The sequence below is a fragment of the Ranitomeya variabilis genome, chromosome 2 (assembly GCF_051348905.1).
Source record: "Ranitomeya variabilis isolate aRanVar5 chromosome 2, aRanVar5.hap1, whole genome shotgun sequence".
In the NCBI taxonomy this organism is placed as follows: domain Eukaryota; kingdom Metazoa; phylum Chordata; class Amphibia; order Anura; family Dendrobatidae; genus Ranitomeya; species Ranitomeya variabilis.
Window position 1 is genome coordinate 933,689,959 of NC_135233.1, and position 72,089 is coordinate 933,762,047.

The window sequence follows — 72,089 nt, forward strand, 5'->3', positions numbered from 1 at the left end:
TTTTCATCATTTTCTGCTTGGAGTCCCGTTGACTCTGTAGAAATGTTGAAATATTGGGGACTGGTCCTTCACATGGGGATTGTGAAGAAACCAGAAATTCGCCAATACTGGAGTACTGATATTTTATATCAAACTCCAATATATGGCATGGTTATGATTCGCAAACGTTTTGAAGCGATTCATAAATTTCTACATTTTAGGGACAACATCGACATCCTTCCCCGCGATGACCCGAATTTTGATAGACTGTTCAAAATTCGGCCTATCATCGAACACTTCAGCAACAAGTTTGCTGAAGTGTACATTCCCCAAAGGGAAATTTGTGTGGATGAATCCCTCATCCTCTTCAAAGGGCGGCTTCAGTTCCGTCAGTACCTGCCCAGCAAACGGGCAAGGTACGGGATTAAGCTCTATAAGCTCTGCGAGAGTACCTCAGGGTACACTCTCAGCTTTAGAGTTTATCAAGGAAAGGACATCAGGATCCAGCCCCCAGAATGTCCACCCGCTCTGGGGGTGAGTGGGAAAATAGTGTGGGATTTAGTTCACCCACTGCTTGATAAAGGTTACCATCTGTACGTTGATAACTTTTATACAAGCATCCCACTCTTTCAATCCCTCTCTGCCAGAGCTACCGTCGCTTGCGGTACTGTGCGCAGAAACCAGAGGGGTCTCCCTTTATCACTAATTGAGCAGGCTCTCCCAAAGGGTGAGAGCCGAGCCCAATGTAGCGGCAACATGCTTGTGGTCAAGTTCAAAGACAAAAGGGACGTCTTTTTCTTGACCACAATCCATGGTCCCGGCACCACGGCCACCACCGTTCGAGGTACCCCAGCACAGGTCCACAAACCGGACTGTGCCCTGGGGTACAACAAACACATGGGGGGAGTTGATCTTTCTGATCAAGTCCTCCAGCCCTATAGTGCCATGCGGAAAACAAAGGTGTGGTATAAAAAACTGGCTGTGCACATCGTACAAATGGCACTGTATAACGCATACGTGCTATCACGATGTGCAGGTCAGAACAACAACACCTTCCTTCAGTTCCAGGAGGCGGTGATAAAGGCCCTGATGTTCGGAGACGAGGAAGGAGCGGGCCCCAGCACCCCTGGAACTCAAGGTTCCCGTATTGTACCAGGGCAACATTTTCCCAGAGAGGGGCGAAAAAGAAAAAGGTGCCGGGTATGTTATAAAAGGGGGATAAGAAAGGAAACTCGTTTCCAATGTGAAACGTGTCCCGACAAACCTGGACTGTGTTTGGATGAATGCTTCAGAATTCATCACACGTCCATGGACTAGCCACATCCTGATATTCCACTACAGAACTCACCCACACCAGGCTGATATACACAACACCACGTACACTACACCACACACACCAACCTGACCCTACGTCAGGTTGGTGTGTGTGGTGTAGTGTATGTCAGGTTGGTGTGTGGTGTAGTATACACCACACACACGCACCAACCTGACGTACACTACACCACATACCAACCTGACGTACACTGCACCACACACACCAACCTGACCCTACGTCAGGTTGGTGTGTGGTGTAGTGTATGTCAGGTTGTTGTATGTGGTGTAGTGTACACCACACACACGCACCAACCTGACGTACACTACACCACATACCAACCTGACGTACACTACACCACACACACCAACCTGACCCTACGTCAGGTTGGTGTGTGGTGTAGTGTATGTCAGGTTGTTGTATGTGGTGTAGTGTACACCACACACACGCACCAACCTGACGTACACTACACCACATACTAACCTGACGTACACTACACCACACACACCAACCTGACCCTACGTCAGGTTGGTGTGTGTGGTGTAGTGTATGTCAGGTTGTTGTATGTGGTGTAGTGTACACCACACACACACGCACCAACCTGACGTACACTACACCACATACCAACCTGACGTACACTACACCACACACACCAACCTGACCCTACGTCAGGTTGGTGTGTGGTGTAGTCTATGTCAGGTTGTTGTATGTGGTGTAGTGTACACCACACACACGCACCAACCTGACGTACACTACACCACATACGAACCTGACATACACTACACCACACACACCAACCTGACCCTACGTCAGGTTGGTGTGTGTGGTGTAGTGTATGTCAGGTTAGTGTGTGGTGTAGTATACACCACACACACGCACCAACCTGACGTACACTACACCACACACACCAACCTGACCCTACGTCAGGTTGGTGTGTGTGGTGTAGTGTATGTCAGGTTGTTGTATGTGGTGTAGTGTACACCACACACACGCACCAACCTGACGTACACTACACCACATACCAACCTGACGTACACTACACCACATGTACACTACACACCAACCTGATGTACACTACGCCACACTCACCAACCTGACACTACATCAGGTTGGTGTGTGGTGTAGTGTATGTCAGGTTGGTGTGTGGTGTGGCGTACGTCAGGTTGGTGTGTGTGGTGTAGTATACGCCACACACACCAACCTGACATACACTACAACACACACACACCAACCTGATGTACACTATGTATGTCAAAAAGTCAAATGGCGCTCCTTCCCTTCCGAGCTCTGCCGTGCGCCCAAACAGTGGTTTACCCCCACATATGAGGTATCAGTGTACTCAGGAGAAATTGCCCAACAAATTTTAGGATCCATTTTATCCTGTTGCCCATGTGAAAATGAAAAAAATTGAGGCTAAATGAAAATGTTTGTGAAAAAAAAGTACTTTTTCATTTTTACGGATCAATTTGTGAAGCACCTTGGGGTTCAAAGTGCTCACTATGCATCTAGATAAGTTCCTTGGGGGGTCTAGTTTGCAAAATGGGGTCACTTGTGGGGGTGCTCCAATGTTTAGGCACACGGAGGCTCTCCAAACGCGACATGGTGTCCACTAAAGATTGGAGCTAATTTTTCATTCAAAAAGTCAAATGGCGCTCCTTAACTTCCGAGCTCTGCCGTGCGCCCAAACAGTGGTTTACCCCCATATATGAGGTGACAGTGTACTCAGGACAAATTGCCCAACAAATTTTAAGATCCATTTTATCCTGTTGCCCATGTGAAAATGAAAAAAATTGAGGCTAAATGAAAATTTTTGTGAAAAAAAAGTACTTTTTCATTTTTACGGATCAATTTGTGAAGCACCTTGGGGTTCAAAGTGCTCACTATGCATCTAGATAAGTTCCTTGGGGGGTCTAGTTTCCAAAATGGGGTCACTTGTGGGGGTGCTCCAATGTTTAGGCACACGGAGGCTCTCCAAACGCGACATGGTGTCCACTAAAGATTGGAGCTAATTTTTCATTCAAAAAGTCAAATGGCGCTCCTTAACTTCCGAGCTCTGCCGTGTGCCCAAACAGTGGTTTACCCCCATATATGAGGTATCAGTGTACTCAGGAGAAATTGCCCAACAAATTTTAGGATCCATTTTATCCTGTTGCCCATGTGAAAATGAAAAAAATTGAGGCTAAATGAAAATTTTTGTGAAAAAAAAGTACTTTTTCATTTTTACGGATCAATTTGTGAAGCACCTTGGGGTTCAAAGTGCTCACTATGCATCTAGATAAGTTCCTTGGGGGGTCTAGTTTCCAAAATGGGGTCACTTGTGGGGGAGCTCCAATGTTTAGGCACACGGGGGGTCTCCAAACGCGACATGGTGTCCGCTAAAGATTGGAGCCAATTTTTCATTCAAAAAGTCAAATGGCGCTCCTTCAATTCCGAGCTCTGCCGTGCGCCCAAACAGTGGTTTACTCCCACATATGAGGTATCAGTGTACTCAGGAGAAATTGCCCAACAAATTTTAGGATCCATTTTATCCTGTTGCCCATGTGAAAATGAAAAAAATTGAGGCTAAATAAAAATTTTAGTGAAAAAAAAGTACTTTTTCATTTTTACGGATCAATTTGTGAAGCACCTTGGGTTCAAAGTGCTCACTATGCATCTAGATAAGTTCCTTGGGGGGTCTAGTTTCCAAAATGGGGTCACTTGTGGGGGAGCTCCAATGTTTAGGCACATGGGGGGTCTCCAAACGCGACATGGTGTCCGCTAAAGATTGGAGCCAATTTTTCATTCAAAAAGTCAAATGGCGCTCCTTCAATTCCGAGCTCTGCCGTGCGCCCAAACAGTGGTTTACTCCCACATATGAGGTATCAGTGTACTCAGGAGAAATTGCCCAACAAATTTTAGGATCCATTTTATCCTGTTGCCCATGTGAAAATGAAAAAAATTGAGGCTAAATGAAAATTTTAGTGAAAAAAAAGTACTTTTTCATTTTTACGGATCAATTTGTGAAGCACCTTGGGGTTCAAAGTGCTCACTATGCATCTAGATAAGTTCCTTGGGGGGTCTAGTTTCCAAAATGGGGTCACTTGTGGGGGAGCTCCAATGTTTAGGCACACGGGGGGTCTCCAAACGCGACATGGTGTCCGCTAAAGATTGGAGCCAATTTTTCATTCAAAAAGTCAAATGGCGCTCCTTCCCTTCCAAGCCCTGCCGTGCCCACAAACGGTGGTTTACCCCCACATATGAGGTATCAGTGTACTCAGGAGAAATTGCCCAACAAATTTTAGGATCCATTTTATCCTGTTGCCCATGTGAAAATGAAAAAAATTGAGGCTAAATGAAAATTTCTGTGAAAAAAAAGGACTTTTTCATTTTTACGGATCAATTTGTGAAGCACCTTGGGGTTCAAAGTGCTCACTATGCATCTAGATAAGTTCCTTGGGGGGTCTAGTTTCCAAAATGGGGTCACTTGTGGGGGAGTTCCAATGTTTAGGCACACGGGGCGTCTCCAAACGCGACATGGTGTCCGCAAAAGATTGGAGCCAATTTTTCATTCAAAAAGTCAAATGGCGCTCCTTCCCTTCCGAGCCCTGCCGTGCGCCCACACAGTGGTTTACCCCCACATATGAGGTATCAGCGTACTCAGGACAAATTGGACAACAACTTTTGTGGTCCAGTTTCTCCTTTTACCCTTGGGAAAATAAACAAATTGTTGCTAAAAGATCATTTTTGTGACTAAAAAGTTAAATGTTCATTTTTTCCTTCTATGTTGCTTCTGCTGCTGTGAAGCACCTGAAGGGTTAATAAACTTCTTGAATGTGGTTTTGAGCACCTTGAGAGGTGCAGTTTTTAGAATGGTGTCACTTTTGGGTATTTTCAGCCATGTTGACCCCTCAATCTGACTTCAAATGTGAGTTGGTCCCTAAAAAAAATGGTTTTGTAAATTTTGTTGTAAAAATTAGAAATCGCTGGTCAACTTTTAACCCTTATAACTTCCTAGCAAAAAAAAATTTTGTTTCCAAAATTGTGCTGATGTAAAGTAGACATGTGGGAAATTTTATTTATTAACTATTTTGTGTCACATAACTCTCTGATTTAACAGAATAAAAATTCAAAATGTGAAAATTGCAAAATTTTCAAAATTTTTGCCAAATTTCCAATTTTTTCACAAATAAACGCAAAAATTATCGACCTAAATTTACCACTAACATGAAGCCCAATATGTCGCGAGAAAACAATCTCAGAATCGCTAGGATCCGTTGAAGCGTTCCTAAGTTATTACCTCATAAAGGGACACTGGTCAGAATTTTAAAAAACGGCAAGGTCATTAAGGCCAAAATAGGCTGGGTCATGAAGGGGTTAAAGGTATTTGTTTTCCTCCAGCAGGACAGGGGTTAATCGGCCATGTGGTGATCCCTGCATTCAGCTGTGCTCAGTTAGCCACTCCTCTCTCCTATAAAAGCTAGGCCTTCAGGCCAGATCCTTGCCTGAGATAGCACTTGCTAGATAGACCTGGAGTAGTGAGGAGCTGGTGTTTGGAGAGCTGGAGGAGTTTTTTGTGTGACTGTTGCTTGGTTTGTACGCTTGGAAATTCCTCATCCTTACCTGCCTTATTTTCTTCCCTGGTCCTTCACACCCTGGTGAATATCTCTGTTGTTTGTGAGAGTATATTTGTGTTAGTGGAATTTTCTTTTACCCTTGTCTTTCTTCCCCTGTCTGCTGGGTTGGTGTACTGTGGTACATGGTAGCGCCTCTCTTCCCCGGGTGGGGGAAGGGGACAGATGCAGGGCTGCAGTTAGGAGACAGGGAAAGGGCGGAGGCTCCAGCATCCTCGCCATCTGAGGTATCAAGGGGAACAGGGCGAGTTAGGGCACCCCATAGTGCTAGGGCCAAGAAAGGTACCCCTGGTCCCAGTTTACTCGCCGGTTCTACAGTGACAATAGCTAGTATCTATTTTAGTAAGGAGCTGTCCAGAAAACTGAATAGCTCAGAAGCAAGAGTTGCTGCCTGGCGTACAAGAGCTGCTGGGTTCGAGAAACTGTCATGCTGAGGATCTGAAACATACACTGCAAGTGAGTTTACACTGCATTAAAAAGAAGCATTGTGGGCATAAGACTTCTATAAATCCCATAGACTTTGCTGGAACTGTAAGATGCCGCAAAAATAAGCAGTGTCAAAAAAGCACCAAAAGCTCATCATGGAAATGTAGCCTTACAAATACAAAAAATAACATATTTTGTATCGCCATATGTAATTTTTCAAACTAATAAATTCAAAATATATATCTTATATAGTAAATGTCAAAATGGAAAAAACAAACGACAGGATCGATGTTTTCGGTTTCAGTTCACAAAAAAATTGAATTAAAAAAAAGATCAAAAAGTTGTATAGACCTCAAATGGTTCCAAAAACTATAGCTCTGATACAATCCTATCAACTGAAAAATAAAAAAGTTATAAATAAATTTGGTATCACCATAATGATTCATTTAGATGTCAGTTATTTTGCCATATGAGAAAAATGTTTTTGATCAGTTTCATAAAATTGGTTTCATCACAGTTTGGTCTGTGTTCAGTTTTTCTCGGATGGGAAAAAAAAGGTTTCTTAAATTTCTATTAAACAATCAGTGAAAAACAGACAGCACGTGGATGACATCAGAGTGTTTAGTAGTACAAAAACAGTAACAATCCATTGTAATAATGAAGTCCCAGGAAGGTATTAAAAATCAACATTTATTACAACATTTAAAATCTCCATAAAGGTTAGGAAAATTCAGACACAGAGGGAAACACAGAAAATTTTGAACAATTAAATAAACCACATGGTTAGTATTACAATTAATAAGATCTCTAGTCCTATAAATGTTTTGGTTTTTAACTGAGCGGAAGGTAGTGTTTTTTGTGCATAATGACAGGATTTACATTTGTTGGCTCCACGTTCCTAAAAGCCAGAAAAATTAAGCCAGACATCAGAGGCCCATTGACTTGCATTGACGATTTTGATCTGACACTCGAATCAATATTGGACAAGCCTCCATACTTTTGAGCATACTACTTGGTCTGAGAAAAAAGTCAGACAAGTGAACTACCTTATAGACTCCATAGACAATCATAAGTATGAGTTATATCTGTGAAAACCAAGAATAGAATTCATACGTGAAAAAGTGACATCTGAACGAGGCCTTACTCTCTGAGGCTTCAACTATAGGACAAAGTTAACAGGTCAATTGTACCACGAGTAAATAGAAACCAGACCAAGAACGTAACAATGGTATTTTTTCAATTATGGACCACTTGGAATTTTTTTTTTACTGTTTTTCAGTATATTATATGATAAAATGAATGGTGTCATTTGAAACAACTCGTCCCCCAATAATAAGTCCTCTTACTGCTGATAGCAAATTAAAGTAAAAATATGGCTCTTTCAGAAAAAGGATTGGAACAAATTAAAGCACAAAAACTAAAAATCACCTCATGTGAACTTATCAGCAGGTTCTTAGACCCCAAAGAAACGTCTTCATCAATAAATAATGGTGCCTTCGTGATAAGTCTTTGTGATCTTCTCTCCTGCTGATACCCCCAGAATGGCGGCCCCCTGTGAGCAGGTCACAGAGAAGAATGACATATTAATCACTGGCAGGAGGTTGGCATGAGGAGGAGAAATCATCATTACAGGTGCTTTACTGTGGTGATGTCACTTTGGGGTCTGAAAACCTGCTGACAGGTTCCCTTTAAGGAGTTATGGTTGGGAACATGTATAGTAACTGTTTCGTGTAAAAGCACATAAAATTAGTCTAAATGTGATCTAATTAAACATTGTTATTACTACACAGTATAAAAGTATAGCCAAAATGGCTTTTGGGTTAATCCGTCCATAAAAGATTACCTATTGTTTCAGTACAATACTGTAATGTTTCAATCCATCAAGTAACAAAGAAAGGAATGTTAGAATGACAGAAATTAAATCTCCTGACCTTGAGCACTGACTTACACATTGAGTGTCAAAATGTGCTGCCCATGACAACAGCAAAACAGGAATAGGCTCACCCTTAATCTGACAGCCTTGGAATGTGGGAAGGCAGTGTCAGCCCCGAATGCACAGACTGGACCTTATTGCTGCTGAGCTGCACTTCCAGAGCAATTATAGCAATGTCTGAGCAAATGGAAATTGCATGGAAACTGCTCGATCTTCATGACTCCATCTCACTTTCCAAATCTGAGAGACAAGTCAGAAGAGCAGGAGGGCTGAAGCCATGGCAGCTGGAGAGATGTCCACACCTAAGCTCATCGGTGACTCACTCTCTGGAAAACAAAAAGACCTTACTGTACCAGGCTGCCTGGAAAGGGGATACAGATCACGTGAATACTTTACTCAACTTTGGGATATCTGTAAACTGCCAGTAAGTTCACTCAATATGTATAAAATCTAAACAGGTGTGAATCATATAGAAGGTCAAGATGGTCCAGCTAAATGCAACACATTGATTACGATAACTAATATTTCAGCAGCACTTCTGGTTCTGAGTGACAACTTTTTCTCGTGGTAATGCTAGCGTTAGCAAAAGGTTCTCAGCAATGTGTGATAAAAATGAAAAACTTTAGTAATTTACTATGTTTCCCTATAACCAAAAATCATGCTCAAGATCTCATTTATACATCTGTATTTCACGTACGTGTTCTATCAGCACTTTTCACGGATAGTCTATGGGTCTATGGTGCCGCTCACAGGTATGTCATGAATTTAACTCAACTAGTCAAATCAGTGGGTCCAAGATCATTGGACAACATATTGTGATGTTATGGTGATTCATCCCATTGTTGTCCGTTTTTTACTGTTTAATGGTAGTAAAAACTTTAAAAAAAAGTTTACATTCAAGGAGACCAGATGTCACCCTGATGATAAAAACAGACACATGGACCAAAAATTGTTGAAAATTGGATATATAACTTTTGAGCTTGTCAGACAGCCCGCACATCTTATATACTGTATGGCCACTATTACCTGAAAATGCAGATTCAGACACTTTTTTTTTAGTTAGAGGAGCCATTCATATCTCACCTTTTGACCACGTTCACTTGTTCAGTATTTGTTCAGGATTTGACATCAGTATTTGTAAGCCAAAACCAGGAGTGGGTCATAAATCCAGAAGTGGTTCCGTGTTTCTATTATACTCTCCCTCTGATTGTTCCACTACTGGTTATGGCTTATAAATACTGATGTAAAATACTGACCAAATACTGATAGTGTGAACGTTGCCTTAGTGCTTGTCTACTTCTTGGTTGAGTGGATGCCAAATACTTTAAAAATAAAGTGTCGTTTTGGCATTACCTTTGGCTGGGAAACACTTCACTGTAAAAATCAAAGCTCGGTCATTTATACTTTTTTCATCATGGTATACAGTTTACACTTGTGCATTCAACTACAGTTGAGTATGTCTTGTGTGTGTCTTGGGTAAAATGCATATAGTTATTACTTCTATAAATGGCAAATGCATTAAGCAAGTGATATGCTGACAGGTAATCTATAAAACATGCAGTAAAATGTTCCATCGACCCGTCGTTGACCCAGCCCTAACATTTCCCGCACGTGGATCACATCAGGTAAAGATCAGAATAAAAATAGTCCAAATGTGCTTTGACATTGTCCAATTATATAAAGCTTATTAAAGCATGCCATTAAGTTCTAGTGATGTAATACACATAATATGTGGCTCAACTTACTAAATACCCAGCTGAATAGCGGTCACACACCGATGCTTTTAGTGTTGCCGTTACTTGCCTCTTTACAGGCGTGAAGACGGCATTGAATAATGTCTCCAGGTAGATATATATATTTATGAATGGAGATTTCATCAGGATAAACAAACACCAAAGTAACTATTATAATACATGGAGGCTCATTGTATCTCCTGCCTCCTTATAACTTAGTGAACAGTGATCTGTTTGGATTAATATAATACACTCTAATCACTGCTACAGAGACTACATTGCCGTTACTTTGTATAGAAAATGCACATACAATGGAATATGTAGGGCGCGGTTACAAAGCAAACATGATTTTAAAGGTTATATGGTTATTGAGAATTTACTGGTGCAATAAAATTATGTTTATTTAACATTGCACACAGAAATCCAGCTTATATAATGCTACCTGTGAAATCATAAAAATAAGAAGAATGACAGGTCAGAGGTAATTGTGTGATAATGCAGTGCTCTCTTCATCTCACAGTAGTAAATCTAGGAAATGGAGATATGGGGGGTTGTTTAAGAGGGTTCTCATAAATGCTAAGGGGGTTACATGGCTGCTTGTATCTTGGATTGCACATGGTAGTCACCTCTGAAATTATTTAAAGGAATGGTCTAGTACTTCAATATTGATGGTTTATCCTTAGGATAGGTCATCAATAGCAGATCAGGGGGGTGAGATACCAGGCACCCCTGACTATCAGCTGTTCTCATTGCTGGACAGATGTAATCAGTTGCGCAACTAAACAGTGCAGCTCCATCAACTGCATATTAGCCGTGGCCGGGTAATGCACATTCACCCCTATTCAGATGAAAATAGGGGGATCTGCAGTACCCCGCTACAGCCACTGTGTAGACATGGACCTGTATTGAACCACTCCACAACTGATAACATCCGGCTACCACAGCCACCGGGAACCATAGATGATAGGACCTCAATATTAAAGTACCGAACAGCCCCTTCAAATGCCTAACCCTAAGTAAGACAGAAATGACAGGTCTGTGATTACCACAATACAGGGGTGGACATATTTCAGGGGTGCAAATAAATCGGTTTGCATCTCTGAAGGATGTCCACTCCAATACTGTGTTACACAGACCTGGCTATGAATTCTGTCCTCTTCATCCTTGGCTGAGCCCAATAACTCCTACTTGAAGGAACAGAATGTTGGCTACATTTATACCAGTTTCACACTTCAGTAGTGTTGTGCTTACACTAGAACAAAGCTCAAAAGGTGAGCCATCCTAATTAATGCTTCCTTAATTACCCACTTTACCATACGTAAGAAGAATGGAAAAAACTTTCTGCAGCATGCGTCTTTTCTTACGTTCTAAAAATGGACAAATAACGGAACTCAGGTGGACACCATCAATGGAGCACTCTGCTTCCATTTGTATTTGTTATGACACATCTGTTTTGACGTAAATTCCCTTTGTTCCTAAAAACGACAAACAGAATGTTCAAATATATGAACGAAGCTGTATAGAAGGAACAAAGTGGATGAGATTTCAACAAACCTTATCCTCTCGCTGCAGATAAAACCTTTGCAGTAATTGACAAGAAGAACAGATTTTAAATCCTGCATCACGTCAATATTTTACTGTAGGGTGAAATTCTTGGCACATCTGCGAGAAAATCTGTGGCAAGATTTTCTTTCCACAACAACTTCGTACAACTCAGCATTATTGGTGTCTTTTTTCCAAGTACATCATTTGGCCACCCAAAAGCTAAGTTCACACAGTTTTTTTAGGAGGATTTTGAAGCAGATTCACTCAAAGCTGCTTAAATGCGATATGAGTACTCTTCCCATTCAAGTCAATAAAAAATCTACCTTTTTTCATGACAAGGTTTTAAAAACATTGCAGAGGAAAAACAGAAGCGTCGTTACTTCTTTGAAGAAAATTCTTTGGGGAACTCATTCCAAACTGTTCAGTCAAAATGCTGCAAAATACATTGAGGGAAATACCTGCTAAATATGTTAAAGCTCAATGCAGATCACATTGTTATGATCGTTAGTGGTTGAGGATCACAAATTACTCCAGCTAAGTAACAAACATAGGACAAGCTCTAGGGAGGTGGTAAACTGGACTGACCGCAAAACTGAACCTATCCAAACACACTAGAGGTAGCCGGTGAACGTGCCTAAAAATCCTAGACGTCTCGAGCCAGCCTGAGGAACTAACTACCCCTAGAGAGAAAGAAAGACCTCTCTTGCCTCCAGATAAATAATCCCCAAAGATATAGAAGCCCCCAACATGTAATAACGGTGAGGTAAGAGGAAGGCACATACACAGGGGTGAAAACAGATTCAGCAAATGAGGCCCACTAATACTAGATAGCAGAAAATAGAAAAGGGGTCTGTGCGGTCAGTAAAAAACCCTTACAAAATATCCACACTGAGATTTCAAGAACCCCCGCACCAACTAACGGTGTGGGGGGAGAAACTCAGTCCCCTAGAGCAACCAGCAAGCGAGGAGATCACATTTTAGCAAGCTGGACAAGAAACATGATGAATGCTGATAATCAAAAAATGAACAAACAAAAACTTAGCTTGTCTTGGAGAGACTGGGAGCAAGGTAGTCACAAGGAATCTGAAGAGCACTGAATACATTGATAGCAGGCAAGGAACTGAGTATCCAGGTGAGCTAAATAGGAAACCAACCAAGGATAACGAACCAGCTGATGCAGCCAACCTGCAGAAAGACAACACTACACAGTACCGCTTGTGACCACTAGAGGGAGCCTAAAAATAGAGTTCACAACAGTACCCCCCTTTTGAGGAGGGGTCACCAAACCCTCATCAAGACCCCCAGGGCGATCAGGATGAGCCGCGTGGAAGGCACGAACCAAATCGGCCGCATGAACATCAGAGGTGACATCCCAGGAATTATCCTCCTGACCATAGCCCTTCCACTTAACCAAATACTGAAGCCTCCGTCTAGAGATACGAGAATCCAAAATCTTCTCCACCACGTACTCCAATTTGCCCTCGACCAGCACCGGAGCAGGAGGCTCAACAGAAGGAACCACAGGTACCACATACCTCCGCAACAAAGACCTATGGAACACATTATGAATGGCAAACGATGCTGGGAGATCCAAACGAAAAGACACCGGGTTAAGGATTTCCAAGATCTTATAAGGACCGATGAAGCGAGGCTTGAATTTAGGAGAGGAGACCTTCATAGGAACATACCGAGAAGACAGTCACACCAAATCCCCAACACGAAGTCGGGGACCCACACCGCGGCGGCGGTTGGCAAAGCGCTGAGCCTTCTCCTGTGACAACCTCAAATTGTCCACCACATGGTTCCAAATCTGCTGCAACCTATCCACCACAGAATCCACCCCAGGACAGTCGGAAGACTCAACCTGACCCGAGGAAAAACGAGGATGGAAACCAGAATTGCAGAAAAAAGGCGAAACCAAAGTAGCAGAACTAGCCCGATTATTAAGGGCAAACTCGGCCAATGGCAAAAAAGTCACCCAATCATCCTGATCAGCAGAAACAAAACATCTCAAATAAGTTTCCAACGTCTGATTAGTTCGCTCGGTTTCGCCATTAGTCTGAGGATGGAAGGCCGACGAAAAAGACAAATCAATGCCCATCTTAGCACAAAAAGTCCGCCAAAACCTGGACACAAACTGGGATCCTCTATCAGACACAATATTTTCAGGAATGCCGTGCAAGCAAACCACATTCTGAAAAAATAGAGGAACCAAATCGGAGGAGGAAGGCAACTTAGGCAAGGGCACCAAATGGACCATCTTGGAAAAACGATCACACACCACCCAGATGACAGACATTTTCTGAGATACTGGAAGATCCGAAATAAAATCCATGGAAATGTGCGTCCAAGGCCTTTTCGGGACAGGCAAAGGCAAAAGCAAACCGCTGGCACGAGAACAGCAAGGCTTAGCCCGAGCACAAATCCCACAAGACTGCACAAAGGAACGCACATCCCGCGACAAGGAAGGCCACCAGAAGGACCTAGCCACCAAATCTCTGGTACCAAAAATCCCAGGATGACCCGCCAACACCGAAGAATGAACCTCGGAAATAACTCTGCTGGTCCATCTATCCGGGACAAACAATCTCTCTGGTGGACAACGGTCAGGTCTATCCGCCTGAAATTTCTGCAGCACTCGTCGCAAATCTGGGGAAATGGCAGACAAAATCACTCCCTCTCTGAGAATACCAGCCGGCTCAGAAACTCCCGGAGAGTCAGGCACAAAACTCCTAGAAAGTGCATCAGCCTTCACGTTCTTCGAACCAGGCAGGTATGAGACCACGAAGTTGAAACAGGAGAAAAACAACGATCAACGAGCCTGTCTAGGATTCAGGCGCTTGGCAGACTCGAGGTAAATCAGATTTTTGTGATCAGTCAAGACCACCACACGATGTTTAGCTCCTTCGAGCCAATGTCGCCACTCCTCAAATGCCCACTTCATAGCCAACAACTCCCGATTACCAACATCATAATTCCGCTCGGCAGGCGAAAATTTTCTTGAAAAGAAAGCACATGGCTTCATCACAGAGCCATCAGAGCTTCTCTGCGACAAAACAGCCCCTGCTCCAATCTCAGAAGCATCAACCTCGACCTGGAAGGGGAGAGAGACATCTGGCTGACATAAGACTGGAGCTGAAGAAAACCGGTGCTTCAGCTCCCGAAAGGCCTCCACGGCCGCAGGAGACCAATTAGTCACATCAGAACCCTTCTTGGTCAAATCCGTCAAAGGTTTAACCACGCTAGAAAAATTAGCGATGAAACGACGGTAAAAATTAGCAAAACCCAAGAACTTCTGAAGACTCTTAACAGACGTGGGCTGAGTCCAGTCATGAATAGCCTGGACCTTGACTGGGTCCATCTCCACAGTAGAAGGGGAAAAAATAAAACCCAAAAAGGAGACCTTCTGTACTCCGAAGAGGCATTTTGAGCCCTTCACAAATAAAGCATTAGCACGCAGGACCTGAAACACCATCCTGACCTGCTTCACATGGGACTCCCAATCATCAGAAAAGACCAAAATGTCATCCAGATAAACAATCATAAATTTATCCAGATATTCTCGGAAGATGTCATGCATGAAGGACTGAAACACAGAAGGAGCATTAGAGAGTCCAAAAGGCATCACCAAGTACTCAAAATGGCCTTCGGGCGTATTAAATGCTGTTTTCCATTCATCTCCCTGCTTAATGCGCACAAGGTTATACGCACCACGGAGATCTATCTTGGTGAACCAACTGGCACCCTTAATCCGAGCAAACAAATCAGACAATAATGGCAGAGGATACTGAAATTTGACTGTGATTTTATTCAGAAGATGATAATCTATACAAGGTCTCAAAGAACCGTCCTTCTTGGCCACAAAAAAAAATCCTGCACCAAGAGGGGAAGAGGATGGGCGAATATGTCCCTTCTCCAAAGACTCCTTTATATAACTCCGCATCGCGGCATGCTCTGGTATAGACAAATTAAAAAGTCGTCCCTTAGGGAATTTACTACCAGGAATTAAATTTATAGCACAGTCACAATCCCTATGAGGGGGCAGGGCACTGGACCTGGGCTCATCAAATACATCCTGGTAGTCAGACAAAAACTCAGGGACCTCAGAAGGAGTGGAAGAAGCAATAGACACCAACGGAGTATCGCCATGAATTCCCTGACAACCCCAACTTGACACAGACATAGCTTTCCAATCTAAAACTGGATTATGAGCCTGCAGCCATGGCAGACCCAAAACGAGAATATCATGCAAATTATGCAAAACTAGAAAGCGAATCACCTCCTGATGTACGGGAGTCATGCACATGGTCATTTGCGTCCAATACTGAGGCTTATTCTCAGCCAATGGCGTAGCATCAATTCCCCTCAGAGGAATAGGAAATTCCAAAGGCTCCAGGACAAAACCACAGCGCGTGGCAAACGACAAATCCATCAGATTCAGGGCAGCACCCGAATCCACAAAAGCCATAACCGGGTAAGACGACAAAGAGCAAATCAAAGTAACAGACAAAATAAATTTAGGCTGTATAGTACCAATGGTGACAGGTTTAGCGATTTTCTTTAAGCGTTTAGAGCATGCTGAGATAACATGAGTAGAATCACCACAGTAAAAGCACAACCCATTTTGACGTCTATGACTTTGTCGCTCAATTCTGGTCAGAGTTCGGTCACATTGCATAGACTCAGGTCTCTGTTCAGAAAATACCGCCAAAGGATGAGCAGATTTGCGCTCCCGCAAACGCCGATCAACCTGAATGGCTAAAGCCATAGAATCACTCAGACTTGTAGGGGTGGGAAACCCCACCATAACATTCTTAATGGCTTCAGAAAGACCTTCTCTGAAATTTGCAGCCAGGGCACACTCATTCCATTGAGTAAGCACCGACCATTTCCGAAATTTTTGACAATACACCTCTGCTTCATCCTGACCTTGAGAGATAGCCAGCAACGCTTTTTCTGCCTGATTCTCAAGATTAGGCTCCTCATAAAGCAGTCCAAGAGCCAGAAAAAATGCATCTACATTAAGCAATGCAGGATCTCCTGGCGCCAGAGAGAAGGCCCAATCTTGAGGGTCGCCACGCAACAAGGAGATAACAATTTTAACTTGCCGAGCGGAATCACCAGAGGAACGAGGTCTCAGAGATAGAAATAACTTACAATTATTCTTAAAATTCATAAACCTAGATCTATCTCCAGAAAACAACTCAGGAATGTGTATCTTTGGTTCTGACATAGGGCTATGAATAACAAAATCCTGAATACTTTGCCCCCGTGCAGTAAGATGATCCACACTAGAAGTCAGAGTCTGAATATTCATGTCTGCAGCTGAGCTCAAAACCACCCAGAGTTCAAGGGGATGAAAGAAGCTAAACAGACTGCAGAAAAGGAAAAGCGGGAGGAAAAAAAAAATGTACTCAGGTCTTCTTTTTATCCCACTTCTGCGATGCATTAAACACTTTTTGGCCTGCTATACTGTTATGATCGTTAGTGGTTGAGGATCACAAATTACTCCAGCTAAGTAACAAACATAGGACAAGCTCTAGGGAGGTGGTAAACTGGACTGACCGCAAAACTGAACCTATCCAAACACACTAGAGGTAGCCGGTGAACGTGCCTAAAAATCCTAGACGTCTCGAGCCAGCCTGAGGAACTAACTACCCCTAGAGAGAAAGAAAGACCTCTCTTGCCTCCAGAGAAATAATCCCCAAAGATATAGAAGCCCCCAACATGTAATATCGGTGAGGTAAGAGGAAGGCACATACACAGGGGTGAAAACAGATTCAGCAAATGAGGCCCACTAATACTAGATAGCAGAAAATAGAAAAGGGGTCTGTGCGGTCAGAGGAAGGAAGTCACAAGGAATCTGAAGAGCACTGAATACATTGATAGCAGGCAAGGAACTGAGTATCTAGGTGAGCTAAATAGGAAACCAACCAAGGATAACGAACCAGCTGATGCAGCCAACCTGCAGAAAGACAACACTACACAGTACCGCTTGTGACCACTAGAGGGAGCCTAAAAATAGAGTTCACAACACACATATACAAATTAGAAATGTTCATTTGTTGTGCTGTTTATAACGGAAAACAATTTTAGATAAAAATACAACTGGGAGAAGTTAAGGTTGGTAAAAACCCTTTAATTTCTTATATCCACGCAATATACCATTATGGTCTCATAGATGTGGGTCCCACCTCAAGGACTTACGCACATGTTGATCCACAGGCCGTTTTCACAGAAAATAAAGAGATTTGAATGAAAAAGTAAATGGAGACAACACCACACATGTGACCAGGCCTCCACTGATCTTCAACAGCGTTGCCAACCGTCCAGAAATTCCTGTACAGCCAATAAAAAAGTGGATTTTTTTCCCTGTCAATTAAAAAAGTTAGTTGTATCTATGATTTTTTTGGAAGCTGGAGAGACTTGAATAGATTATTTTGGTTATCCTTTCACAGTTCACAGTGAATGCAGATAATATTTTCATATGAGAATTATGGGCTGTAGCTATGTATTGCTTAAAACCTTAATGGTTTGTTATGGTTTTCTATTGTGTCCATAAAAAAGTTGTCTGTCCTTGATTTTTTGAGAAGTAGTCCAGGAAAAAAAAATGTTGGAAGCCCCATTCACCAACCTACTTCATGCGGCAGCCATCCACTCAGTCAGAATAGCGATCTGGGATCCCGAGTTCAGAACATAAGGTGTCTACCAACGGAATCCACGCCTATTTTACCAGAAATGTTAGAAAACAGTTATTTATCATTCAATTTTATTCTATTTGTGTGGTAACTCAAGATTTGCTGTAAGATTTAATCTTGACATCCTTTCAATAGAATGTAGATACTAGCACAATCCCAGATGTGAATTTCAGACTACTGATTCCTTTCTGTGACCACATGGATAAAAGGAAAAAAAGGGGTTTGGTACCGTGTTAGCCAGTTGATAAAAGAATGCTTTCGGTGGGAAAAACATGATACCTTTAATGGCTAGCAAAAATAAAATAAATGATGTTACAAAGCAAGCGTTTGAGACTTCTAGGGTCTCTTCCTCAGCTACAATAAAACAAAGTTTCTGAAGAAACGCAAATATATGGAAGGAACCTAAGAAGTCTCAAAAGCTTGCTTTCTGACATCACTTATGTTATATTTGTTAGCCATTAAACAGTACCATACATACAAGATTATCTTGCTTTACCCACTGAAAGAATTCAAGAATTCATATGGATAAAGTAGTGGTATGAGATGCTCATGCCTCCTGTATCTTGACTGTCTGATATAGAGACACAGCTAATGACCTCAGCCATGGCTGATTTTATATATATATATATATATATATATATATATATATATATATATATATATATATATATACATATACACACATACATACATACATACATACACAGTATATATATATACAGTATAATATATATATACACACATATATTTATATATATATTGTGGTGCGGTGACCCACATTACAGCCAGGGGGTGCTGTGTGTGTGCTTCAAGATTCGCTTGGAGGCATAAATGTGATGAGACTAAGTCCAGCAGGAGTGTTAATGGCCGGTGTGTGTGTTGCAGAGGAAGACACTCTGTGCTGTCAATCTGAAGTTTGGTTGGTGTGCTGGGACCTGTAGTCCCACAAGTAGTTGTGTAATGCTAATGGGAGATTGGCAGGGCTAGTTATGAGAGATGGGAAGGTCAGACTAGACACACACACCCACACTCCCACCCAGGGGAGTGGTTACAGGCATGTAATGTGACCAGGGTGTGGGTCACATGTTTCTGTGTGGTTCCTGTGTATGGATCCGTTTGGTCAATGTGCAAGGTCCTGGACGGTCGGTGTTGGAGACTCCTGGTATTGGAGAAGTCCTGCAAGCACCTGAGACCATGGACCTGATGTACGGTCAGTGTTGGATTGTCCTGGTATGGGCTGGAGTCCTGAAAGCACTGAGACCGTGAGTCCTGCAATAGCCTGGGTGTTGGATTGTCCTGAAGTGGGCTGGAGTCCTGGAAGCACTGCTGAGGCTATGGACTGAATGCTCAAGGGTGTTGGATTGTCCTGGTATGGGCTGGAGTCCTGCAAGCACCTGGGAAATGTGAGTCCTGCAATAGCCCATGTGTTGGATTGCCCTGGGATGGACTGGAGTCCTGGAAGCACTGCTGAGGCTATGGACTGAATGCTTGAGGTGTTGGATTGTCCTGGTATGGGCTGGAGTCCTGCAAGCACCTGGTAAGAGTGTGAGTCCTGGAATGGTCAGAGTGTTGGATTGTCCGCGGATGGACTGCAGTCCTGTAAGCACTTGGGTAGATCATGGACTGATGGCCTGTGTGTTGGAAGTGCCTGTGATTGGTCTTCCTGGAAGCGCATGGAAAGGCTGCATCTACAGAGCCTGAGACGGTTTCTGTGTTGGGGAAGCTACAGTTCCTACTGTGGGTCTGGACAATCCGAGGTGCCCTGGTCACAAGGACGGTGATCCCAGTGAGGCAGTTTCCCTGTGAACCAGCACTGGCAGGAGTCAGTGTGTGGAGCCGAAGTTCCTGTGAGGTAATCCCTGGTATGGGAAAAACCTGTAATATACGACAGAGACGTATCTGCCATTGGAACAGACTGTCGGGGTTTAATATGTTCCGTTGATGCATGTAATGAACTGTAATGGAGAGAGATACCAGTGTGACCACTGAAGGCAATGTAAAACCTTATGTGATATGCTGATATGGCGGTATAATGAACTGTTTGTGTTATGGTTTATGACGTTTAATAAACCGGAATAGACTGTCTAAGTGGAGAAATCGTGCCTGAGTGCTTAAATCCCATGCCAAGCGAGTGTCCCCCAACACACTCGGGTAGCGTTTCACCACATTATATATATATATATATATATAGTTCCCCCACCTACAGTGTGCCCCCAACCTATAGTATGCAGAACTACAATTCAGGGTCAGCTTATATGGCATTCTCAGTTTAGCCATATTTTTGAAAGATACATAATCAGCAAGCCAGTACTTGAAAGTAAATGACGCTCCACTTCAGCATTTTTCTTCTTTATTTCCTTATATCCATCACCTGCACATAGAATAAAGCATATACTGCGTCAGACATCATGCACCCTAGCACAATACACATGGAAACCCTGGGGCCGAGAGTTAATTATGGAGGAGAACACAAAAGATATATCCACATAATTACAGTAGAGGACACAATGCAATTCGATCACTCTGAGGAGAACCGGAAGATCGCAAGCAAAGCAGCATCACATAGCTCTTCTCCAGCTATATCTGAATAGATCATTCAATTCTAAACACATAGATCTCCCCGAGAGACAAACAGAAGAGCCTGCACGGAATAGTTCACTAGGCAACCAAAGTATTCCGTTTTATTTTGCGGAATCCGTTGCCAGGGTATATTGAAGAAGCAGGTTTAAGTTATTAAACTAATACACAAGTAAAATCACAAAAATTATAATTTTATAATTATTTATGGAAAAGTTGTAGCTGTAAGAAATGAATGAGCCATACAGGTCTGTGACATTGGAGTAATACAGGAAAACATTGACATTTCACCTATGATCCCTTTTGTTTCCATTGAGCAATGCCTGGAAAGTTTGGAATAGTCATAAATGACATTAGAGGCACAAAGAGAAACTTGTTTGATTTTTTTGTAATTCTCCATGGAAAGTGCAGCTGCTATTTGTATTCATTAAACTCAGGTTATGGTTCTTTGGCTGCAGAGTTTCCATTTTCCATATTCATTGTTACATAGAAAAAGACAACCCCGAGTTACAATCCTATTACTGATAATATATAGAAAATGTTGGCGCATTTGTAAGTCGTGTGCCGGGGCAATGTCACGGGTGAGAAAACCGACTCCTACACAGCTCACTCACCATAATTATTTTACTTAGTTATGTGGATGACTCAACCAATTTTATAGTGCCGTGCAGATCTGCAATTATAATGGCAGCATGCTGCGTGTGGCTCCGATATTCGGATAACGTGCACCCATACAAGTCTATGGGCGCGTGTGAAACATCGGATGGCACTCAGATGTCATCCGAGTGTAGTCTGATGTAAGCTCACAGAGACAATGGAGAAGATTGGGAAATTAAGTTCTCGGCACTTGTGATACAATTCTCTTATGCAAGAGAATTGGATCACACTCAGATGACCCTCAGATCAAACTCTGGCAGAGTTTGATCTGAGTGTCATTAGTATAATCGGCCCGATTCTCTCACATGAGAGAATCTATGCCAGTGTTAGTGTATCCTAAAAGCTATAGGATTGATGGCGATCAAACTATGGTACCTTGTGCAAATATTGGGGCTGTTGCTTGCTGCAAATATTTGCACAAGGTACCGTGGTTGGATAGCCTTCTGATATACTTACCTTTATTCCATTTCCCTTTGATATTCTTTCATGCTGTTACTATTTCTACTATGCATGGTGCTGCAGGATCGGTGTGCCACCATTGTCTACAGTGACTATGATCACACGTGCTTTTCTGTAGACAGACATCACATTGCTGGTTTCATTTGTATTCACTGGCTTACCGTGCTACCTTAACCTGCTATAACAGTGCGTATTTGCAGCATTCTGATACCATGTGCCATCACCATCAGCTGTTTTAACATGTATGTTTTGTGCCAGTATTTGTTATTTTGCACAATAAACTTTTGTTCACATTAAAAATTATATTCTGGATTTTTTATTTGCTAAAAATGCCTAGCAGAAGAGTTGGCAGATGTTGTTTTATCGTACCAGAGTAATTCATAAAAGGTACAGCTGTCAAAAAGGTTAATTTCAATATATGTCTAAAAAAAAGATTATATTTGCCCTAATTATCAATGGATCAGCTAAGTTCATAAAGAGTAACCATTGTTTTAAATGTTATGTCATTAATCAATAATACATGTTAAAATCAGAAACTTTGGATATATCTTATCAGAGGAATCTGCTATTTTCATCCTCTAGGACTGATCATTCATTTTCAAAATGTTCAATTCCCTGGTAGAATTTGTAATTAGTGAAGACAGATTATTACATTATTGAGGTAGAAGATGACAGTTGCTAATGATGATATTCTGTGTAGAGGGTAGGGAGAAGGAGGACAGGAGAGCTACAGACAGAGCATCTCCCACCTTTTCCCATCTTCCATCTATATAGATTCTTATTATTATACATTATAGCGCCATTTATTCCATGGCGCTTTACATGTGAAGAGGGGCAAATATAGACAAGTACAATAAACATGAGCAAAAACAAGGCATTAACAGGTACAGAAGGAGAGAGGACCCTGCCCGCGAGGGCTCACAGTCTGCAGGGGATGGGTGAGGATACACTAGGAGAGGGTAGAGCAGGTTGTGCGGCAGTTCAGTAGACTGAAGATCACTGCAGATTGTAGGCTTGTCCGAAGAGGTGGGTCTTCAGGTTCTTTTTGAAGGTCTCCATGGTAGGCGAGAGTCTGATGTGTTGGGGTAGAGAGTTCCACAGTATGGGGGAAGCACGGAGAAGTCATGTATGTGGTTGTGGGAACAAGAGATGAGAGGGGAGTATAGAAAGAGATCTTGAGAGGATCGAAGGTTGTGTGTAGGTAAGTACCGGGAGACCAAGTCACAGATGTATGGAGGGGACAGGTTGTGGATGGGTTTGGTTTGACATAGTTAGGGTTTTAAACTGGAGCCTCTGGAGCCAGTGAAGGGCTTGGCCTAGGGAAGAGGCTGGGGAATAGCGAGGAGTCAGGTGGATTAGTCGGGCGGCAGAGTTTAGGATGGATTGGAGTGGTGCCAGAGTGTTGAGAGGAGAGGCCAGAGAGTAGGAGGTTGCAGTAGTTGACGCGGGAGATGATAAGGGCGTGCATTAGTGTTTTTGTGGTTTCATGGTCAAGGAATGCGCAGATCCGGGAAATATTTTTGAGTTTGAGATGGCAGGAGGAGGCAAGGGCTTGGATATGTGACTTGAAAGAGAGGACAGAGTCGTGGATCACCTCGAGGCACCGAGCATTCGGGACTGAGGAAAGTGAGCAGCCATTAACATTGAAGGGTAGGTCTGGTGGAGGGATAGAGTGAGATGGGGGAAGAAAGAAGCAGAGTTCTCTAATACAATGTATTACAAAGTTTCTTAATTGCATGTGTATTGCTTGTTTATGAAATACAAATTAAAACTACAATTACTCATTAGATATCTCCTTTGGCATATCACTGTAGATTTTGATATTTAATTGCATACTCTACAATCATTTATTCACCATGGGACCGGTTTACTTACATTGTATTACCTTCACGTTAGCCAATTTGGGTCATTTTCAGATGAATTTAATCTATAGATGTTTATAGTGACATAATGTTCTTTACCTTGTGTAAATTGCTTAAGATCTCTATCTTGAAAACATCTGATATCAATTAAATTGCGGAAAGTGTACACCAAGGAGCACATGCTATGTCTCTAGCGTGTACTTGCACTATCCTGATGCTTTACTTTTTATCTATAGCGCTGTGAATGATCAGAGCTTTGTAGGTACTTTGATGGAATTAATTTTGGTAAGAAGTACTTGGCTGATCTAAAGGAATACTGATCTAAGACATGTCGCTGTACAATATCCTTTAATGGAGAAAGTCTTCCTTAATTATGATTTGGAAGTGTAAAGATATATAAAATATTTCTAGACTGACTAAACAGTCATGTCAATTAATGTTCAATCTCTAATTTCAAAAGCACCATTTTTGTGCAGGACAGAGGGTGAGGAATAATAATAAATAATCTATATTTTTATATAGCGCTAACATATTCTGCAGCGCTTTACAGTTGCACACATTATCATCGCTGTCCCTGATGGGGCTCACAATCTAAATTCCCTATCAGTATGTCTTTGGAATGTGGGAGGAAACCAGAGTGTCCGGAGTAAACCCACGCAAACACGGGGAGAACATACAAACTCCTTGCACATGTTGTCCTTGGTTGGATTTGAACCCAGGACCCCAGTGCTGCAAAGCTGCAGTGCTATCCACTGAGCCACTGTGCTGCCTTTAGGAACCCTAATTTCAGTGGTATTAATGGGTTCCTCAGTATTTGACGCTGCTATCACCATAAACTGATATTATCAACATGCATCAGTTCAGCAGTCCTTATAAGAAATTACAGTACCGTTCTAGATAGTGATTCACCGGTGATGTTTTTTTGTTAATGGAGTAATTCAGCTTTCCCATCTATTCCTTCTTACATAGACAGCCATGACTACGTCTTCCACCTACAAATCGTCTAGAGTTTACAACATAAACATATTTGTCTTTTCACATTTTCAGCACCATCCTCATCTATTACCAACCTTCACAAACTCTACATCCTCCTGATACCATGATTATGGCTCCTATGCATCCTAATACAGCTAAGAGTGGCAAACGTTCCAGGTGGGCCCCACTGTGTAAGTGAGCTCTGGGTGACCCAATCTTCTTCCTGATTCCATGCTGGTTACACTACTGAATATACTAAAAAATTTAAAAAGTGGTGTTAGGCTATAAGGAAGTCCACCTTTTTCTTGAATGATGAAAAGTTACACATTTATCAATATTGGTACATCATATTCCTTGCAGGTTTCAAGATCTTTACTTGCAGTCTGTCACGCTCACGCCCTGACTGGTGGGCGTGAGCCAGGGGGGTTGTGGCCCCACTGTGCCACGAACCAGACTACACTGGAAGGGGCGTAACTATGACAGCTGCCTTGGTCTTCGCTGGAGCCCCTGATGGTGAGGTCAGACTTGTGCAGCAGGCAGCTTCCAGGTGCTACTCCAGGGTGGTGTCTGGCTGTGGCTGCTGATCCCACTTGGAGAACAGGAACACTAGGACAGGTGCGGACATCAGGCAGGACTGGCAGATGAGCACAGATGAAACTCAGATGAGTAGGCTGGCAGGAACGGCAGAGACACCGGGCTGGCAGTAACAACAGACACCGGGCTGGCAGGAACGGCAGAGACACTGGGCTGGCAGGAACGGCAGAGACACTGGGCTGGCAGGAACGGCAGAGACACTGGGCTGGCAGGAACGGCAGAGACACTGGGCTGGCAGGAACGGCAGAGACACTGGGCTGGCAGGAACGGCAGAGACACTGGGCTGGCAGGAACGGCAGAGACACCGGGCTGGCAGGAACGGCAGAGACACCGGGCAGGCAGGAACAGCAGAGACACAGGGCAGGCCGGTGTAGTGTATGAAGGAACAGGTAGGGACCTGTTCACACAGGAGGTCCAGGTAAGGAAACAAGCAGGAAGGAATGAAGTATGAAGGAACAGGTAGGGGGCCTGTTCACACAGGAGATGCAGGTATGGAAAAAAGCCGGAAAGAAAGGAGTATGAAGGAATAGGTTGGGACCTGTTCACACAGGAAGAGAACCGCAAGGCTGTGGATAGGAGCAGTAGAGCAGCAACAGAAGGTAAGCAGAGTGGAACCGCAAGGAATGCGGAGAGAAGCTGCAGCAAGAGATTTCTGCAGCAGCAGAAGCTAAGCAGAGTGGAACCACAAGGAATGCGGAGAGGGGAGCTGCAGCAAGAGATCTCTGCAGCAGCCGGAGTGGAGCAGAGTAGAACGGAGCAGAACCGCAGGAGTGCAGAGCAGAGGCAAAGCTGCAAGAGAGCGGAGCACAGGCAAAGTAACAAGAGCCACAAGAGTGCAGAGCATAAGCTGATAGAGGACACAAGGAAAGACACAGCAGGGAAAGAAGCCACAGTCAAAGAGACAGAGGTAGGACTAAGTTCAGACAAGGTAATGGAATAAGACAAGGTGCAAGAACAACGATGCAGGGAACAGGATATTCTGCCTCCTTGAGGGCAGACAGACACTCAGACCAGGATATACAGCCTCCTGGAGGGCAGAACAACAAGAACAAGGCAAAGCTAAGAGTAGATCCTCCAGAGAAAGAGGAACACAGAGCAAGGCCTGGCCGCTCAGAAGCTAAACACTAACTGAGTTTACACATTGCACAGGCCCAGTCCACAGGGTGGAGCTGTCCTAAATACTGGAGGCCTCTTGGTAATTGGTCAGGAACAGATTAGACAGGTTCCCCTGATTCCTATAAGAACCAGAGAGTTCTGGAGCTGTCCCCCTATGCACACAGCCAGGAAACATGCAGAGAGCACAGAATATGGAGCTGGCAACAGACAGAACACGACATGACATGGAGCAGTGAGTAAGATGGTGTGTGAGGAAAGGAAGGCCATGTAGTGATGCCAGCAGAGTTGTTACACAGTCATTTAAATGAGTTATCCAGGACTATTTTTTTTTACTATGAGCCTAAGAACTAACCGGTAAGTAGTTGCTTACTACCTGTTTGTTGTGCCTGCCACTAATCTACAGTTCTGCCAAAAATTAAGAGACCACCACATCAAAACCCTGTCGTGGGCAGCCCAATCTCCAGACCTGAACCCAATGAGAACCTCTGGAATGTAATCAAGAGGATGATGGATAGTCACAAGCCATCAAACAAAGAAGAACTGCTTAAATTTTTGCGCCAGATGCAGTGTGAAAGACTGCTGGAAAGCATGCTAAGAAGCATGAAAGCTGTGAATAAAAGACATGATTATTCCACAAAATACTGATTTCTGAACTCTTCTTGCGTTACAACATTAGTATTGTTGTTTCTAAATGATTATGAAGTTTTCTTTGCATTATTTGAGGTCTTTTTGACCATTTCTCTTTTTCAGAAAAAAAATAAAAAATTTATTGCTTGGAAATTCAGAGACATGTTGTCAGACGTTTATAGAATAAAAGAACAATTTACATTTTACTCAAAAATATACCTATAAAGAGAAAAAACAGAGAAACTGAAAAGTTTGCAGTGGTCTCTTAAATTTTGCCAGAGCCGTTTGTCGACACAGTGCAGTCACAGACCACTCTTGTAAGCGATTCAGTGGCTTCTCTTCTGCTGCACAGCTGCAAGAAGACAGCTGTCAATCAGCATGACGGTAACAATCATGCACACGTTGACTGAGGAGCCCGAAAGAAGAAAAGCAGCTCTGAGCCAGCACTGAGTTGAACAAGCAGGTAGTTGCCTCTGTTAGAAAACCACTTACCTGTTAGTATTTAGACCCTTAGTAAAGACATATAAAATAGTCCTGGACAATCCCTTTAAGAGGAACCTTCACTGACTACAGTTACCTTAAGGTTATCAGAGCGACATCTTATATTTGTCCCTGCCCTTAAGAGATCATCTTGAAAACACTAAGCCATTGGTTTAGAAAGTGTATTGGAAAATGCTAAGTTAAAGAGGAAACAATTTAAAATGCTTAGACCTTGTATCAATAATTAATTGCAAGACTAGGTGCTGACGACCATGTATTCTATCATCCAAATCGGGTCAATTATGCAAATCACAGTGTGATCAGAATTTGATATGATTCTCTTGGATGAGGAGAATATGGAGAAAAAAATTCTCCATTCTGTGAGGCCGCAGAAATCGGACTGCATTCTGATATCATCCAAGTGAAGTCCAATGTTTTCTACAGACTCTTGGACTTGCATGGCTGAGTGCGATACAGATATTGGATCAAACTCGGTTTTTCCCTCAGACCAAAAAGATCTGACATGTGCACGGCCCCATGGAACAACACTGGTTTGAGTACGGTCCGATGTTTTGTCGGATCGTACTCGGACTGAAAATATGCTCTCTTCACCTGCCCTAAGAATGTTAGCTTCTAAATAGATCTGGCAGAATATTATGTTATAGAATTATGTTTTGTTATCATTTATTAAAATATTAATTTAATCTTATTCATATACACCCTATTAATTTTGAGCATCTAATTAGATTAGTGTTAGTTACATAGTGAGAATAGTCTCTGTAATCAGACATCTTCTAGGTGTCCTGAAATGATAGAACTTAGCGTATTTTTCAGACTATAAAGACGCACTTTTTCCCAAAAAATGTTTTGGGGAAACCGGGGGTGCGTCTTATAGTCGGAATGTACTTACAGTTAGCGTGGTGGCAGCATGAGTCGGGCGATTATTCCGGTGGTCTGACGCTGCAGGGCGATGATCTTGCTTTCATCCCTGCCTGGTGCAGCTGGTTCAGCAGTGCTCGGTGCTGCGCAGTGGTGTGGGGGGCTAAGGCGACATTTTGTGAAGGCCCGGAGCCCACGAACTTCTATTGCCTCGATGCTGTGGCCTCTGGGAAAATGGCTGCCGGAGGCGACACATGCGCAGATTAAGATCTCGGCTCCGAAATCTCATCTCTAGAGATATCGAGACGAGATCTCATTGCCGAGATTTCAATCTGCGCCTTGGGAATCAATCTGGCCTCTGGGAAAATGGCCTCCGGATGGGGCACATGCGCAGATTGAGATCTCGGCTCCGACGGACTCCGCATTAATTTTTTTCCCCCATTTTCCTTCTGAAAATATGGGGTGCCTCTTATGGTCCGGCGCGTCTTATAGTCCGAAAAATACGGTAATGTCGATAAGACTTGTGCTGGTCAATGCTTCCTCCAAACTTGAATTATTCATGTGCATTTATGTAAAATTGAAGAAATATATGGTAATATCTCATCTTGTATTTGTATTTGCCAGAGATTACAGAGGATGGTCTCCACTGCACATAGCTTCATGTTGTGGACATCTAGCCCTAACAAAATATCTTTTACAAAAAGGAGCTTCTGTTAATGTCAGAGATTCATGGAATTATACCCCCCTTCATCGTGCTGCGTGGAATGGACATGCAGAAGTAGCTGAACATCTGTTAGAATGTGGAGCCTCTCCTGATGTTCTGACATCTTCTGGAGAATCAGCAATGCATTTAGCTGCAGCAAATGGCCATCTTCTGTGTGTTAAAACACTACTGAAATACAAGTCTTCACTCAGCATCCGAGACAACAGCAAATGGACTCCGTTGCATTGGTGCTCGGTTAATAACCACATTGATGTGTTGGATCATCTTATGTCCCTTGGCGTCTCTCTAGAAACAGACACCAGCACAGGCATGACAATGCTTCATTTAGCTGTATTGACTGGAAGTATACAGGTCACCAACTATATGTTAAAGAGGAAAGTCGGTGTAAATGTCAAGGACTCCAGAGGGAAAACTGCCCTGCATTTAGCAGCAGAAAATGGTGACAATGAGGTAAGAGATTTTTTTTCTTCTTTCTCTTTGATAAAAAGATTATTAAAGCAAAATTATTCTTATAAGTGAAGCACTCATAGGAAAAAACTATTAATATGTGAAAGCTAGAGAAGCAAATAATGGAGTGGGTAAATTACATACAAGCACCAGTAATATATCATATTCTACCTGCCAATATTTCTACAGCTGTCAGGAAAAAGCACAACCAACAAACTCCAGAACTAAAATAAAAGCTAAGAGTCCAATATGTCTCTATTAGAGATGAGTGAGCACTAAAATGCTTGGATGCTCATTACAAGGAGGTCTGGGGGGCAGTGAAAATGTTGAAATGGATGGAAAGAGTGCTGAATGGAAGGAGAACAGCATGGGGAAGATCCCTGGAAGCATCCGTCACTCCCAGATTGCTGCTGAGAACAATTTTATCACACTTTTACTACTCTTTAAGGACTGACAATAAAACATTCAAAATCGATGAGTGGAGTTTACAGGAAAACAAAATGTTCAGAAAGTATTTTTCCAGTATAATGACTTGTATATAAGACAACATTTAAAAAGGATTTTTAAAAAAAATCTAATTTAAGTAAACCAAAATTGAATTTTTATTACAAATTAGAGATGTCAGTGAAATTTATGAAGGAAGCCAGAAGGGACGACAATTAGAGACTCAGATACACCCTGTATTAGACATAAATACATAATTAGACATATTAGACATAAAGGAGGGCCTCATACACATTCTGTTCAAATTGTCAAGTAGTGGCATACCTAGACTCATAAAAACTTTGCACTAAGTGCAAATCCTGCAAGAAATTAAAAGCAGGGTCATCCATACACCCTTCAAGGCACCCACTGTAGTGCCTCATTCAAATATTGTGAACAAAGTGTAATTGTGTTACTCCTACACTCATAAAAGCTCTGCACACAGTGCAAAGCCTGCCACTACACCATGTTCCAAATTATTAGTCTAATAAAAGTCATCACCTGTTAGAGTATACATCGAATTTTATTGAAGAAACCTCCCAATGATAACAGTATAATCTCCAAAATGAATAAAAACTCAAAATGCACTGTTCCAAATTATTAGGCACAGTAGAATTTCTAAACATTTATATGTTTTAAAGAACTGAAAATGTTCATTTGTGGAATTTGCAGCATTAGAAGGTCACATTCACTGAATAAAAAAGCTATTTAACTCCAAAACATCCTAACAGGCCAAGTTACATGTTAACATAGGAACCCATCACACACCACGCCGTTCCTCCTGCCATAGGACCCACAGTTTTTACAGGGACCCCATTCCCTATCCGTGCTGTTCCAGATATATCCAGTTTCTTCCTTATATAGTGGAGCCGCCGTGTCCTTCTTGACATTTGCTCACCTCCCCTGTTTTCCTTCTTGAAGTGAGGTTTGATAAAGGCCCAGGAAAGGGTCGAAACGTTACCTCAACAATTGATTATACCACTGTGGTGTTCCTATTAAAATTCCTCACATTTATGACGCAAATCTATAATTTGAGTGCGGTTGTTTTCTTCTATCTCTGAATGGTCTGGACTTCTCCGGGTTCAACCAGCACCAATTCCATAATTTCCAGAGTGCACGTCTTTTTCCTTTTATTGTGCTCAGTTTCAGTCACAAATCTCTCCATAGTATGATGATCACTCTTAAGTTTTCATGAAATATCTAATGTTTTCATACCTTGTCCAATGCATTGCACTATTTAATGCTTTTCAGCAGCAGAGAGATCCTTTTTATTTCCCATATTGCTTAAAACCTGTGGCCTGCTTAATAATGTGGGACATCATTTTTAAGTAGCTTTCCTTTAATTAGAATCATCTGGAACACTAATTATCATATGTGTTTAAGATTGATTTCAGTGATTCATTGAGCCCTGATGCACAATACCATCCAGTTTATTTGAAAAACAAAACAATTAAATCTTTATGACACTTAAATCCAATTTGCATAATAATTTGGAACATGGTGTAATTACAAGCAGGGTCATCCATACACCTATGAAGACACCAAATGGAATGACTAATAAAAAAATTAAGAAAGTGTATGTCATGATCCAGGATGGGTTTTTGTCTTTGTCCGGTCCTGGTCAGACAGGGGTTAATTGTTTTGGCATCTCTCTGGCAGAGAGCGGCTATATAGCTGCCAATTGATCTAGGTCTGTGGTCAGTTATAATATCAAGAACACCGCACTGCACTTGCTCACTGAGCCAGTGCACGTGTCCTGAGTAAGGCAGACTACTCAGAGATAACTGTGGAGCGGGGCAAAGGTGGTAAAGATGCGTGCTTCAGACCAACAGGACCTGAAGCACGTGACTGCCAAGGGGCGTGACTGCCAAGGACCTGAAGCACCTGACTGCTGGGGGCGTGGCCTAAGCTCCAAGAGCTAAGAGCAGAAGGAAAACTCCTAGAAGGGTAACTACGGGATAAAGTTACCAAAGGATTAGACAGAATGGATAGTCAGGATGTAGCCAAGGGGTCATACACAGAGAGAGCAGCGCAGTACAAGAGAAACAGGCAGAGGGTAGTCAGGACATAGCCAAGGGGTCAGAAAACCAGAATGGGCAAATACACAGTACCAAGACAGTAGACAAACTCACAGCGAAGAGACAGACCGGGTCAAAACCAAACAAGCAACAGGATATCAGGCACAAGGCACAGGCACGCAAGAGGTCAACCAACTCAGCCGAGGGCAGGGGTATAACTGACAGCAGACCTAGATCAATTGGCGGCTAAATAGCTGCTTTCTGCCAGAGAGAGGCCGAAACAATTAACCCCTGTCTGACCAGGACCGGACAAAGACAAAACCCCATCCTGGATCATGACAGTGTAGTTGTGGTACTTCCATGTTCATAAAGGCTCTGCACAAAGTGCAAATCCCAGAAAAAAATTATAAGTAGGACCATCCAGTCATACCTAGACCTTAGAAGGCAACAACTGGTCGGTCTCTTTCTAATATTGAACATTAAGAGCACTTTATGTGCTGCTCTCATCTGATGGTGTGGAAAAGTCATGTTTAATTCATACTTTTCTCATTGTTATCAGAGTGAGCCTGTCAGCACTTTCTGTTGACAGGTGAAAGTGCCTGTCTGTTATGACCCCTTTGGTGGCACTAAAATTCTGCTCATATAAGACATTAGCAGCAGGGCAGCACAACACCTCCAATGCATAGAGGGATAGCTCATGCCAGGTGTCCAGCTTTGAGACCCAATAGCTGAAGGTCGCAGAGGAATTAAGTTGTACACTGGTTTCATCAGCCAGGTATTGCTTGACCATCTTTAAAAATGTTTCCCTTCTTGTCAAAAATATCCGGTCATCAAGACATGTATGCTGGGAGGGCGTCATTAAATTGTCCCAGGCTTTTGACAGTGTACCCCTGCCTCTGCTGTACCTGGTTTGTGTCTCCATCATCTCTCCTCCTTGGTTGGACAAGGAAGCTTGCCCCCTGCCACTAGTGTTGTCTGATCGGAACTTTTTCAACATATTTTCCACAATGGCTTCTGGTATAGCACAATTTTAGAAGACCTCTTCTCCTTAGGAAGAAGAGATGCAAAGTTGCAAAGTTCTCCTTGTAGCATGGGTCTTGCAGGGTGAATAACCAGTACTCTTTTTTGACCAAGATGAATGTAACGCGAGGGTCATGGGAAAGGCAGTGGTACATAAAGCCTGCCATATGTGCCAAGGTCCCTACAGCCAACACTTCCCTGTCTTCACCATGATAACTACTCTATATCTCATCCTCCTCCATCTCTTCCTCCTCAATTCTCCTCCTCAGCCCATACACATAGGAGAGACAAGATAAACCTTATGTGGGTACTAGCCTCCTTTGAGATATCAGCCAGCTCCAGTTCCTCCTCCTCTTCCTCAGCCTCCACCTCCTCATTGTTACCCAATCTGCACTGAGAAGATGAGATGAGGTTGGGCTGGGTAGTATCTCCCTGTGTCAGGTCTTTTTCCCTCTCCATCTTGTCCGCATGCAAAACTTCATGTTTAATTGCCAGCAGTGACTACTTAAGTAGGCACAGAAATGGGAGCATTGCACTGATGATGGTGTCATCACTGCTCACCATCTTTGTGGAGTCCTCAATGTTTAGGAGGTGGAGGAAACCCTGAAAGAAATAGGGCCAGCAATGCTCAGCATCGGCAGCTCATGTGCCGTGCCAGGGTGGCCTCTGACCTCCACAATGTTCACCTAGTGTGCGCTCAAGGAAATGTAGCATCTCTGGCTACAAGTGCTTGTCCACGTGTCGGTCATTAAGTGGACAATCCCAGTAACCACATTAGCAAGGGCACGGGTACTGTTCCTGGACACGTGCTGGTGCAAAGCGGGGAAGCCACAACAGGAGAAATAGTGGTGGCTGGTGACCTAGGGACCAAATTTGCACACCTGTAGCAGGACAATTTTTGTTTTTTATTTCAAACCAACACATTTTCACACAAACCAAGTTCAACAGTATATATATGGCAATAGTCAATTTTTAAACAACCACATTTCTACAGCCGTAACAGGATGATTTAGATTTTTATTTTAACCCAACAAAATTTCACACAAACCAAGTTCTAGAGTATATATGACAATAGCAAATTTTTAAACAACCAAATTTCTACACCTGCAGCAGGCCAATTTTGCTTTTTTATTACAAACCCAATGGAATTTCACGCAAAACAATTTCTAGAGTCTATTTCACAATAGTCAATTTTTGAACAACAAATTTCTACACCTGTAGCAGGCCAATTTTGTTTTTCATTTCATACCAATGAAATTGCACACAAAGCAGTTTCTACAGTATATATGACAATAGTCAATTTTTGTAACAAGAATATTTTGTGAACTGTATGGATGGCTAATTGAATCCAGAAAAAAAGTTGAACTTTTTTGGGCGTTTCAGGCTACTTTCACACTACCGTTGTACGACGCACGACTCAATGTGACGTGCCGACATACCGACGCATACTGTGAAAAAAAACCACAACGGGGCAGCGGATGCAGTTTTACAACGCATCCGCTGCCCCATTGTGATGTCCGGGAAGGCGGAGTTCCGGCCGCGCCTGCGCGGTCGGAAATGGCAGACACGGTGCACAAAAAAACGTTACATGTAACTTTTTTGTGCCGACGGTCCACCACAACACGAAGCAACCGTCGCACGACGGATGCAACGTGTGGCAATCTGTCGCAATGCGTCGCTAATGCAAGTGTAAGGAGAAAAACGCATCCTGCAGGCAATTTTACAGGAAGCGTTTTTTCTCCAAAACGTTGCATTGCGACGTGCGTCGTATGACGCTAGTGTGAAAGCACCCTCAGATAGCACTGTAATGTAACAATAACCATGTTAAACTGTATGGATGACTAACTAAATCCAGAAAAAACAATTGAACGTAAATATTTTGAAAGTGTAGTTGATGTACTCCTACACTCCTACAGAAAGTGCAAAGCCAAGAAAAAAAATTATATGGTGACTAATACAGTAATCCTCTTCAGGTGTCCACTTCTTCTGGTCATTCTCGAGAGCCTGGGGGGACTGCCTCCACCGGCTTTCTGGAGCCCTATTCCCAGGTGCCTGGGCTGTAAATAACCTAGCTTCTGGTAGTGCTGGAGCCCCAGACATGCAGAAACAGGCAACAGCCCCCTGTGTCACCTGAATCATCACCTGCTCCCACATACTGTAGGAGGTGGGGAATCCCAAGGACAGTACGATCTCTCTGGGGTGGTAGCCACGTCTCAAGCTGCCTCAAGGAACTTCTCCCAAACCCGGTGATTTTTCAAGAAGGGTTCTTCCTGCTCCCTTCCTTCTTGTATCACACCCACCGCATACCAGCAAAGTTGACCCTCCATTTTGAGGAATGTGACCTTGGTTCCAGCCATCAGCTCTTGCAGCCTTCGAGGCAAGTATTTTGTCTCTACTGCCCGCTAATTGAATGAGATGTGATGACAGGTCCCAAATACTTCTATGGAACCCTATATCTGCTATCGATCGTACATAATAACCTCACCCCGGGATTCCAACTGTCGGTATCATGCCACTAGCGGTCCTGTTAGCTCTTCTCCAGCCCTGGTCCTGGCTCACCTCCTTGTCTCTTCTGACCAGCCTAGACTCCGCAGTCCGCTCATTAGTTGCTGGATCCTGGGTCTTCCATCTGCACTCCACAAGAAGCCCAGAGGTGAAGGCTCTGGCCTGGGTTTGGGCCTTGGCCTTTCTGGGAAAGCGGCCAGTTCTGGACCACAGGCAACTGCCACCTCCACTGTCGAGCCAGCTGGGCCTTACTCCGATGGTCCTCAGATCGTGCCCTCAGGAGTTTGCCATCTTTGTTGCCCACTAAGCATGTTACACTGTATGGATTACTAATTGAATCCAGAAAAAAAATGGAATGCTTTTTTGGAGTGTAATACTCTATGGATAAATAATATAATACCAAAAACAATTTGAACGCTTTTTTGCAATGTTATATACCACCGAATTGTACCCCAGAGCACGTAATACTCTATGGATGAGTTATTGAATACAGAAACAATTTTGAATGCTTTGTTGGAGTGTTATATACCACTGAATTGTACCCAAGAGCACACAATGCTCTATGCATGAGTAATTGAATACAGATTTTTTTCATGCATTTTTAGAATGTTATATAACACTGAATTGTATCCCAGAGCACGTAATACTCTATGAATGAGTAATTGAATACAGACACATTTTTAAACGCTTTTTTGGAGTGTTGCATACCATCGAAATTTAACAGAAAGCACCTACTACAGTATGGATGACTAATTAAATCCAGACAAATTTTTCAATGCTTTTTCTGAGACTTATATACCACCAAAATGTCACAGAAATCACCAAATACCCTATGGATGACTAATTGAATACAGACAAATTTTAAACGCTTTTTTGGAGTGTTGCATACCACTGAAATGTCACATGAAGCACCTAATGCTCTATGGATGACTAAATTGAATACAGACAAATTTTTTAACTTTTTTTGAGTTTTATATACCACCGAAATTTAATAGAAAGCACCTAATACTATATGGATGACTAATTGAATCCAGACAAGTTTTTCACTGCTTTTTTAGAGTGTTATATACCACCATAATGTATCAAGAACCGCGTTAAACTGTATGGATGACTAATTGAATCCATAAAAATTTTGGAAAGTAACTGTACCTTACGGCTAGAGGGCCTGATGGCATTTCTCCAACATTGGTCTTGGCTCACCCCTCCTTGTCTCTTCCCACCAGCCTAGGCCCCGCAGTCCGCTCATCAGTTCTTGGATCCTGGTTCTCCTGTCCGCAGTACACAAGGACCCCAGTGGTGAAGGCTGTCGCCTGGGTTTGGGCCTTGGTGGTTCTAGGAAAGTGTCTTGTACCAGAACATAGGCTCCTGCCACCTCCACTGTCACGACAGCTTCCTCTGGCTCCCATTTTTCTTCAGGTCACTCTTTTGGAAGTCTCGCGTGATTCTGCAATCTTTGTTGCCCACCAAGCAAATAATATTCTATGGATGAGTAATTGAATCTAAAAAAAATTCAACACTTTTTTTTCACTGTTAAATAACACCAAAATGTACCACAGACCACGTAATAATATAATGGATGAGTAATTGAATACAGAAAAATGTTTCAATGCTTTTTTTGAATGTTATATAACACCAAAAAGTTCCACAAAGCACCTAATACTCTATGGATGACAATCCCCACTACAACAAAAGACAAATTGGATAGACAAACAAGGGGAGCACTAAGCTTGAGTAGACTCAGAGAGAAACACAGATGTCCTCCAAACACCAAAGAGGAAGATAGTCAACTGTTATAGCTCCAAGCCTCAACAGGGTAAATGGATATATCACTGGCATCTCCCAGCAGCAAGCTGGGAGTTATAAACACTCAGGTCCAGGTGTGATCATTAGAGGAGAAGGAAGGTTGCCACTGGGTCCTATAATCAGAAGGACCAGAAAGAAGTCTGCAAAGCAAACTGCTGAGACCTTCTGTAGTCACATGCAATGTGACGGTCTGCAACCTATGACACACCCGTGACAGTACCCCCCTTCTATGAGTGGCCTCTGACACTCAGGACCAGGTTTCTCTGGATAAGTGGTGTAAAACTAACGAACCAGCATGGGGGCGTTCACCTCTGATGCAAAAACCCACATCCTTTCCTCTGGACCATAACCCCTCCAATGCACCAAGTATTGTAGGGAACGACGCTGGAGGCAAGAATCTACAATCCTCGAAATTTGAATCTCTAGGTTTCCATCAACCATTACAGTGGGAGGCGGTAGGGGTGAGGACTCAAGGGGTCCAACATATCTCTTGAGCAAAGACCTGTGAAAACATTGTAGATCTTAAGAGTCTGAGGTACTTTAAGACAAAATGCTGCTGTACCAATGACGGCGGTTATCTTATAGGGACCAATTAATTTAGGTCCAAACTTCCAGGAAGGAACCCTCAACCTGAAATTCCTGGTAGACAACCACATAAAATCATTCCCATTCAGGTCCAGACCTGACATGCGTTTACTGACAGTCATACGTTTATACCTGTCTCTCCTGAACCTGTTAGGAACAGGTAGTGGCGAAACTGGACCAGATAGATGGGTATGCGGTACTTAAGAACGTGAGCAAACATTGCAGGTAGACGCTTATTTAACCACATCCCGATGCAACCCTGGCCACTAAAATCGACGAGAAAGGAGGTCCACGGTTGCCATGCCATCTGGGTGGCCAGCAAGTACAGTCATGATATTCTCTAGTTACTTTGCGGCACAATTTAGATGGCACAAACAACCTCCCAAAAGGGCAGGAGGCAGGGGCATCTCCCTGAGCCTGTAACACCTCACCCTTCAGGTCAGTGTTCAAGGCCAAAATGCCTACCCCCTTCTGCAAAATTGGGGCAGTGTCCTCAAAGCCAGACAAAAATGTCCATAAGGTCCCTCTAGATACAGCAGGAGGGGGAAACTTTTAGGAAGTTACCATGACAGTAATATCCCCACTTTACAATCTCTCTGGATTGCCAGTCCACAGTTGGATTATCCTTCCCCAACTAGGGCAAACTCAGAACCACTAAAGTGTGGAGACCCTTCAGGACATAACAAGGGATTACTTCATAATGAAAAGACCCCATCTACGGTCTTATATTATGAGCAATCTGTGTTAAGTGTTCTCTGTGCAAGTGGTGCTGAGTTGATGGCGCAAATAGGAATAGGTTTAACCAAGGTAGAGCTGACAAAACCATGAGTTCTAGCAAACTCCACATCCACCATACAGACTCCAGCTCCACTGTCTACAAACACAGTAATTTTTTCAGACCTGCTCTCTAGTACCACCTCTGCTGTCAGGACAAATGAGAATTGCAGGTTGAAAACGAACACACCCCTTGATTATCAAGCTCAAGGTTCCCAAGGGTTAATCGAGTTTCTTTTTGCTTTGGAATTACAGGACAGGCCCCAGTAATGTCACTTCATCCCACAAAAAAATACCCCCTTTTTCTTGCAAATGCCGGGAGAAACATACGACGTGGACACACCTCCCAACTGCATGGGTTCCTCTAACTCCGCAAGTATAGGTTAACCACCGGTCCTTCCCTCCAACACTGGGATCTTGTCCCGGAAAGAGGGACATCTGTCCCCCAGGTGTCTATCCACCCGAATAGCCAAGGACATGGCAACCTCCAGTGACACAGAAGTTTCATACACTGCTAATGCGTCCTTTAACCTTTCAGTGAGGTCGTGAAGGAATTGGCTTCTGAGAGCTGGGTCATTCCATTTGGTATCAGTTGACAACCTGTGGAATTCAGAGCTATAAGTTTCCACTGAATGATTCCCTTGCTGAATGCGACGCAGTTTGGATTCAGCCAAGGAAATATGACCAGGATCATCATAGATCAGGGCAAGGGCCCTGAAAAACTCCTCCACAGACAGGAGACACATAGAATCCTGTGGCAGAGAAAAATAGCAGGACTGAGGTTTCCCCTGCAACTGTGAAATAACAATTTCTACTCATTGCTCCTCATCTCCAGAGGCGTAAGGACGAAGTTTAAAGTAAAATTTGCATACCTCCTTAAACACAAAAAACCTGTCCCTACTCCAAAAAACCTGTTCGGGAGAGCAATTTTGGGTTCAAGCTGGACTGGCCAACCCACAGAGTCCCCCACAATAGGAGCCTGCAGCCACTGCCACTGCTGCTGGACCTCAGACTGAAGGTCAATTACCTCCAGTGACAACTTTTGCAGCTGCTCTGCCAGCACAGAAACAGAATCCATGAACCCAGCAAAAGGAAAAAAAACCACACAGAAAAAACAAACCAAAATAAAAACACGTGTCAGTTTTTTTTCTTTTACAAACGTGAATAGCCGGTGAAAAATGTCACGCACAGTTTAGGAAGGACTAAGTGCAACACGAAGGGATAAGGGTAAGGGAGTCCAATGCTGGGGAAGCAGAGAGTAGAGACCCCTAGGCAGATCTAATGTCACCCTGTCTGCCCTAAGCGACCCTAAATAGGTTCCACACCTATCGCCGAGCAGGATACCTAATCCCTGCCCTAGCAGTCAGCCCTGCTAAAGGATGGATGGGGTATCACTGGTTGATCCCCATTACAATAAAAGACGAATGGGATAGACAAAGAAGGGGAAAACTTATCTTGTGTAGACTCAGACAGAAACACAGACATCCTCCAAACACTATAGAGGAAGATAGCCGACTGCTAAAACTCCAAGTCTCAACAGGGGAAAATGGAAATATCAAAGGCAACTCTGTTATAAACACCCGGGTCCAGGTGTGTCCATTAGAGTAGAAGGAAGGTTGCCACTGGGTCCTAGAGTCAGAAGGACCAGGAAGAATTCTGCAAAGCAAACTGCTGAGACCTTCTGCAGTCAGATGCAGAGCGACAGTTTGCAGCCTCTGACACACCCATGACACACAGCTATATATTTAACAACTGACTGCAAATGTTGTGAATTAGACTTTTTGGCTCCCTCTTGTGGTCACTAGTGGTATGACTCTGGGATTGTCTTTTTTCTGTTTGGCACTCACCTGGGTCGTTAGTCCAGGGGTGTCGCTATATTAACTTCCTGGATCCTTAGTCCAGTGCCTGGCATCGTTGTAATCAGATCCTTCTGTTGCTCCTGTCTGCTGGTCCTGGCTCTTGCAAAATTAAGCTAAGTCTTGCTTCTTTGTTTTTTGAGTTACTTGCTTTGCTACTATTTTTGTCCAGCTTGTACTAAATGTGATTTCTGACCTTGCTGGAAGCTCTAGGGGGCTGGTGTTCTCCCCCCGGCCGTTAGACGGTTCGGGGGTTCTTGAATATCCAGCGTGGATATTTTAATAGGGTTTTTGCTGACCATATAAGTCATCTTACTATATTCTGCTATTAGCTAGTGGGCCTCTCTTTGCTAAATACCTAGCTCATTCTTATGTTTGTCTTTTCCTCTTACCTCACCGTTATTATTTGTTGGGGGCTTGTATCCAACTTTTGGGGTCTTTTCTCTGGAGGCAAGAAAGGTCTTTCTTTTCCCTTCTAGGGTTAGTTAGTTCTCCGGCTGGCGCGAGACATCTAGAACCAACGTAGGCACGTTCCCCGGCTACTTCTATTTGTGGTGCTAGGATTAGATATATGGTCAGCCCAGTTACCACTGCCCTATGAGCTGTTTTTTTTGTGTTTGCAGACTTGGTATTGATTCCTGAGACCCTCTGCCATTGGGGTGATAACAGTATGCCAGGCCAACATTGAATGTTTAATGCATTGCAGAAGTGGGATATAAGAAAGGAAATTCTGAATTTTTTTTTTTTTTTTCCTCTCTTCCTCCCCTTTACCTCTGAGTGGCTTGAGCTTGCTGCAGACATGAATGTCCAGACCTTGATTACAAGTGTGGACCAGCTTGCTGCTCGTGTGCAAAGCATACAAGATTTTGTTACCAGTAGTCCTATGTCTGAACCTAAAATACCTATTCCTGAACTGTTTTCTGGAGACCGATTTAAGTTTAGGAATTTCAGGGATAATTGTAAATTGTTTCTATCTCTGAGACCCCGTTCATCTGGAGACTCAGTTCAGCAAGTTAAAATTGTTATCTCTTTTTTACGGGGCGACCCTCAGGATTGGGCTTTCTCGCTAGCGCCAGGAGATCCAGCATTGGCAAATATTGATGCGTTTTTTCTGGCGCTCGGATTGCTTTACGAGGAACCCAATCTTGAGGTTCAGGCAGAAAAAGCCTTGCTGGCTATTTCTCAGGGCCAGGATGAAGCTGAAGTGTATTGCCAAAAATTTCGGAAATGGTCCGTGCTTACTCAGTGGAATGAGTGTGCTCTGGCCGCAAACTTCAGAAATGGCCTTTCTGAAGCCATTAAGAATGTGATGGTGGGTTTCTCCATTCCTACAAGTCTGAATGATTCCATGGCGCTGGCTATTCAAATTGACCGGCGTTTGCAGGAGCGCAAAACCGCTAATCCTCTGGTGGTGTTGTCTAAACAAACACCTGATTTGATGCAATGTGATAGAATTCAGACCAGAAATGAGCGGAAAAATCATAGACGTCAGAATGGGTTGTGTTTTTACTGTGGTGATTCTACACATGTTATATCAGCATGCTCTAAACGCCTAACAAGGGTTGTTAGTCCTGTCGCCATTGCAACCTAAATTTATTTTGTCTGTGACTTTAATTTGCTCATTGTCCTCTTACCCTGTTATGGCGTTTGTGGATTCAGGTGCTGCCCTGAGTCTTATGGATCTGTCATTTGCCAAGCGCTGTGGTTTTGTTCTTGAGCCGTTGGTTAATCCTATCCCTCTGAAGGGTATTGATGCTACGCCATTGGCGGAAAATAAACCGCAGTTTTGGACACAGGTAACCATGTGCATGACTCCTGAACATCGGGAGGTGATTCGTTTTCTTGTTCTGCATAAAATGCATGATTTGGTCGTTTTGGGTTTGCCATGGTTACAGACTCATAATCCAGTCTTGGATTGGAAGGCAATGTCTGTGTCAAGTTGGGGCTGTCAGGGTATTCATGGTGATTCCCCACCGGTGTCTATTGCTTCCTCTACTCCTTCGGAAGTTCCTGAGTATTTGTCTGATTATCAGGATGTGTTCAGCGAGTCCAGGTCCAGTGTACTGCCTCCTCATCAGGGTGGATAAAAATCAATGTTTTTTAAAAAAAAATCAAAAAAATCGGATTTTTTTGATTTAAATCGGATTTTTTTGATTTAAATCGGATTTTTTTCAATAAACTGCTTTTTGAGGAAAATATTTTACCATCCAAAGGTTCTTCCATCATGAGATAAAGCTGAGTTGTTTAACTCAGTAGAATAAAGGCTGTATATGTGTAACATTCACAATGCCATGCTCTTCCAGAGGTTTCTGTAGGATTAGTGGGCAGTTTCTCTCCTATATTATCACAGACGCTCGCTTTACTTACGCAGTTCTCAAAACTGAATTTGACTCCGCAGAGGTCCCAGCCTCTTCTTCATGGCAAAAATGTTACAACATGAACAGAGTTGAGAAAAAGACCTTAATCCTATTGTTCTACAAACCTATGAATACAGAATCAACCCCTTCAGTGCCAAGTCCAAGAAGTTAGACAATATGTTTCTGATTGTTTGGAGTGGAATAGATCTGCACAACACAAGAAGAATGTGAATCTAAGTGTTTTGAGGAGGAAGGGCAAGCAGACAAAAAAATGAAAGTGAAACTTTGAGCACAATACTGCAGCATAGCCACAGACAGACAAGTCTGGATCTGTTTGTGTGTACGATCTGAGGTTTATTACATTCTTTCCTTATAATGGCAGCAGGCCGTAAAAGAGACCCAGTTTGGGAATATTTTAATGAAGCTCCTTCGCCTATCGGTAAGGCAGGCATGCGTGCAAAATGCAAACGATGCAACAAAGAGATGCAAGGCCTGGTGGCGTGAATGAGGCAACATCATGAGAAGTGCGGTGATGAAGATGACCAAAGAAACACTTCACTATCAACATCTTCATTTCCCTTCTGGTTGCAGTTTTCATAATGTGATTTCAAACGGCAAACAAGTCCTTGGATATCCTTTTGACAGTATTTGCACTTTGCTCTTGCACCTTTCTTTCCAAGATCTGCTGCTGGCATCTCAACAAAATGAACCCAAATAGGGTCTCTCTTACGACCTGCCATGGCTCACACAGATCACTTATGAAGTTTGATTGTTACTACAGCCAAGTACTGCTGACTATCCAACAAGTTTGGGCATGTCAACTGAATGGAAAAAGAAACTAAACCAAAAGTGAAACCAAGCTAGAAGTGTGGAATTAAAGGGGCAGTATGAACAAAATGTGGAGGCTATTAATAGTTTATACAATTAAGACATGCTGCTTTTAAACACCTACCTATTGCCATATAGTAAAACAAAAAAGATTTTTACTTACTTTGGGGTCCCCCCCTCACCCTGGCGTTAGATCGTTGCCCCTAGTTTCGTCCGTGTAACTATGGGCGCACATGCGCACTGCTCTCACTTCTCATTTTAATCATGATTTATATTAAAAAAAACCTTTTGATTTAAATCAGTGATTTAAATCATGATTAAAATCATGATTTAAATCGATCCGATTTAAATAGAAAAAAATCTTTTGATTTAAATCGTGATTTAAATCATGATTTAAATCGGCGTGATTTAAATCAATCCACCCTGGACTCATTTCCGAGGGTCATTCCTCGGTGTTGGCAGGGCATCCGGGAATTTTTGGCACCAGAGATCTGGTGGCTAGGTCCTTTTGGTGGCCTTCCTTGTCACGGGATGTGCGGTCGTTTGTGCAGTCCTGTGGGACTTGTGCTCGAGCTAAGCCTTGCTGTTCGCGTGCCAGCGGGTTGCTCTTGCCCTTGCCTGTCCCGAAGAGGCCTTGGACACACATTTCCATGGATTTCATTTCAGATCTCCCGGTGTCTCAGGGCATGTCTGTCATCTGGGTGGTATGTGATCGCTTTTCTAAGATGGTCCATTTGGTACCTTTGCCTAAGCTGCCTTCCTCTTCCGATCTGGTTCCTGTGTTCTTTCAGAATGTGGTTCGTTTACACGGCATTCCTGAGAATATTGTGTCTGACAGAGGATCCCAGTTTGTTTCCAGGTTCTGGCGATCCTTTTGTGCTAGGATGGGCATTGAGTTGTCGTTTTCGTCTGCCTTTCATCCTCAGACTAATGGACAAATGGAGTGAACTAATCAGACTCTGGAGGCTTATTTGAGGTGTTTTGTTTCTGCGGATCAGGATGATTGGGTGACTTTCTTGCCGTTGGCTGAGTTTGCCCTTAATAATCGGGCTAGTTCCGCTACATTGGTTTCGCCATTTTTCTGCAACTCTGGTTTCCATCCTCATTTTTCCTCGGGACATGTGGAGCCTTCTGACTGTCCTGGGGTGGATTCTGTGGTGGATAGGTTGCAGCAGATCTGGAATCATGTGGTGGACAACTTAAAGTTGTCACAAGAGAAGGCTCAGCGTTTTGCCAACCGCCGCCACGGTGTGGGTCCCCGACTTCGTGTTGGGGATTTGGTATGGCTGTCTTCTCGAATTGTTCCTATGAAGGTCTCCTCTCCTAAATTTAAGCCTCGCTTCATCGGTCCTTACAAGATATTGGAAATCCTTAATCCTGTGTCCTTTCGCTTGGATCTTCCTGTGTCGTTTGCCATTCACAACGTGTTCCATAGGTCTTTGTTGTGGCGGTACGTTGTACCTGTGGTTCCTTCTGTTGAGCCTCCTGCTCCGGTGTTGGTTGAGGGCGAGTTGGAGTACGTGGTGGAGAAGATCTTGGATTCTCGTCTCTCCAGGCGGAGGCTTCAGTATCTGGTCAAGTGGAAGGGCTATGGTCAGGAGGATAATTCCTGGGTGGTTGCCTCTGATGTGCATGCGGCCGATTTAGTTCGTGCCTTTCACGCTGCTCATCCTGATCGCCCTGGTGGTCTTGGTGAGGGTTCGGTGACCCCTCCTTAAGGGGGGGTACTGTTGTGAATTAGACTTTTTGGCTCCCTCTTGTGGTCACTAGTGGTATGACTCTGGGATTGTCTTTTTTCTGTTTGGCACTCACCTGGGTCGTTAGTCCAGGGGTGTCGCTATATTAACTTCCTGGATCCTTAGTCCAGTGCCTGGCATCATTGTAATCAGGCACGTTCCCCGGCTACTTCTATTTGTGGTGCTAGGATTAGATATATGGTCAGCCCAGTTACCACTGCCCTATGAGCTAGTTTTTTGTGTTTGCAGACTTGGTATTGATTCCTGAGACCCTCTGCCATTGGGGTCATAACAGCAAAGCCCTAATCCCTGCCTAGAGACTATATTTAGCCACTCTCCCTGCTCCTGCAACACTCTCTCCCTGCTTATGCTAAACAGAGAATGATAAAAACAGCAAAGCACAAAATTAGCCCTTACAAGTACTGTTAGTATGATGGTTTAGCTTCAGCATCAGTATCAACACTACAGGACTATGATTTGTTAAACTGTGCACACACGCCTAGTCAAGCACTCTCTCCCTTTAATAACAAATGTCACAAAGCTGTGCAATGGCGTCAGTGTGACAAACCTGGAGTTTGAGATATAATTAGCTATGCAAACAGGGGAATCTGACAGCCCGCATATACCTATGTCCTTATTAACTTAAGTACTGGTGTGGTCATCGCATTCCATGCCGAGTAGCTACCATACTTATGCTTATATAGTTGAGGCTGGTGTATCGGTCTATCAGGTAGCATGGACATTTAATGTGTTGATGCTACAGCCGAGACACATTGTCTTAATATTGCAGTGTATATGGATCAGCCATATGCAGATCTGGTATGGCCAGTCACATATAGGTTAGGTACGGCTTGCATGTCAAATCGTTTTGGCGGCGTCTTGAGAGCTTGATATTATTTGAATCTATAATACAAAAGAGATACAATATTCCACAGCCGCAGAACATACTATATCAGACACATGTGGTTTCGATATAACTGATTTACGATACTACACAGTTAATAATCTTATAATTCAATATATCATTTACCCCTGTCTGGCGACATAGTAGTGCCATGGAATAATTGAACTCTTATTAGAGGAACTCAGTGGTTACTAACTTACTACATAGCTCAATCTGATAATGGCAAGAAGTCATTCTGTATGATAAAGCCTTTGTGAATATTCTTGTGACCTAATATATGAAATTTGATATCATTGTACCTAGTCTTTAATTTATATAAAACTGAGTAAAAAATAAATAAAATTAGGGACAATGGTCAGGGATCAGCACAATTTAAATATATATAATTTATTAATTATATAATCAAGTGATCCAATCAGGAATTAGAGTCACAGTTTTAATAAGAAAGCAATATAAAATTAAGCAGCGACTCAATATACACCCTTATTTGGGCGTATGTGAAAAAAAATTGTTTGAACACATTTCTACTATATTAGAAAATAATTAGTAAAAGCTATTTTTTATTCACTTATCCCTTTCCCCCTGTTTTTCTACTGAGAAATCCTAATCATGTGAGTATATGTTTTCAGCTACAAAGTACTTACCGGTTGAGTACATTATGTACCCAGACAATGAAGGCATAGTATGCTATTCTTTTAAGCAATATAGGTACACAAAGTGTCCTGAATAATGCTTTATAGTCTGATTCCTGATGTGACAACAAGAATGATACATTCATTAATGGCACAGAGAAATTCAGACCACATATAGCCACTAGGTGGCACTGTATTGTCACAAACCGGGCACTAGAGTGCCCAGCCGGACGCGACCAATCAGCGATATTGGCGCGGGATTTAAACACCGCTTCACTGATAATGTAAATATTTTACTCGGAAAATCCTGTGTATTCAATGCATTATTCTTAAATCTTCATAAATAAACTACATACATATTCTAGAATACCAGATGCGTTAGAATCGGGCCACCATCTAGTCTCTATATAAAGACCAATATTGATATTACCGACATATGGTAAGTGGTAGATCCCAGCCCTACAGAACATGAGATCACAGCACAGTTATAGATAATGACTTATTGCTGACATTCTTTATGATGGAATCATTGATTTTTCCCGTCTTTTCCATCTGGCCCAGACCGACATGACAACTTCTTCCAGCCAGGACTCGTCTACAGAGAATACAACAAAGACACGTTTCACTTCTCACATTCCAGCCCCATCACCATCTATTCCCAACCTGAACAAACTCCTCATCCTGCTGATACCCCAATACTGAGCCGCTGCTGCCGTATGTGTCCCTATTACTGCCCCTTATACCCCAATACTGAGCCGCTGCTGCCGTATGTGTTCCTATTACTGCACCTGATACCCCAATACTGAGCCGCTGCTGCCGTATGTGTCCCTATTACTGCCCCTGATACCCCAATAATGAGCCGCTGCTGCCGTATGTGACCTTATTACTGCACCTGATACCCCAATACTGAGCCGCTGCTGCCGTATGTGTACCTATTACTGCCCCTGATACCCCAATAATGAGCCGCTGCTGCCGTATGTGACCTTATTACTGCACCTGATACCCCAATACTGAGCCGCTGCTGCCGTATGTGTACCTATTACTGCCCCTGATACCCCAATACTGAGCCACTGCTGCCGTATGTGTCCATATTACTGCACCTGATACCCCAATACTGAGCCGCTGCTGCCGTATGTGTCCCTATTACTGCCCCTGATACCCCAATACTGAGCCACTGCTGCCGTATGTGTCCCTATTACTGCACCTGATACCCCAATACTGAGCCGCTGCTGCCGTATGTGTCCCTATTACTGCCCCTGATACCCCAATACTGAGCCGCTGCTGCCGTATGTGTCCCTATTACTCCACCTGATACCCCAATACTGAGCCGCTGCTGCCATATGTGTCCCTATTACTGCACCTGATACCCCAATACTGAGCCGCTGCTGCCGTATGTGACCTTATTACTGCACCTGATACCCCAATACTGAGCCGCTGCTGCCGTATGTGTCTCTATTACTGCACCTGATACCCCAATACTGAGCCGCTGCTGCCGTATGTGTCCCTATTACTGCATCTGATACCCCAATACTGAGCCGCTGCTGCCGTATGTGTCCCTATTACTGCCCCTTATACCCCAATACTGAGCCACTGCTGCCGTATGTGTCCCTATTACTGCACCTGATACCGCAATACTGAGCCACTGCTGCCGTATGTGTCTCTATTACTGCACCTGATACCCCAATACTGAGCCACTGCTGCCGTATGTGTCCCTATTACTGCACCTGATACCGCAATACTGAGCCACTGCTGCCGTGTCTCTATTACTGCACCTGATACCCCAATACTGAGCCGCTGCTGCCGTATGTGTCCCTATTACTGCACCTGATACCCCAATACTGAGCCGCTGCTGCCGTATGTGTCTCTATTACTGCACCTGATACCCCAATACTGAGCCGCTGCTGCCGTATGTGGCTCTATTACTGCACCTGATACCCCAATACTGAGCCGCTGCTGCCGTATGTGGCTCTATTACTGCACCTGATACCCCAATACTGAGCCGCTGCTGCCGTATGTGTCTCTATTACTGCACCTGATACCCCAATACTGAGCCGCTGCTGCTGTATGTGTCTCTATTACTGCACCTGATACCCCAATACTGAGCCGCTGCTGCCGTATGTGTCTCTATTACTGCCCCTGATACCCCAATACTGAGCCGCTGCTGCCGTATGTGTCTCTATTACTGCACCTGATACCCCAATACTGAGCCGCTGCTGCCGTGTGTCCCTATTACTGCCCCTGATACCCCAATACTGAGCCACTGCTGCCGTATGTGTCCCTATTACTGCACCTGATACCCCAATACTGAGCCGCTGCTGCCATATGTGTCCCTATTACTGCACCTGATAACCCAATACTGAGCCACTGCTGCTGTATGTGTCTCTATTACTACACCTGATACCCCAATACTGAGCCGCTGCTGCCGTATGTGTCTCTATTACTACACCTGATACCCCAATACTGAGCCGCTGCTGCTGTATGTGTCTCTATTACTGCACCTGATACCCCAATACTGAGCCGCTGCTGCCATATGTGTCCCTATTACTGCACCTGATAACCCAATACTGAGCCACTGCTGCTGTATGTGTCTCTATTACTACACCTGATACCCCAATACTGAGCCGCTGCTGCCGTATGTGTCTCTATTACTGCACCTGATACCCCAATACTGAGCCGCTGCTGCCGTATGTCCCTATTACTGCACCTGCTGCCCCAATACTGAGCCACTGCTGCCCTGTGTCCCTATTACTGCACCTGATACCCCAATACTGAGCTGCTGCTGTATGTGTCTCTATTACTGCACCTGATACCCCAATACTGAGCTTCTGCTGCCGTATGTGTCCCTATTACTGCACCTGATACCCCAATACTGAGCCGCTGCTGCCGTATGTGTCCCTATTACTGCACCTGATACCCCAATACTGAGCCGCTGCTGCCGTATGTGTCCCTATTACTGCACCTGATACCCCAATACTGAGGCACTGCTGCCGTATGTGTCCCTATTACTGCACCTGATACCCCAATACTGAGCTGCTGCTGCCATATGTGTCCCTATTACTGCACCTTATACCCCAATACTGAGCCGCTGCTGCCATATGTGTCATATTACTGCTCCTGATACTCCAATACTGAGCCGCTGCTGCCGTATGTGTCCCTATTACTGCCCCTGATACCCCAATACTGAGCCGCTGCTGCCATATGTGTCCCTATTACTGCACCTGATACCCCAATACTGAGCCGCTGCTGCCGTATGTGTCCTTATTACTGCGCCTGATACCCCAATACTGAGCCGCTGCTGCCGTATGCGTCCCTATTACTGCACCTGATACCCCAATACTGAGCCGCTGCTGCCGTATGTGTCCCTATTACTGCACCTGATACCCCAATACTGAGCCGCTGCTGCCGTATGTGTCCCTATTACTGCATCTGATACCCCAATACTGAGCCGCTGCTGCCGTATGCGTCCCTATTACTGCACCTGATACCCCAATACTGAGCCGCTGCTGCAGTATGTGACCCTATTACTGCACCTGCTGTGTGGTTCTCCGTGCCCTCTAAATTCTAAAGCACCCCTCCATAATATAGTAATGCTAGGTGCAAGTGCCCTAGAAAACAGTGCCCATATTTTGCCCCCTAGAAAGTAATAATGCCCTCTGTGTGCCCCTTTGATAGTCACAGTAACCTGAGTTCCCCTATAACAATAAGTGCCCACTTTACATTTAATAATGTCCCGAGTCTCCCCCTGTACAGCTCTCCTATACACAGTATGATGCTTTCTTATACACAGTATAATGCCCCATTCACTGTGTAGTACCACCCACACAGTATACTGGCCCCTTAGTTGCCTCCAAACTGTTTGATGGCTCCAACACTGTATGATGGCCCCTTCACTGTAATCCCCACACTGTATGATGCCCCCCGAGATAGCCTCCATATAGTATAAATCACCAGTCAGTCCTCAATATAGTACAATGCACCAGATAGTCCTCAATATAGTATAATGCATCCCCCATAGGACTACTCTATATTGTATAATGCACCCCCCATAGGAAGACTCTATAGCACAAGGCAGCACCCATAGGCAGACTCTGTAGTATAAGGCAGCACCCCATAGGCAGACCCTGTAGTATAAGGCAGCCCCCATAGGCAGACCCTGTAGTATAAGGCAGCACCCCCATAGGCAGACCCTGTAGTATAAGGCAGCCCCCATAGGCAGACCCTGTAGTATAAGGCAGCACCCCCATAGGCAGACCCTGTAGTATAAGTCAGCACCCCCATAGGCAGACCCTGTAGTATAAGACAGCACCCCCATAGGCAGACCCTGTACTATAAGGCAGCAGCCCTATAGGCAGACCCTGTAGTATAAGGCAGCACCAACATAGACAGACCCTGTACTATAAGGTAGCACCCCTATAGGCAGACCCTGTAGTATAAGAAAGTACCCCTATAGGCAGACCCTGTAGTATAAACCAGTACCCCCATAGGCAGACACTGTACTATTAGGCAGCACCCCCAAAAAATAAATACTCACCTCTCTTCTTCCTGGTTCCTGTGCTGCTCTGAGCGCCCGCTCATCTGCTTACAGCGGGCGCTGAGCAGTGACGTCATTGTGCCCGCTGTCAGCGTTGGCAGCATCAGACGCTGACGGGGAAAGGAGCGCAGTGCTCCTTCCCTCATCATTGCGGTCAGCTGTAGCGGCTAAATGCCAGTACAACTGACCTTGCGATGACAGGCGGGGGGCCCACTGTTGGCACCGGGCCCCCCCGCCTGCTCAGGGGCCCCATAGTGGCCAGCGGCAGAGCAGGCGGGCTGTGCACGCCGATAAAGTTACAGTAGCGTAGCTCAGGGTGGGCCCCCTCTGAGCACTGGGCCCAGTGTGCTCACAACCTCTGCCCCTCCAGTAGCTATGCTACTGGTCTCAGGGTTCTGTTTGAAGCACAGAGAACATCATGAAGACCAAGGAACACAACAGGCAGGTCCGTGATACTGTTGTGAATAAGTTTAGAGGCTTACAGTTGTTCATAAACCTACTATTTGGCCACCCCTAAACAGTCTCATAAGCAGAAATGGTTGCAGTAGACCCAGACGTACATGAAGAGTAATTTTAAAGGGAACCTGTCAACAGGATTGTGCACAGTAACCTACACACAGTGTCAGTTCGGCGCCGTTAAACTGATTACAATGATACCTTGGTTGATGAAATCTATCTTATGGTTGTTTCTTAATCTTTATTTTCAGTTTTAAGTTAATGGTATGCTCGTGCCTCGGGGCGGCCTGTGGGGTAGTCTGTATGTGGTGCTCTGATTAGATATTCATAATGAAGACTGCTGACAGCTCACTGATCCTTCCCTGCCTGCCCGCTAGTTTACATAAGGAATACCAGCACATACGGAATGAAAAAAAAAAAGCGTCTGCAGGCAGGTGTTGGCCGTGGCACCTGCACTGCAGCATAATCGCATGTGTACTGTGCACTTAATCCCTTTTGTTTATTTAATTGAGGGGAAAAAAAAGTCAATTTGAAAATGGCGCCGCCTGCGCTGTAGCAGCTATCGGTGTGTATAAAGATCCAATAGCTGCTATTACGCAGGTGCAGCACCCCAGGGTCCTGGTTGTTGCAGTAATATAATTTTCCTCTACGGGGAGTGATGTTACGTTTGGAGGCAAAGAAGGACAACTGCATCCAGGTATCACAAACATACAACACATTTCATACTCCAGGCCATCAGGGGGAGCTCTGCTCCTATTTATTAGGTCACACTCCTCACACTTAGGTAAAACTGGTAGCCTGGAGAGGAAGTTAGTTGCTGGCTGAGCTCAGCTCAGTTAGTTGGTCCCTGACAGGGGTGGGATCCTGTCAGCGAACGAAGGAGAAAGGATATGGAGCTATGCATGCCCTCAGAGCTCAGAAGGCAGAACTGTATTGCAGCGAGCGTGAAGGGAGTCGCAGCAAAGGAGAGGATACCAGAAGGGGACCAGCCCTACACAGGCTGCCTCCTGAGGCGCAGAAGCCCGGTAGCCGGAATACTGAGGGAATAAGGACCTTTATGCTTTGCTCCAGAGACCGGCAGGACAGCTAATTGCAAGTTACCTGTCTGCATTTACACCCAGGAGGCACGGTGACAACTACAGAGCCGGGTTATCTAAGAGACCCTATAAACAGGCTCAAGTCACCAGTCATACGGGTATTGTCCTATCCTATATGGGGGACAGAGAGAGAGACACTACATCTGTGAGACCCTTATTTGAAGCCATAGGCAGTAAGGAACTACACCACTGCAGCGCAAAGGAAGGCTACTGATTTCCACCTGGATAAGGGAACTTTGGACTTGTCTCCAAACCGGCCGGACTCTGCCTGCCCTGTGATCTGGTGCCCTGGACTGTGGATGCTGGAGTCTTCAGTAAAGGTAAAGAGACTGCAACCCTGTGTCCTCGTTCTTCACTGCGCCATTCATCATTCACCATCTACACACCGAGAAGCCCTGGGGATACACTTCACCTGTGGGAAAGTATACCTTCTAGCTGCCATAACATCCCCCAGCGGTCCCCTTATAGCAGCGTCGGTCACCCTGACCGAATACCACAGGTGGCGTCACGAACTTTTCTCTTAAAGACCTTTCCCCTTTTACACGGACGTCCCAGGGCCACGGACCGGGTCAGCCATCGTGACATCCCCCTGTGAATCGCAGGACCCGGTACCGAGTACCCCACGGCCCCATGGGGGCACTCCACAGGCACCGGCGGCGCCATCTTGCTGGAGAAGAAAAAAAATGTCCTCCTCCAAGATGGCGATGCCTGCACCTGTGCAGTAGCAGCTCTCGGAGATCGGCGTCTGTACTTGGACCGTGTTTTACAGATGACTGAATTGAGCCTCAGACACAAAAAATGCATTTTCCTTATAAGTGGGGTCTGTCGATCAGCTGCGTAGAATGGGTTAATTCTGCGTGCGCTACTGACTGTGGTTTTGGGGCAGAATTCACTGAAAAAATGCTTGAATTGGTGACGTTACTTATTGAAGTGGCTTTGGAAATTGTATCTGGTAAAGTGCAGCCCTAAGGGTATACTCCCATGGTCAGTAAACGCTGCGGGTTGGACGCTGCGTAAATCCGAAGCATCCATATGTTACAGCATAGTGGATGGGATTTCAAGAAATCCCATGCCTGCTATGCATGCACAGACGCCCGTGGATCACCCGTGGAGACGGGCATGCGGCGCGTCTTTCAAGACTACAGCATGTCTGAAAAATACAGCGCTGCCATTATGAATATCTCCTGTTCTTTATTGATAATGGATGCCATGAGAGATGCCATGTAGGGAGGAAAAACCAAACAGGTCTTCTACCCTGGTGGTAACGGTTGGACCCCCTCCTGCAATCAGCTTATTGCCAGGGACTTTTCCAGTGAACGGGCACATTTTGGAAGTTTCAGGAAATGGTTTAATAGTTCATAATTAGGGGTAATTAGCAAAAATGAAATGAACCTCTATGAAGATGTCGTACAAATATAAACGGTAACACGAATTCACACGTAATATTTTATTTTCTGTTTCAGATGGCAGAATTCCTGCTGAGAAAAGGCGCTTCTTTACACAGACTGGATAACAACCAGCTCACGCCTTTACACCACGCTGCGGGCCGAGGTCATACTCTGGTGGCAAATCTACTAATACAGGAAGGAGCAGATGTAAACGGCACTGACTCACTAAACCTAACGCCTTTACACCACGCAGCCTATAGGGGGCACAGTGCAGTATGTTCCAGTTTACTTCAGCATGGAGCCGACATACACGCCAAAGACTGGCTAGGAAAAACAGCTCTACACCTGGCAGTAGAAAGGGGGCAAGCTCATGTAGTGAAGACTTTGAAAGAATGCGGGGCTGATCCTTGTATCAAGTCCAAGTGGAATGAATCGGCTACAGACATGGCTGTAAAGGGCAGCTGCAGAAATATTCTTAATATTTTAAACATGGGGGGAATGAATTTATGCTAGAAGCTATTTCAAACCTAATCTATCACCAGATGTCACAATAGGGACTCCACACATTACTATCTAGATCTTAGACTTGATAAGACTGCTGCGCTTACTTTTCTAAATCTATGCCAGAAAGGCTGTATAATATTTTTCAAAGTTTTCACATTTAATGTTAAAGAGCCCATTTAATATCAGGATTGCACGGCAATTCCATTCTGAGTACACCAGCCTCATATCTTTTTAATATACATTATGCATCTATGCTTATATTTTTAATAATCTCTCTGGACTGGTCATACGGGTGTAATCCCCTCAGCCTCATTTTGGAGCTGGCTGGGCTTTTTAAGTCCTCTGCAGTCTGCTGGCCAGCGTCAATGATAGTTCATGCTTCCAGGCTAGAACAGCTGACCCAAATACCCTGGCGATCCTTCTGCCTCTGACTTCCCATATTTGTATTAGACCCATTCCCTATCCCTGATTTAGTGTTCGTCTAGTTGTTTCCCTACAGTGTATGACTCGGCCTGATCTCTGAACCCCGCCTCTTGTTTTCCGTCTCTGATACCATGTTCCCCGACTGACTTTGACTCTCTGGCTTGTACCCCAACTTCATCTTACGTCTCTCGTTTTGGAAACCGTGCTCCTGTTTGGCTCTGACTTCTGGCTAGGCTCTGACTACGTGCATTGTTGTTTCTTCTGTTACTTCTGCTCCTGACAGGTTCTGTCTCAGCTCGTCTGACCACTCTTTTGTCACCTGTGACACCTGTGCAGCTGCTCAGTGTTGCTGCGCTGTGAGTGTGTGGTCTCTCTTCCCTCGCCAGCACCCCCTGGTGGAGGTGGGCTACACTGCAGCCACATAACAGTCCTAATCCGTTTTGTCAGGCACAAAAAATTGATTTTATTATACTCACAGACGGTCCGATGGGGGGGGTCTCTGGTCTTGATCCAGCACCTCCCCTTTCTACAATCACCATCCTCCCTCTACACAGTGTCCCAATTGCACTCCTTTCCTGTGCAGGCGCATTTCTATCTGTCCTGCCGAGGGCAGAGCAAATCACTGTAATGCACAGGCGCCGGCTTTACCTATGGGTTATCGGTGCTTTTTCACCTCTCCTGGTGCATGCGCATTACAGTACTTTGCTCTATCCTCAGCAGGGCAGATAGAAATGCGCCTGCGCAAGAGCGTGATGGGGACACTGTGAATTACGTAGGATGCTTCATCCACATAAAGCAGAGAAGGAGGATGGCGATTGTAGAAGAGAGGAGGCAGAGGATCAAGACCAGAGACGCCGATTGGACCAGTCCACGCCTTCTGTGAGTATAATAAAAGGTATTTTCTGTGCCTTACATAGGGAAATGGGACATAAATATAGAATCCTACTATGCTGAAAAAGAGGGCTTACAGGTGCTGGCCATACTTTGTATAGAGAAAATCTAGTGACAATTTATCACTTTAAATTCCATTGAAAGGGTTTGCCACCTACATTTTTGTTTAAAATAATCTAGTATGGTGTAAAAAACAGCATACTTACCTTTCCAAATGCCGCTGCCCCTTTTCTAATGCAACTCAGGTTCCCACATGGTTTCTATGCTTCCTTTTTTTGAAAAATTGGGCATCAGAATCTCAATCACTGTCCACAGTGGTATCTGTATGGCTAGAACAGTATTTATAGGATAATGGCTCTGCATTATCTTCCAGTCAAGGGGACATGTGACCACTACAGCCCATCATTGGCCTCAGTTCTGATGTACAGGGCACCGCTGCAGCCAGTGGTTGGTTGCAGCAGTAACATACCCATCCCACCAGAAGATGAAGTACAGAGACTGGCAGTGGACCACGACAGCATTATTTTACACCATAGGTTTGTTAAAAAAAAACAGCTCAGGTGTGGAGAAACCCTCTAAAAAATGTTAAGTATTTTGGAAAAGTTTAACATGTTAAATTTAGACCTCCATGTATAAGCTCCCTGTGCTGATTGCTGACAAACATATTCCTGCTAATATGTGAAAGGTGTTTCCACTCATAGACAATATGGTGTGGTGGCTGCATTAGATTTTCTTTTTTTAGCAAGTTTAATCCACAATCTTTGGTTATTCATATATGGTGATAATAGCTACTATCATCCATTTTTTTTTATCTCTACATGTATATTGGGGAAAATAAGTACTTGATATACTTCTGATTTTGCACGTTTTCCTATCTACAAAGAATGGAGAGGTCTGTAAATTTTATCGTAGGTACACTTCAACTGTGAGAGATAGAATCTAAAAAAAACAACTGAAAATCACATTGTATGATTTTTAAATAATTAAATTGTATTTTATTGCATGAAATAAGTATTTGATCACTTACGAGCTAGCAAGAATTCTGACTCTCACAGACTTGTTCTTTTTTTAAGAAGTCCTCCTTCTCTGCACTCATTACCTGCATTAATTGCACCGGTTTGAACTTGTTACCTGTATAAAAGACACCTGTCCACACAGTCAATCACACTCCAACCTCTCCATCATGGCCAAGGTCAATGAGATGTCTAAGGACACCAGGGACAAAATTGTAGACCTACACAAGGCTGGGATGGGCTACAGGACAATACGCAAGCAGCTTGGTGAGAAGGAAAGAAAGCAGAGGGTGGTTATAAATGGTATAGTCTCTAACTGGGTCGCTGTGACCAGTGGGGTACCGCAGGGGTCGGTATTGGGACCTGTTCTCTTCAACATATTCATTAATGATCTGGTAGAAAGTTTACACAGTAAAATATCGATATTTGCAGATGATACAAAACTATGTAAAGCAGTTAATACAAGAGAAGATAGTATTCTGCTACAGATGGATCTGGATAAGTTGGAAACTTGGGCTGAAAGGTGGCAGATGAGGTTTAACAATGATAAATGTAAGGTTATACACATGGGAAGAAGGAATCAATATCACCATTACACACTGAACGGGAAACCACTGGGTAAATCTCACATGGAGAAGGACTTGGGGATCCTAGTTAATGATAAACTTACCTGGAGCAGCCAGTGCCAGGCAGCAGCTGCCAAGGCAAACAGGATCATGGGGTGCATTAAAAGAGGTCTGGATACACATGATGAGAGCATTATACTGCCTCTGTACAAATCCCTAGTTAGACCGCACATGGAGTACTGTGTCCAGTTTTGGGCACCGGTGCTAAGGAAGGATATAATGGAACTAGAGAGAGTACAAAGGAGGGCAACAAAATTAATAAAGGGGATGGGAGAACTACAATACCCAGATAGATTAGCGAAATTAGGATTATTTAGTCTAGAAAAAAGACGACTGAGGGGCGATCTAATAACCATGTATAAGTATATAAGGGGACAATACAAATATCTCGCTGAGGATCTGTTTATACCAAGGAAGGTGACGGGCACAAGGGGGCATTCTTTGCGTCTGGAGGAGAGAAGGTTTTTCCACCAACATAGAAGAGGATTCTTTACTGTTAGGGCAGTGAGAATCTGGAATTGCTTGCCTGAGGAGGTGGTGATGGCGAACTCAGTCGAGGGGTTCAAGAGAGGCCTGGATGTCTTCCTGGAGCAGAACAATATTGTATCATACAATTATTAGGTTCTGTAGAATGACGTAGATCTGGGGATTTATTATGATGGAATATAGGCTGAACTGGATGGACAAATGTCTTTTTTCGGCCTTACTAACTATGTTACTATGAAACAACTGTTCGTGCATTTATTACAAAATGGAAGAAACACAAGATGACTGTCAATTATCCTTGGCCTGGGGCTTCATGCATGATCCTGCCTTGTGGGGTAAGGATGACTTCTGAGAAAGTTCATGAATCAGCCCAGGATTACACTGGAGGACTTGGTCAATGACCTGAAGAGAGCTGGGACCAGTGTCTCAAACATTACCACTAGGCCGGGGTCACACTAGCGTTGAATATGGACGAGTGCTATGCAAGAAAATATCACATAGCACCCGGACCAATGTTAATCTATGGGGCAGATCACATCACTGTTTTTTTTTCTCGGACGTATTCAGCATACTGTGATTGTAAGCTTATATCGCCCAAGTCTTGCCAATGCAAGTCTATGGGTGCGAGAACAAAATCGGACACCATACGGACCATCAGTGTAGCTTGCGAGAAACACGAACACATTTTCCTCATTTAAGCCCATTGTGCCATTAAATTCAATGGGGAAAAGCAGTTGGAAATGTAAAGCCATGCGCATGTCATATGGATACATAAGTGCGCGAAAATTGCATCATCGCATTACACATGGATGACCATATAGAGAACACTTGTGCGACTCTCGGCAGGGACACTCGGACCGATTTTCCATACGGTGTGACCCCAGCCTTAGTAACACACTACGCCGCCATGGATTAAAATCCTGCAGGGCACGCAAGATTCCCCCCTCAAAAACTACAGGAAACGTCTGACGTCTGTAACTGCAAACAAAGGTTTCTGTACCAAATATTAAGCTCTGTTTTTCTATTGTATCAAATACTTATTTCATAAAATAAAATGCAAATTAATTATGTATAAATCATACAATGTGATTTTCAGGATTTTTTTTAAGATTCAGTCGCTCATAGTTGAAGTGTGCCTAAGATAAAAATTACAGATCTCTCCATTCTTTGATGGTGGGAACACTTGCAAAATCGGCAGTGTGTATATAAAGTGTAGGGATCCACGCACAGCATTAGATAGTGCACAGGCAATGCGGTTTGATCCAAACGTGCAGTTTTATTGCTTTCTTAAAATGCTAAGGAATTCAAACAAAACAGCCTCTTTCTGAGTACAAAGGTATGACAGCAAATAAACAGTTCACTCAGCAGGCACATATGTCATAAACGGTTCATACAGCAGGCACATATGTCATAAACGGTTCATTCAGCAGGCACATATGTCATAAACGGTTCATTCAGCAGGCACATATGTCATAAACGGTTCATTCAGCAGGCACATATGTCAGTGCGGGCTCACCCATCCAGATTACAGTCTTGTCTCTCTCAGCTTCTGGCCCAGACTGTCAATATCAGAGGTCCTATCTTCCTCCCAGATACAGCTCACATTTGCTGGTCACTCACCAGCTCCAACACACTCCACTCTGCTCAGCATCACGCAGCAGACTAACACAAAATGAACACAGGACCTGGATCTAGACATAGCTAGGCCGGTGCCTCTAATCAATCCCTGCAGAGCTAGGATTTAACCCAGTCCTTCCTAAATATATATTTATGTGTATTATATATACGTATATTGACCAACTTTAGGCCTGATTGCCATATGAAAAATCAATAGTAACCAGCAAGCCATTCTGTTTGTGTACTTCTCTATATGTTTCCGTAGGGTGTATACTACAGTGCAATACGAGTTCCAAAGAATTTGGCAGAACCAAAGCAAGGTTCTGAGTTCTGGAAGTTTAGGCCGATGTCAGAACATAGGCAAGTATTCTTAAACTTCAGCTGGGATTAGAGAGCAGGTCTTCCATTTGTGTGTGGCATGCGGCACTTTTATTTAGAAGCACTTTATTCTGGCGTCCAATAAAGAATGAAAATGATTTGTGAAACATTCCCTGATCTAAAACCAGACCTCCTTGTCAGTAGTTTGGAGAATAAAAATGCTACTTGTATAGTACCGGTGAGAGTATTTTACATGATTCAGTATAAAGAATGTGACTTTTCATTCTTCATGAAACTCTATGTAAGAATAAAAATGTCAACCATATGGTATCTGACATCACAAAGCATCACACGCAGGTACAGGAACCTCTATAGGAAAACATTAGAGCTCCATATGGCTGATATGTATTGTAACAGTGGTTTTTTTATCATTCTGATATGTTTATTCTTTTTACTATAAAGTCCAAGGGATCTAGACTGCAAATGACAAACTGTAAATGTTATTAATAGATAATGTGTCACAATATATAGCATGGAAAACCGTGTGATTCACAACTAAAGAGAGTTTGTCATCCCCAAAATATATGTGGAACTGACTGTACAGCAATACAGTGTGATATACCCAGAAGTGTAGGGATCAGGCAGCTTCGGAAAATTGCCAGGGAGGAGAACACAGCCACCAACACTGTGTGCGCCAGTGCGGTCAGGTGTGTGGTGTCCATTTTCACACGTATCAGAGACACACGCACACCCATTATAATCTATCGGGCTGTGCACATGTCCGTGTTTTCACACGGACCATGTGATTCATGTGACCAACATGCAAACATGTGTTTTTTTCCAGCAACGCGGATGACAATATGTACCACACATGCGCACACGGATTGCACAGGTGTAACATCCATATTCCGTCCGTATAACATGTACCGGAATAAAATGCAGAATGTGAACTAAAGATTTTTATGAAGAGAGATAGATATGATACCAGCAAAGGTAAAGCAGACAGCTGTGAGCTGATATTATCAAGCTGGGAACCACCATGGTTATTGGGCCCATCGCAACCTAAAAATATCAATCTCATGAGATGCTCCAATTCTGGTGCTTCGCCTTTGTTCTTCCTGATGCCCTGGTGCGTTGGCAATTGGGGAAATAGTAGTTGGGTTGATGTCATCTATGAATTGTCCAAAAACACAGCTGACATAAAGCCCTGGTGTTAGTAATGGAGATGTGTCTATCAGACACTCCTATTACTAACCCAGTACTAGAAAGACAAAAAACACAGAAAATGCTTTATTTAAAAAACCCCTGAGGTCTGACATACTCCAGCGCTTCCCGTGACGTTCCCCAAATCCATCATCCAAAGCCTATGGAGGCTCGTTCATGAGGCTCCGTAGGCTTTAGCAGCAGGGACTTCCGGCTCACGCTGCACTCCACAAGATCAGGCGACTGTGAAGAGCAGTAATGTCAGTGACGTCACCGCTCATCAGAGATGCTGGGGCTCTCTCTGGACGGCACTCATACCTAGTATCGTCTGGGGGGGCTGCTTACATGTCCAATTTTTATTGTTATTTTTGCATACTGAGTGGTCTTTGCAAAATCACAGACCACGTCTGGTATTGATCCACGTGTCTTATAAAAATCAGCAATGCAAGTCTGAAAAAAAAAAAAAAATCAGATAGCGCTCAGATGTCATCGGCTGCTCGATAGGAAAAGGTGGAGAATTTTTTTTTCTCATTGGGAATAAACAGATGAAACTCAGACCAAACTCAAATGAAATGTCGACATTGTGGAAGATCTGATGAAACGCTGAACAGAATCACTGATGAAACAAGGATTGTTTTTCTGATACATGAAAAAAACATATATTTGATTTACGGTAGTTCTTTCTCGCCTTCCCAGGTTCAGCTGCTGATTCCGCTGCCTGTTATTGTCTGCACAACTGACGTCATGTCGACACTACTGGATCCAATACCTGAGCTCAGCAGCTTCATGAGTCGCCCATAGCAATGAGCTCACCGACTGGCTGCAGCGCTGCAGACGATGACAGGCACCAGGAACTGTCACAGAGACTCGGCGCTGGTCCCAGGGGGAGGGAAACAACTTTTTTTTTATATATATTTGCAGCTAATGAGAAGGGTTTTCTGATATTGGAAAACCCCTTTAATTAACGGCTAATACATATTACTATGGGTCTTAGCTGCAAATTAGAAACATACAACTTACTGCTTCTTAGAAACTGATGAAATGAGTGTCGAGTTGTGTTCATTTGCAGTGGGATTTTTTAAGGCAAATTAAAAGCTGCGTTTTACAGTACGCGCCAAAGCTCCGCAGTTTCAGAAATCTCATGCACACGCTTATTTCCTGGCTGAAACGGCAGCGTTTTTTAGCCTGCAGCATGTCAGTTCTTTCAGCATTTTTCATTGTTTCGCCCATAGAAAGTTATGAGAAAATGCAAAAATGCTGCAAACTACACAATAACTGTTTTTGCAGCATTTTTAAGCATTTTCTCCGATCTGTAACATTAGATCCATTTTTCTGTTCCACCACATGAGGACAAAATAAGACAAGTCCAGCACTCCGGAAAGAGCAAGCAACAAGAATCAGAATCCAAAGGGAAAAAGTGACGTTTCGCCCAACAAGGCCTTCTTCAGACGGGTGGCACTAAGCCTGCTGTGTAGTACAGGGACGTGATGCCCGGAGAGATGCGCTAATCACATCCCTTTAGGCTAGGTTCACATTGCGTTACTGCAGTCCGTTCAACGCATGCGCTAAATGGACAGCGTTAACGCAAGTGCCGAAAAAGATCGCGTTATGCGATCGCGCTAGCACAGATGCTCCACCTGCGCTAGCGGTGACGGACCCGGAAACGCTGCAGCCCGCGTCCAAGGGTCCGTCACTCAATGACGGCACATCGCTAGTGCATGCCCATTATGGCATGCGTTGGCAATGCGTCCGATAATAGGGGTTAATGGCAGCGTTAACAGACTGCCATAACGCAAAGTGAACCCAGCCTTACTGCGGTGTTCCTAGCGCCATCCGTCTGGAGAAGGCCTTGTTGACGTTTCCCCTTTGGATTGTGCTTCTTAGGCTTCTTTCACGCTTGCGTCGGTAAGCGGCCGTCGCAAAGCGTCGGCGCGACGTACCGACAGACGAATTCGGCACAACGTGGGCAGCGGATGCAGTTTTTCAACGCATCCGCTGCCCATTCTAAGTTCCGGGGAGGAGGGGGCGGAGTTCCGGCCGTGCATGCACGGTAGGAAATGGCGGATCCGACTACGTATGTAAAAACGTTACATTGAACGTTTGTGACGACAGTCCGCCAAAACACGACGCATCCAGTGCACGACGTATGCGACATATGGCCATACGTCGCGATCCGTCGGCAATACAAGTCTATGGGGAAAAAAGCCGGATTACTCACCGGTAATGCTCTTTTAGTGAGTCCACGACAGCACCCCACTGGAGAGAGAGGGATCCGCCCCGCAGGAACAGGAAACCTATTGAGAAATAAAAGAGGGCGGTCCGCCTCTCCTCCTCAGTTTTGATTTCAGAGTACCCGGAGGACCGCCAGTATTAGGCAAATATCATTTATTTCATTCTTTAAACTTATTTGCTTATGATTAAAAGGAATTTACTCAATCAGTATTATATTGATCTAGGGCGGGATGTAAGAGGGTGCTGTCGTGGACTCACTAAAAGAGCATTACCGGTGAGTAATCCGGCTTTTTACTCTTCGCCACGACAGCACCCCACTGGAGATCTTTCAGAGACCATCACCTAGGGAGGGGACCACCGTGCTGAGGACAGTCCTGCCAAAGTCTAGGTCAGAAGTTGACGATAGGTCTAGCCTATAGTGGTTATAGAATGTAGAAGGATTTGACCACGTTGCCGCCTTACATATAGTTTCAATCGGGACGTCTCCCCTCTCTGCCCAGGAGGATGCCATCGCTCTGGTGGAGTGTGCCGTTATGCCTTCCGGAGGGATTTCTTTCCTCGCGGAGTAAGCCAGTCTGATAGATTCTCTGATCCACCGGGATAAGGTGCTTTTTGTTACTCCATGACCCTTCTTGACACCCTGGAAGGAAATAAACAGAGCCCTACTCTGTCGCCAGCTGCTGGTCTTTTCAATGTATTTTAACACTACTCTTTTAACGTCTAGAGTGTGATATTTTTGTTCTTCAGGAGTGGATGGATTACTGAAGAAAGTGGGCAAGATTATTTCTTGTGACCTGTGGAATTTTTTCGCTACTTTGGGTAGATAGGAAGGGTCTGGTTTAAGAATTAGTTTATCCTGAAAGGTTAACAAAAAAGGTGGATCTATGGAGAGTGCTTGGATGTCACTGATTCTCCTAGCTGAAGTCAGTGCTACCAAGAGGGCCGTCTTTAGTGATAGACATTTAATTGATATTGAGTCTATTGGCTCGAATGGAGAGTCTGTTAGGGCTTGTAAGACTAAATTTAAATCCCAGGGTGGAATCCTAGGTATGTTAACTGGATTCATTCTTTCGCAGGCCGTAATAAATCTGGATACCCATCTATCCCCCGCGATGTTATGGCCATAGAGGGCTCCTAGTGCTGAAACATGAACCTTTAAGGTGTTTACAGTTAGACCCAGTTCTCTCCCTTTTTGAAGAAATTCCAAGATAGAGTATATAGGAATTTCTGATGTATTGGTAGATGTATGGAATTGCAGGAATTTTTTCCATACTCTCGTATAGATTTTTGTGGTGGAGGGTTTCCTACTATGGAGAAGTGTATCAACCAAACCCCCCGAGAACCCTCTTGACCTTAGCATCTGCCTCTCAAGTTCCAGGCCGTCAGGTGAAGATTGTCCACCTGAGGGTGGAAAAACGGACCTTGGAAGAGAAGATTGGGCGTTGAGGGGAGGACCCAAGGATCTGAGATCGACATAGTCTGTAGCCATGAGAACCATGGTCTCTTGGGCCAGAATGGAGCTATCAGTACAACTCTCGCCCCTTCCTCCCTGATTTTGCGTATGACCTTTCCGCTAACCGAAGCTGTGGGAGGAAATGGTATAAGGCGTACTTTACAGCATTTAGTTCTTTGAAGTTAGAGGAGCTGCAGCTTTCCTCTATGCTCCTATCCATATGAGCATTGATCTGGCTGTGCAAGTGCTTGCTACTGCTGGCTTAAATATTCCCGTAGTTGCCTCCCAGGATCTTTTTAGGGAGGACTCGGCTTTGCGATCTAGAGGATCCGAGAGCAGTCCCGCATCTTCTACAGGCAGAGTTGACTGCTTCGAGGTAGAGGCTACAGCAGCATCAACTTTAGGGACTTTTGTCCATGTGAGAAGCTCGTCGTCACTAAACGGGTATTTTCGTTTTGACGATGAGGGTAAAAAGCTTCTCTGATCTTGCTTTTCCCACTCCCTTTTTATTAACGCTTTCACTGCCGGTATGACCGGAAAGCATCTCCTTTTTCTCTCTGCCAAACCCGCAAACATTATATCTTGCGTGGTTTGTGCTCCTTTTGTCTCTTCACACCCCATAGTGTCTCGTATTGATTTCACTAAATTGTCCACACTTTCCACCGGGAAGCAAAGACGTCCCTCAATTTCAGACGATGAAGATGATGATGATGATGATGACGACAGGGAGGCGTCTGAACACACAACCTGGTCACTGTCTGAATTTGACGAGGGTGTCGGTATTTTGGGTTTGGCTTTATGCGGTTTATCTTGGGATATGGCTCTTAATTCTTCCCTGATAATGGTACGCAAGTCCGTAATGGACATTGCCGCTCCTTGTGTGGTTTCAGATATACAGCCTTGACAAAGTTTTTTGGGGTATGAGTCGGGTAGGGGCTGGCTACATAGAGCACATTCTTTATGTTTTGTTTTTTCACGTTTTTTACCCTGACCCGTGCGCTGATGAGAGAAGGAGGAGGGAGAGAGAGAGAGAGGGGAAATAGCATTAGCTTAATAGGTAGAGTCACTCACACTCACCCAGTGAAGCTGATAATACCGGATCAGAAGCCCGAGATCCTGTCCTGGATCTGATCACCGAACCGCTCTTATGACCGGTGTCTGAAGATCCTTTGCTGGGACGATCTTTGGCAGGGGGTACTTGGTCTCCTGTTTCAGGGTCCATGACACCTGGGGATGACATCTTACATCGCCAGATAGTAGCGCTCATTTGATTTAAATATGGCGCCTAAGCGTCCTCCATCTTGCGCATGCGCAAGGACCGCACCTTCCCCCCGCCGCCGGCCGCAGCTTGGATACTCCGGAAGTTCAAACTATACTTCCGGGTAATCCTTGGTGGTGGTCGGCGCGTGCGCAGTCCGAGCCCCGGACTCACTTCCGGAACGCTGTCCTCACCTGCTCAGCGAGGATTCCGGCGCCTGCTATTGCCACCTGCTTCGGAAACGATGCCCGGCGGCCTTACCCGGACCAGGTCATCATCCGGGCTTCTGTCAGGCGAGGAGGGAGCCGTCAAACGGATCTCCCCCGACGCTGCCTCTGGACTGCAGCCCCTGCCGTTCTTAAAAGACACCGCACAGGCGGCGTGCATGCCCAGGTATTTTTTCTTCATAGAAATCCTGTCGTTCCTGCAGGAACAGGAAACCTAAACTGAGGAGGAGAGGCGGACCGCCCTCTTTTATTTCTCAATAGGTTTCCTGTTCCTGCGGGGCGGATCCCTCTCTCTCCAGTGGGGTGCTGTCGTGGCGAAGAGTAAAAAAACGCATCCGGCGGGCACATTTGCAGGATGCGTTTTTTTCCCAAAACGATGCATTGTGACGGACAGCAAATGACGCAAGTGTGAAAGTAGCCTTACTCTTGGGTGGCTCCTAGCCAAGCAGCGGATCATACAGAGCCTGTCCCCCAGCAGTATATACGGGGCACACAAGCACAGGACTATGGCCGCCATGTTTACCATGGAACATCTTCACTGCGCAACAAAACCTGTTCCACGCATAACAGTGGCTGCCATTCTGTGCAGAAATCAGTGTGATGTGCGACACAGGACGGAGCACACCGGGCAATCACCCGCTCCCCCTGCTGGCCATCAGCTGTATACACAGCACACAGACGCCTGGAGCTTCTGCTTATACAGTCAGGTAACCCATAGCAATGAGATAAGCCCAGCCGCTCACAACTCGGGAGCACGACAATGACGTAAACTGGGAGAACTGCGGCAGCCAGGCCGGAAGCGAGAGGGTTAACCAAGCAGGTCCAGGAAATGCGGAATTTTCCCAACTATAGGACGGAGTGCTGGATCTGACGTCACCACAAACGTCACGTCCGAGAAAGGAATGTAGATCCGGCTGCGGAAGCCGTGATGCGGTTGTACGTGCGGGTAATGGACGTAACGTAGCGCTGCTGTAATAGAGCACTGTGACAGTGTCACGTGTGAGGCCGGCGGTGTCACGTGTGAGGCCGGCTATACATAGTGCAGGGAGCGGCGGGCACGGGCGGATTGTAACATTAGCATAGGGCGTCACCACACAGCAGAGCACGTGACATCACCGGCAGCGGAGCCTGGGGGGCGGGTGGACGTACAAGAGACTGCACCGTCCGTACACGGAGGCCTGAGTGCATAGTGGGGTGTGACTCCTGTAGTGATGGGCAGTCCGGCTCTTTTTGGTGATCCGGCTCTCATGGCTCCGCTCACCAAAAAGAGCCGGCTCTTTCGGCTCGTGAACCGGCTCTTTTAGGATCGTATTAGATCCCTATTGAGTACCTGTTCAGGCGTCCGAAACTCCGCCCACCTACCGAAGAAACTCCGCCCACTTTTTAGAGAGCCAATTAAATTGAAGAGTGGGCGGGGTTTTGCTCAGGTGGGCGGAGTTACGCCTCCCGAAGTCCGGGATTTTACGCCCAGTGAGAGCCATTCAGGGATTTTAGTGGCTCTCACTGGTGTGCCGGCTCCCATCGTTCACAGCAGGGAGCCGGCTCTTTGTGTCGGCTCGTTCGCGAACGACACATCACTAGACTCCTGTGTCTAAGGCCACATTCACACGATGGCTCTTCGATGTTGCAGGTTTTCTGCACTTATTAGGTTACTTGTGGTTGCCTAGGCCCAGCACTTAGAGGGAGAAAAATGGCACATGTGCGGCCCCATAGACGGCCATGTTTTTTCGGATGGTACCAGGACGGACACTACAGTGGTGTGAGAGATCCCTGAGTATTTAATCCGTGTGCACAATGCCCGACACTGACCCCACGGCATCGTTGCCTCTTTATATTTCTGGAGTAATCCTGGTCCATGGGCCTCATTCCGCCCTGAATCACACACGTGTTCTGCGCCTTTTACTCATAGGACATGTGTTTTGTAAACTGGAAAAAAAAATCACTGAGACCGGTCCGATTGTGAGTAAGAGACGAAAATTACCGACGTGTGTGTGTGTGAGCGCACAGAGCAAGTGTCGGAGAACCGCCTGTGCTGTCCGGGACTGACACGTAATGACCATAAACATGTCCAAAAGACATAGAACATGGCTATAGGGGTGTCCCATCATATAACGATCAATCACCGGAGGGTTCTACTAACATATACAACCGAGGTCAGAAAAACAACAAAGAACAGAAAGGATAAACATTTTTATTCAGGATTAAAAGGTAAAAAAAAAAAAGACATGAACCAGAGAGTAAATGGGACATGTAAATCATAGTACAGACTATTAGAAAAGTATAGTGACAAAAATAATCAGTCCTGAGAAAGCGAGACGTGCGTCGGGGCAGTGGTAGCTGTATGTGGGGTCTCTTCACCTCAATATGGGTGAGCTCTATCCTACCTTTATACTAGATATGGACTGATTAAGCCTTTTTTTTTTCTTGCCTTCCATGAGTAGGAGCGATAAATGATATATCTATGAGAAAATCACTCATGGTAAAAACTGACACAGAGAAAGCACTGATGAAAGTCGCTCTGTGGTTTTACATACAAGAACAATCACTGTGAATAAGGCCAATAGTGACTCACAGTATGTTGGGCCTTATCAGAATTTACAGCACAGCAATGGCATAACTTGTCCTAGACGTGCACTCCAGGCCCTGAATGGAGGAACATTTCTGGCAGAGGCTCACGCCCATTGTAAGATGCGCCTAGTTCATTGTGGCCACGGTCACACTAGCAGTATGTGGTCAGTATTTTACATCAGTATTTGTAGCCAAAACCAGGAGTGGAACAATCGTAGGAAAAGTATAATAGAAACATATGCACCACTTCTGCATTTATCACCCACTCCTGGTTTTGGCTTACAAATACTGAGCTAAAATACTGAACGTGGCCTAAGTGCAGTTGTGCAGCCATGCTTCGCTTCATGCTGCCTGTGGTTTAGGCAGCATGTAATGACTGACAGGTTATTTCCTATCACTAAGGCTAGTTTCACACTAGTGTTCAGCAGGGCTGCGGACGTCCGTGAAGCCCCGCCTCTTCATTCAGCTATGGCTGCATGCGTACCCTATCTTTAACATTGGGTACACATGCCTATGTATGCGGATGCCGCCGCATGCGTCGTTGTGACGACCTGTGCCGAAAGCAACGAGTTGCAATTTCATGCGGTCGTCGCACTGTCAAAATGACGCACGCGGCGGCGGCATCCGCATACATCGGCATGGCCTGCGTACCCAATGTTAAAGATAGGGTACGCACGCCGCATGCAGCCGTAGCTGACTGAAGAGGCGGGGCTTCACGGAGGAACTACGCAGCCCTGCTGAACGCTAGTGTGAACCTAGCCTTATACAGCGCCATCTCATTCTGCAGCACTTTACAGACATCATCCCTGTCCCCATCGGTAGGTGTTTGGAGCGTGGGAGGAAACCCACACAACATCCCTTTATTTGGATTGGAAATCATAATCAACCATATGAAACCAAAAACTACAAAGCAATCAGCCATAACAATAAAACCATCACCTGCAGCACAGCTTGCTGTAACCTTACTGCTGGCTATGACACAAAGGTGACTGGACACACGGGGGCTCAGTGCTCGCTGTATGGGGGGGATGTGTAGCTGCAGACTAATATTGTGGTACAGAGTCTGCAAAAATAGCACAAAATCACACAGGACAAAAGCCAGAGCCCATTACAGCCAGTGGAGGCTGCTGTGCGCCATTGTGTCCGCCATGGCCTGGAGCCAGCACTGCTGTTATATTAGGGTTTATGGCCGTAGGACTAGCCAGAAACTTATTGGCAGCAATATTCCTATAGCCCTCTGTTCACATCTGCACTATGGTCACACCTCGGTGCAAGACACAGCATAGGTGCAGTATGTGCAGCCACACAAGGGCCGAAGAGGTAAAGGGGCCACTACTGCCTGCACAGCAGGACGCAGCCTCTGGAACAGACTCCTAAGGGGGGCTGCACTATGATGGGCTATTGGACTGCAATGGGCCCATATGCGGTTACACAGAGGCCACCTCTGTCTGCGCGCCTGGGCCCACTGTTTGGGACGTTCACAGTGCTCTACGGAGACCCCAGAGTTTTGGGTGATCTTTGAGTACACAATGTTGGTGGGATGGAGGAGTTTGGCTGGGGCGGTGCGGCCTCACACAACTACAGTGGGGAAAATATGGAAACAGCTCAGTAAGGACTTAAATACAGCCACAATATGGTGGTCTATCATCTGTACCACAACGGCCGTCCCTGGCAGACTCGTGCGTGTATATGGTGCTGCAAGTTCAGGTCATGACACCGGCGGGACTGAGGCTGTAATACAATTATTCGTAGAGCCGGAAGCTTGGAGACCCCGGTGATATGTGCGGGGGATGGGATGCAAATGGTTTCATTAAAAAAAAACAAAAAAAAAATAGAATTATTCTTACCGTTAATTCGGTTTCTAGGAACCTTCCACGACGGCATATGGAGGTTGTCTCTTTGCCCTAATGGGGAACAGGAAACACAAGAGAGGTTAAAAGCACCTCCCACCTCCCATTCACCAGTGACTTATAACTGAAACCATAGCACCGGTTACCTTCTGAGTCCCAGAATTAATCCAGGAAATATAGAGGGTGGGAAATTAGTGCCGTCGTGGAAGGTTCCTAGAAACCGAATTAACGGTAAGAATAATTCTATTTTCTCTAGTCACCTTCCACGACGGCATATGGAGGAATACCAACTAATTGGCACTAGGGAGGGACAACGGCCTGAAGAACCTTGCGGCCGAAGACTAAATCTCTGTTGGATAATACATCCAACCTATAATGTTTGGAGAAGGTATGGAGTGACGACCACGTAGCTGCCCTGCAGATCTGCTCTGGAGTTGCGCCTGCTCTCTCTGCCCAGGAGACCGACGTAGATCTAGTTGAATGGGCCTTGATTCCTACTGGAGGTAGTTTATTTTGAGCAAGGTAAGCTTCTGTTATGGCTTTTTTAATCCAAGTAGCGATGGTACTCTTGGCTACCTTCTTCCCCTTATTTTGTCCTGAAGAGTGGACAAAAAGGTTGTGATCAACTCTAAGAGCACTGGTTTGATCCAAATAATGTAGCAGGATACGTCTAACATCAAGAGTATTAAATTTTCTTTCCTCAGAGTTTGCAGGATTACTGCAAAAAGTTGGTAACACTATCTCTTGAGAACGATGAAATTCAGAGACCACTTTTGGGAGGAAAGAAGGATCAAGACGGAGTACTATTGAATCC

At 44.4% G+C, this 72,089-nt stretch overlaps 1 protein-coding gene across 1 annotated transcript; it reads left to right on the plus strand.

Annotated features, from left to right (window-relative positions):
* The first annotated feature begins 8,381 nt into the window (after positions 1 to 8,381).
* Positions 8,382 to 58,015, plus strand: LOC143810035 (uncharacterized). The gene is made up of 3 exons (XM_077292940.1): positions 8,382 to 8,684; positions 29,087 to 29,636; positions 54,682 to 58,015. The coding sequence occupies exons 1-3, from the start codon at positions 8,434 to 8,436 to the stop codon at positions 55,117 to 55,119; spliced, it is 1,239 nt and encodes a 412-aa protein (XP_077149055.1). The 5' UTR covers positions 8,382 to 8,433; the 3' UTR covers positions 55,120 to 58,015.
* Positions 58,016 to 72,089: the final 14,074 nt, after the last annotated feature.

Coding starts and splice junctions, on each gene's coding strand:
- LOC143810035 (XM_077292940.1), top strand. CDS start 8,434: ATGTCTGAGCAAATGGAAATTGCATGGAAACTGCTCGATCTTCATGAC. Junction 8,685..29,086: donor GGGATATCTGTAAACTGCCA/GTAAGTTCACTC, acceptor TGTATTTGCCAG/AGATTACAGAGGATGGTCTC. Junction 29,637..54,681: donor CAGAAAATGGTGACAATGAG/GTAAGAGATTTT, acceptor TTTCTGTTTCAG/ATGGCAGAATTCCTGCTGAG.